General features: G+C 35.3%; 6 protein-coding genes across 22 annotated transcripts; 5 read left to right on the forward strand and 1 right to left on the reverse strand.

The window, feature by feature from the left end:
• Nucleotides 1-12,370: 12,370 nt before the first annotated feature.
• On the forward strand, nt 12,371-15,055 carry LOC131000204 (glutaredoxin-C5, chloroplastic). 5 transcript variants are annotated; one of them, XM_057926000.1, is made up of 5 exons: nt 12,371-12,861; nt 12,992-13,065; nt 14,208-14,282; nt 14,558-14,584; nt 14,752-15,055. In XM_057926000.1, exons 1-5 carry the CDS (start codon nt 12,584-12,586, stop codon nt 14,826-14,828), a joined length of 531 nt encoding a protein of 176 aa, XP_057781983.1. In that variant the 5' UTR covers nt 12,371-12,583; the 3' UTR covers nt 14,829-15,055. The 5 variants fall into 5 exon arrangements, with proteins under 5 accessions (XP_057781983.1, XP_057781975.1, XP_057781991.1 ...); XM_057925992.1 differs by having other exon boundaries at nt 14,558-15,055; XM_057926008.1 differs by lacking the exon at nt 14,558-14,584 and having other exon boundaries at nt 14,731-15,055.
• A 1,099-nt stretch (nt 15,056-16,154) lies between these two features.
• On the reverse strand, nt 16,155-17,859 carry LOC131000234 (photosystem I reaction center subunit IV A, chloroplastic-like). Its single transcript, XM_057926034.1, has 3 exons — nt 17,375-17,859; nt 16,433-16,498; nt 16,155-16,343 (listed from the first exon to the last, which is right to left on the reverse strand). Exons 1-3 carry the CDS (start codon nt 17,618-17,620, stop codon nt 16,239-16,241), a joined length of 417 nt encoding a protein of 138 aa, XP_057782017.1. The 5' UTR covers nt 17,621-17,859; the 3' UTR covers nt 16,155-16,238.
• Nucleotides 17,860-22,220: 4,361 nt separating this feature from the next.
• Nucleotides 22,221-26,433, forward strand: LOC131000243 (uncharacterized). 4 transcript variants are annotated; one of them, XM_057926070.1, is made up of 8 exons: nt 22,221-22,460; nt 22,659-22,745; nt 23,152-23,283; nt 23,521-23,607; nt 23,688-23,795; nt 24,212-24,317; nt 24,399-24,456; nt 24,960-26,433. In XM_057926070.1, the coding sequence occupies exons 1-8, from the start codon at nt 22,370-22,372 to the stop codon at nt 26,361-26,363; spliced, it is 2,073 nt and encodes a 690-aa protein (XP_057782053.1). In that variant the 5' UTR covers nt 22,221-22,369; the 3' UTR covers nt 26,364-26,433. The 4 variants fall into 4 exon arrangements, with proteins under 4 accessions (XP_057782053.1, XP_057782029.1, XP_057782038.1 ...); XM_057926046.1 differs by having other exon boundaries at nt 22,275-22,460; nt 23,458-23,607; XM_057926055.1 differs by having other exon boundaries at nt 22,275-22,460; nt 23,458-23,544; nt 23,673-23,795.
• Nucleotides 26,434-30,326: 3,893 nt separating this feature from the next.
• On the forward strand, nt 30,327-33,803 carry LOC131000267 (adenylyl-sulfate kinase 3-like). Of its 6 annotated transcripts, XM_057926091.1 has the most exons (8): nt 30,564-30,684; nt 31,051-31,195; nt 31,537-31,686; nt 32,323-32,438; nt 32,535-32,619; nt 32,789-32,835; nt 32,923-33,064; nt 33,419-33,803. In XM_057926091.1, exons 1-7 carry the CDS (start codon nt 30,646-30,648, stop codon nt 33,043-33,045), a joined length of 705 nt encoding a protein of 234 aa, XP_057782074.1. In that variant the 5' UTR covers nt 30,564-30,645; the 3' UTR covers nt 33,046-33,064; nt 33,419-33,803. The 6 variants fall into 6 exon arrangements, 4 of the variants coding, with proteins under 4 accessions (XP_057782090.1, XP_057782082.1, XP_057782074.1 ...); XM_057926107.1 differs by lacking the exon at nt 33,419-33,803 and having other exon boundaries at nt 30,327-30,568; nt 32,923-33,288; XR_009093704.1 differs by lacking the exon at nt 33,419-33,803 and having other exon boundaries at nt 30,559-30,684; nt 32,535-32,705; nt 32,798-32,835; nt 32,923-33,022.
• A 15,947-nt stretch (nt 33,804-49,750) lies between these two features.
• LOC131000289 (uncharacterized) lies at nt 49,751-55,509 on the forward strand. Of its 3 annotated transcripts, none has more exons than XM_057926142.1 (7): nt 49,751-50,228; nt 50,973-51,031; nt 51,126-51,275; nt 51,706-51,779; nt 51,890-53,668; nt 54,324-54,474; nt 54,568-55,509. In XM_057926142.1, the coding sequence occupies exons 3-7, from the start codon at nt 51,134-51,136 to the stop codon at nt 55,284-55,286; spliced, it is 2,865 nt and encodes a 954-aa protein (XP_057782125.1). In that variant the 5' UTR covers nt 49,751-50,228; nt 50,973-51,031; nt 51,126-51,133; the 3' UTR covers nt 55,287-55,509. The 3 variants fall into 3 exon arrangements, with proteins under 3 accessions (XP_057782125.1, XP_057782110.1, XP_057782119.1); XM_057926127.1 differs by having other exon boundaries at nt 49,767-50,228; nt 50,973-51,053; XM_057926136.1 differs by having other exon boundaries at nt 49,767-50,228; nt 51,111-51,275.
• Nucleotides 55,510-57,154: 1,645 nt separating this feature from the next.
• On the forward strand, nt 57,155-60,810 carry LOC131000305 (uncharacterized). 3 transcript variants are annotated; one of them, XM_057926153.1, is made up of 3 exons: nt 57,155-57,498; nt 58,288-59,105; nt 59,580-59,798. In XM_057926153.1, exon 2 carries the CDS (start codon nt 58,362-58,364, stop codon nt 59,097-59,099), a length of 738 nt encoding a protein of 245 aa, XP_057782136.1. In that variant the 5' UTR covers nt 57,155-57,498; nt 58,288-58,361; the 3' UTR covers nt 59,100-59,105; nt 59,580-59,798. The 3 variants fall into 3 exon arrangements, with proteins under 3 accessions (XP_057782136.1, XP_057782151.1, XP_057782142.1); XM_057926168.1 differs by lacking the exon at nt 59,580-59,798 and adding an exon at nt 60,585-60,810 and having other exon boundaries at nt 57,198-57,498; XM_057926159.1 differs by having other exon boundaries at nt 57,198-57,498; nt 59,550-59,798.
• Nucleotides 60,811-63,266: the final 2,456 nt, after the last annotated feature.

The raw sequence follows: 63,266 nt of genomic DNA on the forward strand, positions 1-63,266 counted from the left end.
AGGTGAAAGGTATACGACGCGTGGTTGGCGTCTGGTGGCCCCATCCTTGAGGAAGAGCAGCCGCCGCCGTTCGTGAGAGTGGAGTCCGACCTCTGTGCTCGCCGTCACCACCGTCTTCAAACTTTACAGATTTATTTCCCTATGTTGTTGGATTTGAGCTAATAAGGTGATATCTAAACCCTATGCCTTTTTTCTCGTTGTGAGTTTGGCTGGTGATGCCATTTGGTGCATATTGGTTTGGCTGATGATGCCTTTTTTTTTTCTTGTTGTGGGTTTGGCTGGTGATGACATTTGGTACATGTTGGTTTGGCTGGTAATGCCATTTTTGTGTTTCTGTTGTCTAGTTAAAATTGATATCGTTGTGGGTTTGGCTGGTGATGTCACTATTTGATTATTGAACTGATATTCATCTACGATACTACTACTTGTGATTAGTCGGCCCTATGATGATGTTTAATTATCTGAGGGCATGTGATATTGTGTCTGTCCCTATGTGTTATGTGTGATTATAAGGCTCTATGATGATGTTTATCTGACCTCTCTTTGTTCATGTGAGGGATTTTATAGTTGTTGTCTCCTTTGGCTTTGATAATCTCCTGGTAGCAGCACTGTAGAGTTAGGAAAACATGATTTATCTTCTGTGGAGGGTAGTCATTGTATGCTTCTTGCACATTCTTGATTAGTTCCCCCACATTCTTGGGTGATATTGGGTATTGCTTTCACTTCCATTGTCCCTTTAGCTCTATTTTTTGAGTTTCTTTGAGCTGCCTCTTCGTATGTGAATGGGAAAATTCCCATCCTATCAAAAATCACGTTTCCTTGAGCATCTATGATAGGTCGTGCAATGGCACACGTAAACATAATCTTAGGTATGAACCTCTTAGATTTGCAAGTTATAAGGGTCCGACTCACCCGGCATAAGGTAATATCTATCCTTGCTTTTGGTTAAGTAAAACCACTTCTCGTCTATGTGTATGGTATTGAACATGGTTTGAAACTTGATGAATCCCTCCTCATTTATATCACTAAGCTGTCTAAGGCTCCAACGCAGCCTTGATATCTTATTTTGAGGGGTTAAAAATGGCTTTATAGCATTGGTATGTGCTCTAAGTTTCTTGTCTTTCACCCACACACCTACAAGTGATTTGCTAACCCCAAGATTACATGCCATAACTCTAATAGAAGATCTTTGTAACACACTTAAACTCTTTACCTTTTCTGCATCAATCACCCATTTATCCTTATGTGTTGATCCTTTTTTCATTGATTTCAATTGAAAAGGTTGTCCGAGTGCTTGTTGGGCAGTGGCTGATTTCCATATGCACCAAATTGTCCTCCTACTCACTTTGAAGAGTGTGGCAGCCTCCGTTTGTGCCCCATATTGAAGTTTACCGTTGGAACTCTGTTGCAACAACCATTGTGCTATTTGATTTTTTTTAGCATTAGTTAGCTTTGTAGATTCTCTATTTTGTGACATTTTAAGGAATTGGCTGCATTGAATGTGTTCACCCAACTCTCATTGTATTTAATGACTCATTTAGTGGTAGTTGAGAGTTTGAAATTTCCCTCCAATGTTTTGGAGTTAATTTAGCAAAGTGGCGCCACTTTTTGTGAAGTGTGATCTGCCACAGTTTAATTAAATCAATGTAATTGGCACTTTTTCCCAAATGGTTAATGGAATTGAAAAATTTTTAGTTTATCAATTCGTGCATATGCGACTCATTCATTTATTCATAGTACCATTAATATGCATGCTTTTCAGTTTATTAATTGGGCACAAATAATTATGCGATTCATATTCATTTATTAATAGTAGCATTAATATGCATGCTTTTCAGTTTATTAATTTGGGCAGAAAATTCTTGATTTATTTGGACTTACTAAATGTGATTTGCATAATTAAAAAAAAAATTATAGTTCAAAAAAATGAATAAACAAAAAAAAAGAAATAGAGAAATAAAAGAAATAAAATTGTCAAAGTCCAATGCATTTAAGCTAATGAAAAAATTAGTAAACGTAATCATAACACATTAATACTACCCTTTTAGTCTTTTACACCACCTTTATACCACATTTTTCAACTTTCTTAATCTCTGTGCCGAACACCAACTGTGAACTTGTTTCGTGGACGGAGGGAGTAATCAATCCAAGATCAAAGGAAAATTCATATTTGTCGCTATATTTTATTCTTTTTTTTATGAATTGGCCATGTAATGTAGCAATGTGAGTTGAAAATACTAGCTTACTAAATGCATTTTACTTTTCTTCCCAAATATAATAGTCATTTTTAAACTACTACATGAAAGAGTACTAATTTTATTACTGGAACAAAGTTACGTTTTCTGTGAAAACACGAAAAATTGCAACATTGTCATGTACTCCCTCCGTCCCGTTATTAACGGCACGTTTCTTTTCGGCACAGGTATTAAGGAGAGTGTTATTAAGAGAAAAGTTGTAGGGACCACATGTTTAATGTTATTGTTAATTAATGTTAAATATAGTTAATAAAATAACTCTCTTCTTCATCAACACCGGCGAGGTCGCCGGCGGTGGTGGCGCCGCCGCCTTCCCTTCACCTCGTCTGTCCTCCTCATCTTCGTCCAACAAATGTGTTTCCCCCAAATTCAAGAAATCCAAGAAATTCTGCAACTAAAGCCACCAGTTTCAGATCTCAACTCAAGCCTGTATTATCGGATCTGGCCAAGGTAGAGAAGCCACCACCGACCCTCCCCTTTACAGAACTCCGGCGACAACAGAGGGAAGGCGGTGGAAGAGAGGGAAGGAAGAAAGGCGAGAGATGGGTTGTCAAACACAAAATCCAAAAAAATGCACGAAAAATTACACTCAAAGATAGGTTTTCAAACTCTACAATTACAAACCCATCTCCAATAAAATTCACGAAATCAATACATAAATAGAATCAATACATAACTTGGTGAAATTCACGAAATCAATAATAAGAATAAGAATTAGATCTGGAGCAGGCGGCGGAGGTGTGGAGGCGCGACGATGGAGCCGCTCAGATCTGGCGCCGCACTGGTGCTAGGGTTTCACTCGGTGACGAAGGAGGCGGCGGCGGCGTCACACTCAGACCACCGCCGGGCCGCTGATATGGTTTCCTCAGAGGGGTGGAGGCGCGACGATGGAGCCGCTCAGATCTCGGAGCCGGCGGCGGATGGAGCAAGCGCAGAGGTGTGGAGGCGGTGGAGGGTGGTGGCGGCGCTAGGCAGTGGAGGGTGGAGGCCGCGCTAGGGTTTAAGAGATGGTGGTGGAGGGATGAAGAAAAGGGTAGAGAGGGCAGGAGAAGGCGGCGGGTGGATGCGAAGTCGTTGCGCCGTCGCCGTGGAGGAGGAGGAGAGACGGAGTCGCCGGGGAGAGGAGGAGAGGAGGAGAGACGGCGAGTGAGAGTAATTGGGAGAGAGAGAGAGTGTTAAGAGTGAGAGTATTTTTTTAAAGTGTTTAATTAGACTTTTAATTAGGATTTTAATTAACATTAATCAATCCTTTATTTTTTCCAAAATAGGAAACGTGCCATCAATAACGGGACAGCCCAAAAAGGAAAACGTGCCATTATTAACGGGACGGAGGGAGTACAATTTAAAGCTAGCTACTAGCGAAAAGATTGATTTTGTTGATGCTGCCAGTGCCCTCTCTCTCTCTCTAGTTTGATCAATTTAAATTTAAAATTTGTTTGACATGGATTTTTCATAATTTTCCAAGAAACTCTAAAGGATGTTTAATAAATTTAAATTTCCAAAAAAAAATATTACTAACTTTTTTTTACTAAATTAAATATATTAATGAAAATAAAAATTAGTACTAAATAAAATAATTTATTAAAGTAAAAAAAAATCAAATATTCTAAACTATCTTTCTAAAAATTATAAGTATACCCCCAGATTATTACAACAATTATTTTTAAACATTCATTTAACAATTTTTTTTTTGTTTCTTCTTCTTTCTCTTTAAATATTCTAAACATGCATTTATCCAATAAAATATGACATATTTTATTGGATAAATGCATCATTAAAATTGCCAAAATATGGAAATTCCAATAAAGAATATTATTATTATTATTATTATAAGATAAACTAATTATTCATTTTTACCGGTTCACCTCAACATTTTCTGGCAAGTTTCGGAAAAATAACTCCAGAATTTGCCTTTAGCTAAAGACAAAATTAATACTATAATAATATATATATATATATTAATAATATATATATATATATATATATCATTTTTTTTAGTTGGATGATTGAGGAATTGAGGTTTGTAAATTGTAATACCCCCTAATCATTTGTCTTAACAAAAAATTTGCAATTTTTGCATTGAAATTTATCTCCATGCATTCTGATCTCAATGTGCCACGCGATCCCATTTTGTGTGTGTGTGTGTGTGTCCTATATATGCTCACTCAATCAATTTTTTGGGGGAAGAATTAGCCAATTAGGTGAGAAAATTTATTAATTATTGTTAATATATAGAAACTGAGAAATCTCTTAATGTAGTTATTGATGTTTCTAATTGTATCATTAGTACTTATATGACTTAATTTAATGATTGGGGGGAAGTGATTTTTATACATATCAGGTTCATTGCACCCAAGGCCATAAACTGCATGCCTAGAAAATTAAATATAAATATTGCATGGCTTTGTATAATTTTCGCTACGTGAACGTGACTATTATTCCTAGTATGTATTAATTTCTTCATTATTATTGAGTAGAATACCTTTAAATGACATGGATTAATATAATAATCAATTTAATAGCTTCATTTTCTCTCTCCCATGTTGTAATAATTATAAATAAACGGCATGCAGCATGCTTTAATTCGTATAGATATATAGTTCCCAACTTACTACAAAAATTAAATTCGTAGCTCATCATCACTGCATGCATATAAGAGCTTAATTAAAAACTGATAATCTGATGTGCCATTCATTGTATATCAACATAAAACCAACAGAAACCAGCTAAGTTATGCTTTGATTTACATATATAGTGAGGCAAAAATCAAATGAAACTAGATATACATTGATATTCATGACATGAGCTGGAGATGCTCAAATTCCTTCTTTGAATGTGATGTATGTAAGCTAAGCTATATCCTGAACTAACAATTCCTGACATAAAACACATTAATTATATTAAGAGATTATTAATCTTGTACAGAACCATTGAACGTGTATTATGGACTCTAGATCCATATATTTAGTGGAATAAAATTTAGGTGATTAATTTTTAACTTGAAAAGTGTTTCCGAATTCTTATCTCGTTTTTTTCATACAGGTGTGATCGATTTTGATATCTACAATATTAATTCTCATAAAACAAATGTCAATGATATTCAACATGATTTAACATATACAATTAAAATTATCTGATCATTTTTATGTCAGTTTGATATGCTAAAACAAGAAGAGCTACTTCGAGCGAGCTTTACTCCAGGAAAGAAGAGAATTTCAGAGAGAGAAGGATGATTTTTCATTCAAGTCATAATCCTTCATTCAGATACAGAGTACTACTAAATAGAAAGGAGGGCCAACATGCCCGTTGCCACTGCCACAGAACAGCTGCTCTAACTACCAGAAAAGAGAATAAACGAGGGGACCATCTCAGACAACGACAAGCTCCCCTAACCCTAATACATTTCATAATCTTGGTATCTCACAGGTGGAGCTCTCGTGCGCTTGGGCTGCTCTTTTCCAATTGGGTCTTCTTCTTCACTTGGGCCTGCTTCCTCTTGGGCTAGCTGCATCGGCCCACTCTGATCTGGTTCCTCTATTGTAACATTCCCCGTTCCTTCGAAATTAACCTTGTCCTCAAGGTTGAAGTTAGGGAATTGATGGAGGATAGTGTCTCTAGCTTCCCAAGTTGAGCTTTCAGGTGATTCGCCGCGCCACTGGACTAGTACTTGATGTTGGAGCCCTGCAGCGGTGAGAATGCGGCGCTCCCCGCATATAGCTAAGGGTTGCGGCGCCGGCTGGGAACCTACAGAATCCTCAGGCAGGGTACATGTTGGAATGGAGTCCGAACTAATGTAAGGACGAAGTTTGGAGATGTGAAACACTGGGTGGATGCGGCTGGTTGAAGGGAGCTCCAGACGATAGGCAACCTTACCAATTCTTTCGGTGATGTTGAAAGGGCCATAAAATCGCTGCGCGAGTTTGGGTGATTGGTGTCCTCGGAGAGAGGATTGGCGGTAAGGCTGCAAACGAACAAGGACCTTGTCTCCCACCTGGAATTCAAGGTCACGGCGATGGCGATTTGCCTGCTGCTTCATGCGGTGCTGAGCTCTGCGAAGGTTCTCTTTCAGCTGAAGAAGCAACTTATCTCTTTCACGCAATAGTTCATCCAATGCCTGAACTTTTGTAGAGCCAGCTGTGTATGGTGGAATCATCTGCGGGTGTCGACCATAGAGTGCCTCAAATGGCGTCATGCGCGGATGCTGTGACAGTAGGAAGTGTTGAGGGAGTATTCAGCCCAACACAAATGCGCAGCCCAAGCTCCAGGTTGGTTACATGTGAACGCCCGGAGGTACTGCTCAATAGTGCGATTTGTGACCTCCGTCTGCCCGTCGGTCTGTGGGTGAAACGCCGTGCTGTGTTTGAGGAGGGTGCCGCTCAATTTGAAGAGTTGCTGCCAAAACGCACTGAGGAAAACAGGGTCGCGGTCAGAGGTGATAGAACTGGGAAATCCATGCAATTTCACGACCATTTCCAGGAACAAAGCAGCCGTCTTCGCGGCGGTGAAGGCTGTGGGGAGCAACCCGAAGTGAGCGAATTTTGTCAATCGATCTACCACCACGAGTATTACCGTGTAGCCGCGACTAGGAGGTAAGCCAGTGATGAAATCCATGGTGACATCTTCCCAAACTTGGTTCGGAATTGGGAGAGGTTGAAGAAGCCCTGAAGGAGGCAAAGTAGAATATTTTGTCTGTTGACAAATAGCACAAGCTGCCACAAATTCCTTTACAGCCAGGTGCATTCGGGGCCAATAAAATGAGGACGCGAGCCGCACGAGGGTCCGCTTCACACCTCCATGACCAGCCATCGGAGTAGCGTGGGCCTCCTGAAGAAGACGAGGAATGAGCTTCGACGTGGTGCTAACGTAGATGCGCTGCCGGTAACGAAGAATCCCTTCAGCGATAGAGTACTCCGGCCCTAGTTCGCCCAATGAAAACTTGCGATTGAGCTCGCGAAGGTCCGCACACTCTGCATTTTCTCTCCTGAGTAAAGTTAGGATCTCCGGAACCGCAGAGCTTTGGATAGCGAAGGACTGACTAGGGATGGCACCCTCCGTAGCAGGCTCTTTGCCGGGACGACGAGAGAGAGCGTCAGCAGCTAAATTGGACGCTCCCGTGCGATAATCAACTCTGAAATGGAAGCCCAACAACTTCCGAACAAATTTCTGTTGTTCCGGTGTTTGAATGGTTTGCTGTAACAGTTCCCGGATGCTTTGCTGATCGGTGCGAACGATGAAGAAACGCCCTAACAAGTACTGTCGCCACTTGTGCACCGCCTCGACAATGGCTAGTAGTTCTTTGGTATAAACTGACGCAGCTTGCATTCGGCGACCTAATTTCTTGCTGAAATAGGCGATGGGCTGCTCATTTTGCATCAATACTGCTCCGATGCCTGTTTCCGAGGCGTCGGACTCGACAATGAAAGGCACAGAGAAATCAGGGAGACGAAGCACTGGTGTAGTAGACAAGGCAGCCTTTAGCTGCTCAAATGCTCGGGCAGCCGCTGGAGTCCACACAAACGCCCCTGCGCGGAGGAGATCAGTTAGTGGAGACGCGATGCCCGCGTAATGCCGCACAAACCTCCGATAATAGCCTGTCAACCCTAAGAATCCTCGAAGTTGTTTAATGGTGAGAGGCGCCGGCCATGATTGCATTGCCTCAATTTTCTCGGGGTCGGCTTGAACACCCCCTTCGGAGACGATATGCCCCAAGTAAGCGACCGAAGGCTGCGCAAACACACATTTACTAGCTTTCAAAACGAATTTCTGATCACTGAGGCACTGAAGAACCTGCTGGAGATGGGAAATATGCTCCTCCAAAGACACACTATAAATTAAAATGTCATCAAAAAATACAACAACAAATTGATGGAGGAAAGGAGCAAACACTTGGTTCATTGTTGCCTGAAATGTTGACGGCGCGTTACACAGACCAAACGGCATCACAAGGAATTCATAGTGGCCATCCGTGGTGCGAAACGCTGTTTTCGCGATATCCCGATGGTGCACCCGGATTTGGTGATAACCGGAGTGTAGATCCAATTTCGTGAAAATGCGGCCCTGCCCTAAATCATCCAGCAGCTCGCCAATGGTGGGGATCGGAAAGTTGTCTTTCACCGTCACAGCATTGAGGGCCCGATAGTCCACACAAAATCGAAAAGAACCGTCCTTCTTTCGGACAAGCAAAACCGGCGAGGAGAAGGGGGATTGACTTGGGCGGATAGTTCCCTGAGCAAGCATCTCAGAGACTAATTTGGTCATCTCTTGTTTCTGGAACTGGGGATAACGATACGGACGAACATTAACCGGTGCCGTATTCGGTTGGAGATGGATGTGGTGATCGATGAAGCGGTGAGGAGGCAAACCCTTTGGCGAAGCAAAAAGGTGTTGGTATTGCAGCAACACGGAAGCTATTGCCTCTGGAGTGGAATCGGGAGCCACAAAATGACCCATCATAGCCGGCCCATTAAGAGATGGGCTGGGCCCGATGTAGATAGCAAAAATCTGAGTGGTATCACGGTCTTGGGCTTCTGCAATTAATTGAGAAAAGGTGATAGGGCGAACGTCGAGAGCAGGATCTCCCACAAGAGTGATGGCTGTCCCGTCGCGAGAGAAGGCCATTGTCTGAGCGGCATAGTCGTGCGTGACCGGACCGAGGGTCTGCAGCCATTGTATCCCCAATACCACCGCTGGACCGGCGATTCGAAGGACATGTAGATCCATAAATAGAGTATGCCCCTGGACAACGATTGGGACCGCAGAGCATAGTTGAGAACAAGTTAAGTAGTCTCCATTGCCCACGTAGACGCGAAATGGAGGAATCGTGGTGACGTCGAGCTTGAGGGAGCGGACCACCTCCGGTTGTATAAAATTGTGGGTGCTCCCACTGTCGACTAAGACCCGAATATCACGGCGATGGATTGTGCCAATGAGATAAAGAGTGCGGGGACGGCCCATACCGGAGAGTGTATGCAAACTAGAGATATCTCCACAAATATCAGCGTCCGGTGGTAGCTCCGACGATGGAGTGTCGTCACTGGGTGGATGTTCTGGTGCAGATTCCTGAATCTCGTCATCCTCATCGGTGCCTAGAAGTCCATAAAAACGGCTCCGGCAACGGTGGCCGGGAGACCATTTTTGGTCGCAATTGTAGCACACCCCTTTTTCACGTTTTTCACGCAGCTCCTGCGGAGAAAATCGACGGATGGGTAGCGAGGGCCCTTGAGGAGGGCCAGTGAGCAGCGGTGGGGCTGGAGGTTTGGACGAGCCACTTGGTGATCCACCTATCGGCGGAGATGAAGAGGAGTAAGTCGGAGAGGGTAAAACAGAGGATATGGGCGTGGCTTTGATCGGCGTACGCGAAAACCATCGCGGATCAGAACGTGTTTCAGCCAAACGGGCTTCATAAGCGCGGGCTAAGGCGAACGCCTCCATGAGAGTAGAAGGTTTCGTGAAAGAGAGCTCCCGGCGAATATCCGGCTTTAAGCCGGTGACAAAAAAACTGACCAGCAGAGACTCAGAAACCCCTTGAACTTTGTTCATAAGTTCCTCAAATTCAGCCTGAAAATCACTCACCGAAGATTTCTGCGTGAGTTTGGATAGTGCGCCTTGAGGATCCTCATAGAGGGACGCACCGAAGCGGTGGCGCACGCTATGGAGGAAAACAGGCCAGGTGGAGAGGAGCTGATTCGACTTCATCCACTGAAACCACGAGGCTGCTCGACCCTCCATGTGGAAAGATACAATGCGGAGGCGGTGATCTTCCGGAGTGTTATGATAGGTGAAGAACTCCTCCACTCGAAAAATCCAACCAGCGGGATCAGACCCATCAAATCGTGGCACCTCCATTTTCATAGCGCGGAATGGGGGCGGATCAGTTGGATCTGGGGGCGGCGGCGGAGGCGGCGGCGGTCCACGACTCTCGGGAGCGATGCGGGCTTCCACTGTCGTCATGAAGCGCTGGAGAACGGTATTGGTGTCGGCGATAGCAGCGTTGGTGGCTGTCAATTGCTCAGTGGAGGTCGTGATATGAGATGTCAATTGCATCTGCAACGATTGAAGCGCAGCAACAATGTCGGAGGAAGCCATAGAAACAATGAAAGCACCAATGATATGCTAAAACAAGAAGAGATACTTCGAGCGAGCTTTACTCCAGGAAAGAAGAGAATTTCAGAGAGAGAAGGATGATTTTTCATTCAAGTCATAATCCTTCATTCAGATACAGAGTACTACTAAATAGAAATGAGGGCCAACATGCCCGTTGCCACTGCCACAGAACAGCTGCTCTAACTACCAGAAAAGAGAATAAACGAGGGGACCATCTCAGACAACGACAAGCTCCCCTAACCCTAATACATTTCATAATCTTGGTATCTCACAGGTGGAGCTCTCGTGCGCTTGGGCTGCTCTTTTCCAATTGGGTCTTCTTCTTCACTTGGGCCTGCTTCCTCTTGGGCTAGCTGCATCGGCCCACTCTGATCTGGTTCCTCTATTGTAACACAGTTCTAACAACTAATACATTGTATTATTAAGAATAAATTCATTCAACTCAATTCTGCAGCTGCAATTCAATCATGGTATTTACCTCAATCATCATTTATATTCTTCAAAAAAATATCTATAATTACTCAAGAAAAATGTTAGAAAACATAAATTAAAGTTTTTGGTGAAGTTGAGACCTAAGTCTGCTTTATTATTTGATGGGCTGGGCTGCACACTAGTCTCATATCCATAAACCTTTAAAAGTTAGGCTTATACTTGTTTGGTTTAACATGGAGTATAACTCAGCTACTTTGATATTCATATTTATTTGCTGCGTTAACTTATTGAGATTGACCCGAATTTTAAATCTTATCAAATACTCACATGCTTGTTAATTGTTATAGATTATTATCAAAACGAGCTTTAAATAAAGAGAGCCCAATTCCAAGCCCAGATGGACATGTTTCGCATTATTGGGCTTTGGCCATCAGATATCAGGATTTTTAGAATTTCTTTGTGCAATATTATTATTTCAACACATTTAAAGAAATAATGATTAATATCATAGTCGACGTATTCTGACATTCGATCGGTTGCCGTCCAATCGAATCAATAGTATCAAACTCATATTTGATGAGTTTATTATTAAGTCGAGTTTCATTTTAGTTTATCAAACACATCAAATAATACAAGTTTATTTGAGTCAATCCAGCATAAATATTTTTTAAAATATACTAAATTAAATATATATGGGTATATATATATATACAAATTCAATAATCAGATTTTTTTTTTAAATAGTTTATTTTATTCTAGAAATATATTATAGTATTTTTTCAAGGATTAAGGGAGTATTTACTTAAGTCGCTAGTTTTTTTTAATAAAAAATAAGTTAATTAAATTATTAATACACTTTTTATTAATTAAAATAAAAATACAATTAAATATCAAACCGATAGTTTTAAATTTCGAGTAGCTCAAATCAATATAACTAAATGGTTCGTAAGTCGTAACAGAAAAAAAAAAACATTACAATTAAATTCGGTTGAATTTTAAACTCAGTTTCGAGCAATGAGGCACTTTTGGTCAATTCGGTTGCACGGTTTATATATTTCAATTAAATTCTAATTATTTCTCAAAAAAAAAATTTAAATTCTAATTATAATTAATAAAATTTAATTAAATAGTAATAATAAACTCTCATGAAAATTGATGAATGCTAATTAAGATAAAGCTTTTGTCCTGGCATGATTTCTGGTTCTTTTTTTATCATCTAATCTAATTTCCACTAAATTTGACCAATCACGAATCACGATTTCTGGTTGATTTTTCTCCTCACGTGTAATTTATCATTTATATGTATTTTTATACTCTCTCATTCCATGAAAGAACTTCCTACGAGGGAGTGATACGGGTTTTAAGAAAAAATATTATTAAGTATATTGATAGTGGATAAAAGGTATTTGAGTGTATTGGGAGTGGTGAAAATGTGTTATAATTAATATTGGGAGTTATGAAAAGTGAAAAGTAAGAGGATTATAAATAGTGGGGTATAGTCCAAAAATAGGTAGGAAGTTAAAATCCCAAACAGGAAAGATAGAAAGTTCTTTGATGGACGGAGGGAGTATTATTATAACGAAGAGGTGAAGTGCAATTGAGTTGATTGAACTACACAACAAATGTGACACCTTCTGGCGACGAGCACGTCGAGATTTACCCTTTTTAGCCAGCTTCCGCAATAATTCTAAACCAAATTTTTTTGTCATAATCACTTGCAAAATTGAGAAGCCCAAAACGGAAAGCACACTATCATCGGTTGGCGAAACAGAGCTCAAAATTGATTCTTGAAAATGGCTTTAATGGCTGCCGGGCCATGGAATAGAGGAGGCTTGGAACAAATTTGGATCTCCCCTCCTTCAATTTCTACAGGAATCGGTTCTATCTTTACCAATCACATATCATTTTGTGGCGCCGACAGCGTCGCCTTATTTTGCAGAAACGGGCCGAGAAAGAAGTGCCTTGCCGTGGTTCGGGCCATGTCTGCTACATTTGGGGCCCGAATGGAGGAAAGTGTGAAGAAGACTGTTAGCGAAAACCCCGTTGTTGTTTATTCCAAGACTTGGTGCTCGTGAGTTTGCAATCAATTGGGTTGTTTGTATGAAAATTGACTCCTGCTTTTTAATGATCGACTTGCATTTGTTTATTTCGAGTGGAATTTTGTGCTTTCAAGTGTGTTTATTGAATGTTGTGGTGTAAAGGTACTCTTCTGAGGTGAAATCTTTGTTTAAGAGGCTTGGTGTGGAGCCACTTGTGATTGAGTTGGATCAATTAGGTATGTTTTTCTATTCATGGTTAATTACTGATTTTTTTTTTTTTTTTTTTGAGAGAGAGAGAGGGTATGTTTTGATTTTTGAGTTGATGAAATATTACTTATGTAATTCTAGCATGGACTGCATTTGATTATGAGTCAGTGTTTTAGTATGATATCCTTTCAACTGTTTGACAATTCTGTTGTCAGAAGATTTAAGAAGGTGATCAATTTTAACAGTTTTGTGTGAGTGTTAAAAATAATTGGCTGTTATTGCAAAAAGATTCACTCTGATTCATGATGTTTTTGTTGTATTCCTATTCAATGATTGTTGCAATTTGCATTTCAAAACTTTGCGATTTGATGATGCTAATAATGCTATGGGCATGATGATCTTTCAGTTTTGGGATCTCCATTGCACTGTGGTGGAAGTGTTGATAAGTATACTTATTAATCACATAACATTAATTTAACAACACAGAAGAAAAGAAACTTATGTACCATTATCCCAATAGATTCATTCCGTTTCCTGAAAAAGCTGAGATTCGTCTTACATATTTGGTCCCTTCTCAATACCAACCTTTGCTGAGGTGTTCTTGTTTACAAGATCCTTGTCCAAGGCTTTTCTCTCAATGTCTTGTAAAGTGCTTAAGAATTGTAAGAGATGATTCCCACTTTCTAGGGTAGATACACAGAAGTGATGCATGTTTCTTACAGCTTGCCACTTTCACCAATTTAAATTTAGACCCCAACTCCAGTCTTTTATTCATTTTCTACTGATAACCACATAGATGTCTTAGGCACTTGTTTCATTTTAACCCATACATGTCTTTTGCTTCGTACTAATAGCCTATTTTAGAAGACATTGCTCAGAAATTTATTTAGTGAGACACTATGTCTCTGATTCAATTGCATTTTACTACAGAATGCATGATCAGTTATTCACTAATAAAAAAATTGAAGTGATATTAAAATCATTGTGTGCCCTTGATTTGTCATCTGACCTCTCTTAATAAACCTATACCACCTAATTGCTCTTGTAAATATCTCTGATGATGAACAGATCTCATGCTATGCTGGTTAGTAGGTAACATGTGATACTTAAATTACCAGTAGGCTTAAAATTTAATAAATACATTTTCTCATCTTACTCGTATCACTTACAGGTCCCCAGGGACCACAGCTGCAGAAGACTCTGCTACGGCTGACTGGACAGCATACCGTTCCTAATATATTTATAGGTATGAATGCACAAGCTTACTTTTATGATGTGACGAATATACAACTTGAGGTCAATGTCAGAAATTACTATGTCTTTGTCCTTGCATTAAAGGACAGGGTGAACACTGATGAAGTGATCTTGGGATGAATTGCATTAATATCGGATAGAAGATTGAGGTTGCTGATGAACAAAAAGTTGTGATGTTTGAATATGATTACTCTCAAGCTTCATTGTTTTGCTTGCTAGTCTCTACTTCCTGTAACTGATAAGTCTGATATTGACTTTCAATGACAGGGGGCAAGCATATCGGTGGTTGTACAGGTACACTCTTACAAACACATGTTATGATGAACGAGTTTTATGGAAAGATGGGGAAAATTACTAAGTTATCGATTGATCTAAGTGACAGGATAATATGGTTTTCATTGATATACACATTGAAGCATCAAATATCAAGTAATCAATAGATCAAATGTTTTGGGTTGCAGATACCATCAAGATGCACAGAAAAGGGGAGCTCCAGCCTTTGCTATCAGAAGCTGGTGCTATGAAGTTGAAGAGTTAGTTTCTTGGCGGCAAAGGATTTATTCATCGGATGAGAATCGAGCTAATTTATCAGCAGCCCTTAGGTATGTTAACTCATCCCATTTCTTACTGGAAAGCTTGGGATTTATGGCTAATTACAACCCCCTCATATATTAGCATTTGAATTCGTATAGTCCTGTAATTTCAAAGGGTTGGCCTCTGTACATTGAAACACATTATAATAAGAAAAGGAGTCGATTCCAACCACCTCTTTCCGTTTCAATATTGTTCACTTTTGAGTGTCTCTTGTTTGTATGCGAATGATGTCCATATCCTAACCAGCTCTGCGTCAGGAAGAGAAGAGAAAGAGGTATCACTTAGATTAATTTATATGTCAATGATTACCCTGATGCAAATCTTTTAGGGGCGTTTAGTTTGCATGATTGATAAGATGCATGATTGAGTATTTTTATCTTCAAAATTAGGATTTCTTCAAATCTCCCTTTCAATGAGATATGAATCAAGTAAAACTAGCTCAAATGATAAAAATAACCAAGGGCATTGGGATATCTCAAAGTTCTTATCTATTTAAGTAAATATGGGATTAGTCTTATTCTTTTTATCTATTAAGGGTGCGTTTAACTTTGAAGGATTAAACGGATTCTTATTCCATTGAAAGTGTGTGATTGGAGAAATCCTACTCTTTTTTTTTTGATAAATTACATAAGTAAATAAAGAAATTTAAAGACTGTGCGACGGATGACAAATCCTACTCTTTCTTATTCCATTGAAAGGATGTGATTGGAGAAATCCTACACTTAAAAGGTTAAAACTACTCAATCATGCAAAGTAAACGTCTCTTATAGAAAGTAGATTGTCGAAATTTCCCTTATTGATAATATGATGTAAGATACTATGCATTATTGTAACTCTGACTCTAAATTCATTATATGCCGTTGATCTATTTGATTAATCGATATTTGACTATCATTTTGAAGTGTGATAGAACTGAAATTTTGTCAGGGTAAAAAATATATATATAGAGGGTTATCAGGGTAAAAAAATATATAGAGAGAGGGTAAGATATATCTATCTTATGTAATCGTACCTGTTTTGGTATTTACCCATTTTAATGCAAATGCTATAAGTTGGTATCCTTTGGAGAGATTGTCCCGTATAGATTATATCAACAACGATAAACCTAATTCCGAAGAACTATGACACAATCAAACCCAAATGAATCAAGTGTTGGAGAAATGTTTATGATTTGTCAACTCTTTGTTGTTAGAGCTTTTTTTTTAGCAATTTGAGTGTGTTAAGTGATTGAAATCTAGTAGTGGCTAAAGTTGTGTTGAAATCTAGGGAATACAACTAAACCCATTTTGATCATTGCAAAATACACACACACACACACAGACAAGGTACAATACACATGAGAAGTAAAAGAGCATTATGCAATGACTTCCACTTCATCCAAAGCGTAGTTGTTGGTAGATACATTTGCGTAATTCACCTTGTTAAACCTCACCACCACCGGGTACCGGCTCTTCGGGTCCTACACGTACATTTTCATACTATTTATTATTACCAAAATATCCTAATTTATAAAACATTGCAAAATGGAAATTTTCTTGATAAACTCACCTGATCCACAGCTACAACAGAACCCACACCTTTGAACCAGTACGATTCCTTTCTAAGAACTCTCACCTGGCATGTCCAAATGCAACGAATTAATATTTAGATCAAATTTTTTGTCTAATGCTATATTTATAATTTTCAAAAGTATTTCTGGTAATAGTTGATGAATTTGAGCTATGCACGTATGACGTGGGTGTATGAATGAACTAATTTGTAATATAGCAACGCTATATTATTTGCAACGTATTCATTATTCAAGCTTTCCTTAGAGATCAATATTAATGCTATGAATGAAGACTTTATTTATTACTAGCAATAATATACAGTGAACAATAAAATCATGCTCGGAATAATGACATAAATATTTCTACTGAAACACAAATTAGTCGAACAAGCTAATTTATGAATACTAATTAAAATATGTAAACACATCATTCATTGGTCAGTGGCTATTTTAAATAAAAGGAGCCCACGCTAAAATACTTGATAATAAAATGAGTTCACCAGGCGCCAGATACAAAGCACATTTCCTTTTTTTAATGAATCAACTCAAATTCACTAAAAAATATTAACCGTAATTAACTAATTAATAATATAAGAAATATAAGTACAAATATAAATTAGTTGGAGGATGGGGGGATTGAGTTTTGTACTTTGATCTCTCATCTTTTTACAAAGAGACTGAGTACAACTGAATTACAATGCATGTGATGTTAGTAATGAATAATTACTATATAATTTAATTGTTGGTAAAATAAAAAATAAAGTTTCTTTCTTCCTATTCCATTGCCCGAGTAATAAATTTAAATACATAATGAATAAACAAATCATCACATTTGCCATGTCCAACTCCTAATTATTAATAGCTTGGCTAATCACAACATGATGAATTAAAAGTCTAATATTAGCAAATTGCAACTTATGAATCAAGAAATTTAAGTCTACCTTTGAGCCTCTGGGGGGGCCAATTGGCGGCGGCTTGGCCGCTTTAGGAGCTTCAGCCGGTGGCGTAGCGGTGGCAGCCGCTGGTGCTGCAGCGGCGGCCTCATCGCCGGCGCGGACCACCAGCCGTGAGCCGCCGGTTTTCTTGGAAGGGAAGAAGAGCACGGTGGCTTTGGGGGTGGTTGCGGCGGAAGAGATCACATTAGGTGTCACCACAAATCCACATGATGCCATACTGCAGCTTGCCATTTAATTTAAATTTTTTTCTTGGATTATTTTTATGACGAGATTTTCTCTTGAAATGTAAATGAGAATCAAATTCAAGAGAGTAAATGAGGATTATTTGAAATTATCTCAATAAATCCGATTATCGTATTTTCATGGACTATGAATTCTGTGAAGATCTAAGTTATTGGATTCAGCCACTCGGGTTGTGCCACGTAATGTCTTATCCATTTCGTTTGGATAATGTGATCTTACTTGCATTTGTTTTCTTTTATTTGTCTCTCGATGATTTATTTCTTTCCCATTTTAAACATTTAGGTTTATTTTCATTTTTTTAGTTGGAGACGACAGTAATGATTTGTACCTTGATAGTATTTTTACAAAATATATTGGGCTGCAATGCGGGTAGATATTTAGTTTGTTGGAAAATGCATGTTGCAATTATTTTAGTTTTAAGAATATCTCTTTAATTGAAATCATTTTTCAATAAAAGGGACTAATTTGATGTGACGAGGAAGTAATCGATTTCTTTTTCCAGAAATATACTTTGGACAAAATAGAAAAGGAAAAATACTAACCATGACAATACGTAACTATTGTGTTAAATGGTAAAACGGGAATGATAGATTCTATCGTTTGATAACTATTTATTTACCTACAAAAGTTAGTCGGATAAAAGAGAGCGAGAGCAACTCAAAAACAACGAATGGTATTTCTTAATGAGAGAAAACCGTACATTACAATTTGGGGAAAACAAAAAGAAAACTATTTATAGGTAGAGGGGTAATATGGTCATTTTCTAACTATATCACGTACTCCTCATGCAAGGTAACGATGTCTGTACAAGCGGCTTATCAAGTTTTGTCGGGATTTTGTACTCTTTTGACATCGATGACAAGTGATAAGGGTGTACCGCTCCATGGCTAGAATATTACCAGTCCTATAGACATAACTATGCAACCCTGTATCAATTATCATACAGCTTGGGGGATTCTTATAGCTCTAACCCTAGAAAATACTCCCTTCTAAGATTCCTCTAATTATAGACGCACACGTGTCGCAATCCTGGCTTGTACGTATTTTACTCCTCATCATATTGATTTTAAGGGGAGTTTATTTTGCATGATTGATTAGATGTATGATCGAGTATTTTTAATAATAAGAGCATTTACATATGTTGAATTGCTGGCTCATCCACATCTGGGACCACTTATGACTCAATGCCATGCATTGGGGTGATTTATCCCACTGACTCATATCCGTTAGGCTGTCTCTTGGGACTCGTCGCCTAAGTTGACCGTCAATAGGTTGGGATGGTAGTCGTTGTAGAGATCACCAGTCCAATAAGGCGAAAAATAATTGAAAGTATTTCGGTCGTCGTTGGGATCCATTTAAATTTGAGAGATAAAATAGATGAGAGATTAGAGATGGATGAAGATTGAATAGTGAAATTGAAAATAGGATGGAATAGTATTTATAGGAGAACAAACAAAAAAAAAAGTAAATAAAGGCATATATCCGTAGGTGAAGAAAACAAAACAAAACATATATATATATATGACAAACATGGTTTTCGTACCTCAATTCCACATGATTTGTTGTCATTTTCCTTCATGTTTTGTTTGCCAATGCGTGTTTGTACCATAATGTTGAGTTTTATGAAGATGTGATGTTTTGGTGTAGTTTTGGAGTAATTTCAGGAAAAATCAAGGATTAATTAGAGGATTTTGAAGATATGAGATTGAAGTACGTCTCGAGAGGAATCCGTGAGCGCAAACGGCGACCAAATCCGAGTCCGGACGAGGGAGAACGGAGCAAAACGAGCGGACTGTGCAAAACGCCCAGTACCCCGCGGTCACCACCCGCGGCCGCGGGGTGGGACCGCGGGTCAGCTGTTCCCGACTCCAGGAGTCACCCGCGGTCACCATCCGCGGCCGCGGGGCGGGACCGCGGGTCCCCTGAGCATCCCCCACGTTTGAAGGCCGCGGATGCGGGCCGTGACCGCGGGAAAAGGGCGGGGCTTCCCCCAAGTGGGCCCCAGACGCGATTTTAGCCCCAAAACTCCATTTTTCCCTTCTTTTCTAACATCATTCACCAAACACACCCACTTCATCTTCCCCAACTCTCCAATCCCAAACCCTAGCCTCCATTCTCTACCATTTTTTCTCTCTTCCACACACAAAAACAACACCAAAATCAAATAAAGATTGGGAAGACTTGGAAAGGAGCTCATCAAGACTACATGATTGAAGATCAAGATTATAGGATTTGTCTATGAATCTCTATCTCTCTATATCTTTATTTATGTTTTCTTATGACTTGAGATTTGCTTTTATTATGAATATGCTTGGCTAAAATCTCTTATCTTAGGGATTAGATTAGATGGATTTGTAATGGATTGATTTCTTTGTTCAATATATATCTTGATTGTGCTTATTGTTATCTTTTCAAGTCCTAGATTTATCTCTTGTATGATTGGTTGGCCACCTTTTGTGCATTTCTAATTTGTGATTTGAATCGGGAGAGGATAATTACAATAGATTAGGAGTTTGATACATATCATCTCAATAAACCGGGAGGTTGAGAGTTGGGTGAGGGCTTGTTGATCCTTTGTGCTCTTGGGAGTTATAGGTTAGAAATTGACCGGGGACGGCAATTATGACCCGTAATCTACTGTTTTAGTCGTCCGGGAGGGGGCTAAAACTAGTGGGGAGATCGCCCTAGATAAGTAGGCCATATCAAGATTTAAATTGATTTAGATTGAAGTTCATTACGATCTATCGAAATCTAGTCCCTAGGATAACTTTCATTCAAGTCATTCCCCAATTTATTCACTAAGTTTATGTTATTGTTATTTACTTTTCTTGCTTTATTTAGTTTTGTTTTAGTTATCAACACCTCTTGAACTTTGGTTGTCTAAATAGATTAAAAACAACTTATTAATAGTGTAAAGAAGTTTAAATTCATCAATCCTTGTGGAATACGACCTTGCTTCCCTTATATTGCAACTACACCGTATACTTGCGGCGTGGTGAAAATATTAGCGAACAATATATAGGCCAAGGTTCAATGAAGAAGGCCTAAATGTAAGAAAGAAGAGAGAAGTAATCTCATCTGTTGATCTTATCTAATCTAACGGACATGATTTGTTCACGCCATGTTTAACGAATTTTTTCGTTGAACATATGGGGGGTCGAAACCCAGAACCCCCAAAAATATTGTATATGTTCACGAATGTTCAACGAAAAAATCCGTTGGACATGACGTGAATAAATCATGTCCGTTAGATTAGATAAGATCAATGGATGAGATTACTTCTCTCTTCTTTCTTACATTTAGGCCTTTTTCATTGAACCTAACCCTATATATATATATATATATATATATATATATATATATATATATATATATATATATGGTTGAGTTCAATAGAGAATTATCTTTTTATTCATTATGAATAAATCTATATATTTTACGAACAGATCAACATAAATAATGAACAGACGTATTTAGTAAAAATAGAGAAAAACTCGCCACCAACAGGATTCGAACCCGGGGCAAATTGTTATTCATGCGGTACATTGATTTGTTCAACAAAATTATAGATCTGTTCATTTTTATTTTACGAATTCTCTATTCTCCACAATATTTAGCTTCTCTGTTGAACCCTTCTCTCTCTCTCTCTCTCTCTCTCTATATATATATATATATATATATATATATATATATTAAATGTTGCATAGCCGTTGGAACGAAAAAGGAAAAAAAATATATAAAAATTGACATATAAGATTTTTAAAAATTCAATTTTATTTTTTTAATATAGTGCGTGTATGACATGCGATGGAAATTTTGGACGAATGAACCCTGATTCATCCATATGAGTCGCACCTCGAGTCGGAGGGAGCTGCATCGACCGACTCATAGCCACAACCGACTCGAGTTGGGGCGATGAGCCTCCTGATGTGAGCGCTCTAAGTTTTCTTCTATTTCACCTTTTCAATGAGATATGAAGCAAACAAAACTAATTTGAATGATAAAAATAATCAATGGTCTTGGAATATATCTCAAAATTTCAATCCATAAAAGTAAATAAGTGATTAATCTTACTACTTTTATCTATTAATGTATTGAGCATTTTTATCTTTAATAGTAGAATTTCTTCAATCTCACCATTTCAATAGGATAAATAATCAAGCAAAATTAGTTCTAAGTGGACATTTACTTTTATGATTGGGCATTCGTATCTTTAAAATTAGAATTTTTCCAATTTCTCAATTTCAATGAGATAAGAATCAAGTAAAATTAATTTAAAATGATCAATTGTTTTAGAATATTTCAAAATTTCAATATATCAAATTAAATAAAAATTAATTTTATTATTTTTATGTATCAAAGTTATTCCTTCAAAGTAACGCCTCACAAAGGAGAACATTAATACGTCGGAGTATGATTTCCCCTAAAACTATGTTTACATACATCATTATTGTATACATTAAAAAACTCTGAAAATGTCCCCAAGTGGACACCAAGCGGTGCGACCTCCTGTGTATGAACAGTGAGATCCCGAGTTCAAACCCCACTGCTCCCCTTTTCAGGTCAAAAAAAAAAAAAAAAAAACTCTGAAAATGAAAATTAATGTTCTGTTTTAAATGTCCACGAAATGACAATTATGACATGGGTTGTCCATTTGGCGCCTAAATCTCTCCCTCAATTTGCCTCACTATATTAGGGTTTCACATTCAAATTGAGTTTTCAAATTATTGAGGGACAATGAGACGAAGATTCAAATCAAAAACTGGATTTCCACTTACCAAGACAACCGGAGACATCGCTCGAAATCGTGGATTCCAGAAGCCGTCTGGTACAACGATCTCTATCCAATAACTTGATTTTTCCTTCATCTTTGAACTTCCTTCAATTTGATGTAGTTTGATTCTTGATCTTCCTCAACCTAAATACCGTACAACAGAATTTCATTCAGCTCCCAGATTTTTCGCTAGTGTTATTGATTAGTTACGTTTTGTTTTTTGCGGTGGCGATTTTTGTTGTGTTTTTGTAGAATTGAATAAGGCCAAGAGAGTGAGATTAGCCGATGCTGAAACAGATGCTTCTTCCGGAGGCCATGAAGCAGATCAGTCTCCGAGATGTTGGTTCTTTGTTAATACTTGCTTCTAAGTTCTTTTACTTTGTTACTTTGATTGAAAATTTTGATTTGAAATGAAAAATGATCCAAATTCACCTGAACCAGTCCAGTTTTTATATCCTCCCGAATCACTATAAAAATGGAGACTGGTGGATCTCAAATCAATCTCCATCCAAACAATCGTAACGGATTTGCAATTCATAGTTACAAGTTCATCGTCAAATCCTGCAGTCATGCAACCTTAATGTTCTCTCTTGTAGCAATTAGTGCTTTCATGATCTTACTCTAGAAATACGTGTTGGTCATAAGGTGTGGAGTATGCTAAGGGCCTCATTACTTGTGACTGATAAGCACCAGTTTTCTTTCTCTTTTTTCTTTGTGTATATATGTGTGTGTGTGTGTTTTGCAGGTGGTGCCCCCAAGACTTCAGAATATGCATATTTTAGAAAAGTGAAGGATGGTGCTGCTAATGGTCATTTCCGTGCACTGCATAAAGAAAATGAACAGTTGAAGAGCTCCAAAATCAGTTACCTTCTTAGAGGTAAAATATTTGGTTGTAACCTTAAATTTAATGCTTGGCATTTGGACCAAAGAACACTATTACTTAAGTGCTGAAAATTTCACATAGTATAAAGCAAATTGCATCTAAATGGTGAATAAGGTTGACCAAGAGAGATCTTAGTCATTCTGATGTTCCACAAAAAATTATTTGCAGAGACTAATAAAGAATCTGAAGAGCTTGGTCCTGACATTAAAGGTTTCAACTTATCCATTTCAGGAGAAATTGCAGGGCCATCTGGCCGTAAGCTTTTCGTTTCACCTCCTGTCAATAGATATGATGAATCTAATGAGTTTAGAAGGAAAGGTTTGCTATCTTTAGTTTATGAGCTAATTGTTGTATGTGATATAGTTATTACTTTCTAGTTACAGTATCAAATGATGCAGAGCTGACTCACAAGACCAAACAAAGGTCATCATTGCTTACTGAGACTGCTACACCTGTCGGACAATGTCTGTTCTCGTCACAGCTGAATCAAGCAACAGAGAAGTCAGGTTTTCTCTGTGATTTGACTTCCCAAATTCTTGCATTATCATCCACTCAAGATGCTGCACATTTGAACATGAGTCCTTAGTGTCAATATACCACTGGATTTGAGTAACACTTTCGATCAATGCTCTGCTGAAATTTTGTTTTCTTTCAGCGTTTCGTCCTTGTTGGATCTTGTTCTCTGTTCATCTTTCCCTAATATTAGTTGTCAAAAGTTAAAATTTCAAGATCCTTAGTTTATTAGTTTCATTTTGTCCCGTCCAGGAAACTTTACGGGACATATATCTTGTCTATCAAATGTATTTCTGATTATATATTCACCATCTCTTGTTCTAATATGCCATTACATTATACAATCTGAATCCCATCATATAAATTTATTCTCAATCATAATCTTGTAGTTTTGATTTGCCATGTCCAGAGAATCAATGCCTAGAGAAAGGATTATTTTCTGAAAAGAGAAAGAGATTACGCCAGTGGGTTAGTCATACTACATCTTCTGAAGTTGAAAAGCTCCATCAAAAAGAGTAAGATATGTAATAACAGATGCATATTTTGTCAGCATAAAACAAATTATTTTCCTTCAAGTCATCTGTGATTTCTCTCAGGTCTGATTTGGTTTCTTTCCTCTTGTCTCGGCTGATCCCTAAGGTGAATGAGAACAATGTAAGTTTGTCTAACTTCTCTTTTCCAAAGCTTGTTCATCTATTTATTTATTACTCCCTCCGTCCCTCAAACATCTTCCTCTCTTTCCATTTTGGTCCGTCCCCAAAACATTTTCCTAACCTACTTTTGGAAATAATTGCACTCACTATTATTCTTACAATCTTCACTTTTTGTGGGACCTATTCTCCATTCATCAAATACACAACTAAGTTTTATTAAAATCCATGCTATTCTCCTTTAGGAAGATGTTTGGGGGACGGAGGGAGTATTTGTTAATAATTTATTTTTATTATTACTCTCTCCGTCCCTAAAATGCACACCCATTTGAGAAATAGCACAGGTTTTAAGAAATTGGTTGAGTGTGAGTGAAATAAAGGTTCCACTTTTGTTGTGAGTGAGTTGTGTGGGTATACTTATCAAAAAAGGAAATGGATATGCATTTTGGGACAGATCAAAAAGGAAATATGGGAGTATTATTATTTCTGATTTGCTTTAATTTCCAGGATTCATTAAAAGAAGATGCTGATAAAAGTAGTAAATCCCTCACAATGTGTGAGTCTGAAAATGTGGAGAAGGGACTTTCTTTGTCCCACAAAAGCAACTGCCATAAGGAACTCCCAAAAGTTTCGTCTGAAAGATCAAGTGAGATTGTACTCAGAGAATGGGATGGGTTTGACTCAGGATTTACTACCAATTGTCGTGAAGAGGATGGTCTTCAAGAGACCATGGATCGTTGTGGAAGATCAAGTGAGATTATACTCAGAGAATGGGATGGGTTTGACTCTGGATTTACTTCCAATTGTCGTGAAGAGGATGATCATCAAGAGACCATGGATCGTTGTGGAGGATTAAGTGAGATTGTACTCAGAAAATGGGATAGCTTTGACTGTGAATTTCCTTCCAATTATCATAAAGAGGGTGATCTTCAAAAAACTATGGATCATTGTGGAAGATCAAGTGCGAATATACTCGAGCAATGGGATAGCTTTCACCCTGGGTTTCCTTCCAATTTCCATAAAGAGAGTGATCGTCAAAACAAAACCATGGATCCTGATCAACATTTAAACAGTCGTATATGCAATAGTTCTGACCCACAGCGTGGTTATTCTTTCTGCTTACCTTTTGAAAGCTTTAGATCCCTGGGTGCATTTCATTTCAAAGATCTTGATGAATTTGGTCCTATATTTAGGCATGGAAGAGAGGAACCTTATAGTAACTCACTGGAATGGAATTCTGGATTGGGAAACGATAGAGTTGATCGTGGTACCGGGCAGGGAATAGTAGATAATGTGCTCGACACCAAAGGATTTTGCCCCTCGCCTATATTGTCAAGCCATTGTTTATTCAACCCATTGCCAAATTATGTTTCAACTGGCTGTTTAATGCACGAGGTTCAACAAAATTTCGATGATGTGAAGTATCGAATGGTGAAACCAGGACGATTTTCTGTGTCTTTTCCCTGCAGTCCAAAATGCATCCCTTTGGCAGAGGACAAAAATGCAGACCATGTTCTTGCTAACAGCAACATTATATTGCCTTACAGAGAACCAAGATGGCCTAAGAAGGTCTGGGATTGCACACCTGATAGCGAGTTTTGGGGGAAGTGCTCGTCAGCTCCAGAATTCTCCACAGAAGATCATCCATCGGTTTTTCATGCTTGGCAGTTTCCACAAAATGAGAATGCTTCGTATTCCCTTTCTTTGCTGGAGGAAGCCCCTGGAGAATCATTTACTTCTTTCTGTGAAGGTTCATTCGACCACTGTCCTTTTTCCTCTACTCTTCGTTCACCTCTTGATACATTCATGAACTGCCCTTTGTTGCTCAATCATGTTAGCCAGGATAGCGATGATGAAGAACTATATTTTGATTATTATGACAATGAAGTGGGATACAGAAATATGCTCTAGATGTATATAGATTATAGACTGATCTCTTTTGTAAGATTGTTAATGCAAAAAATACCGTTGCTTTTGGAAACTGGTGTTTGGTTGAGAGTTTGGGGGAATTACGGTCCAAGTTAATATTTGTTATAGGATTGGCCAATTGGGGATAGAATCTAGACTCTAAGGCCGTGTTAACTTTGATTTATGGGATAGATATATGAAAACTAATAAGAGGTAATAGCATCTAAAGACACGAATTTTCACACATTTGTGAATTTGCACATGAATTATTAATTTGGTCTCCAAATACATGGAATGATAGGGTATTTAATTTAAGGCTGTGTTATAAGATAAAATAGTAAATTCAATTATTATTTATTGGAGTATTATTTTAAATAAGGAATTATAGTGAGTAAAATAGGGACATGAATAGAAATTAGCTTCACGATTAATGTTAACTCTTTGAAAATTTTGTCATCAAAGAGTTTTGACAATGAATGGGTTGGGCCCAATATGTAAAGCCCATTCGACTTGTTGATAATTATTACTACTAATATATATATATATATATATATATATATATATCATCGCTTTAGGGGCAAATTAAAGTGCTATTTTTGTTTGAGTGATGAAATTATCGGTCGAAGTTCTTCAACAGCCTATATTATTTTGTTAATTTTTCTTAAAGATTTGGGGGTAATACAAATTAGTGATAAATCACCTTAAAAGCTAGTACAATTCATGAACTTTAGTTGCCGTTGGTTGTCTAGTTGCAAAGTGAATTTAAGATTATAACAGCTGCAATACTAAAATTCCACCCCATGATGTAAAAATCGTACAATATGTGATTATATGTAAACTATTATGTTCATTCGTGCATCGCAGCAGCACGAACGTTGAAATTAAACGACATGTCTAAATAAATAAATACAAATATTAAATATAAATAAATAAATGTTTTAATACACAAATGTAAATAAAAAGTTATAAAAATAATAGAGAGAGAGAATAAAATATTTAAAAATTTTATTTTTTTCATGACTAATTCGTTTTAAAATCATTTTTGATGATTTTTATATCATATTAAATATCTTATCACGAGCTTATATTTAAGATTCATATTAAAAAAAAATGAATCAAATTTGACGATGTTCATAAAAGAATTAAAAAAAGAGAGAAGAGAGAGAAAAATAGTAGGAATAAAGAGAGAAAAATAGTGAAAAAATTGGTGGGAGAAAGAGAAGGAAAAAAACTAGGGCTGTAAACGAGCCGAGCCGAGCCAAATACTAGCAGGCTCAAGCTCGACTCGTTTAAATATTCGGGTGTTCGAGCTCGGCTTGAGCTCGATTCGAGCTTTTATCTTGATGATCGAGCTCGGCTCGTCACCCACTTACCAAGCTCGAGTTCGGTTCGAGTTCGGCTCGGGTGATGCTCGATAATGTGAAATTCCAGCTCGAGCTCGAGCTCGAGCTCGAGCTCGGCTCGTTAAATGTTTGTATATATGATGTTCAGGCTCGAATTTGTTATGAATTTAAGAAAATCTTCTTAATTAATATGTTACTCGAGCTCGAGTTCGACTCGTTTAAGGCTCGTGTACAAGCTCGATTGAAGGCTCGGCTGAAGATTCGTGAACAGGCTCGCGAACATGTTCGCGAATAATCGAATTCGAACATGTTCGCGAGCTCAACGAGCAGAGCACTGTCAAGCTCGAGCTCGGCTCGATAAAAATTTCAAGCTCGAAATTAGGCTCGAGCTCGACTCGTTTATTATCGAATCGAGCTTCGAATGAGCTTTTTTCGAACCGAATCTCGAATAGCTTGCGAGTAGCTCTATTCATTTCAACCCTATAAAAAACTCTCCTTTTATATATTACTAGTATAGCACCCGTGCGATGCACGATATATACATCTTTCACATTTTAATTTTATTACTACCAGATTAAAAATATAAGGACAACATTGTTTAACAATACACAAAAATTTAGATATTAATTAAAAAATCATAATGATTAGGGACACGAACTGTATATTGTCCTTACATACAACAAAATTAACATTATTTAGCAACTAGCAACCTTGAATGTATTGAATTTCGTGGTACTATCAAAATTTTATATATTTTCCATTAATAGCACTCAATAGCATTTAATATTAAGTTATTGAAAGAGTATGGATCCAGTGAGAATGAGCAACTACACAAATGTAGTGAGAAATGATAATGAATTGGAAATGTCGGATATTTCAATTTTATTGATGATATTAGTTTACTCAAATTTATTGTATAGAAAAGTATTGAATAAGTTAATAAAATATACGAATAAGCCAATATGAATTTACGAATCAGACACTTGTAATGCATGAATAGTTGTTTAAATTTGAAAGAAAAATTCACCATATTAACTAACTACTATATCCTTACATTACAAATAACTTATTCGTATATTTATATTGACTTATTAGTTATTCTCATTTCTCATAAAAATAGTCATTCTCACTATAACCTAATTCATTGAAATTATATAGTATTATATATTGTTAATAGGGGAAAGTACCCACCCCCATAATATGTCTATGAAAAATACCCACCCCCTTATATATATAGAGGAATGTTATGCTACATATCTTATGTGAGCACCATTCACGTTTAGCCCTCGTTAGCATTATCTTTTTTATTTTAGATATTTATTTTTATTCTAATACTTCATAAATTGTTATTAGGATCATTAATTTTATAAATAACATAAAAATCAAAGTCTAATTTGTCCTTTTTATTAATTATTTGAAGTTAAAGGGAATATGAACAAATCGGACTTTGATTTTTATGTTATTTATAAAATTAATGGTCCTAATAACAATTTATGAAGTATTAGAATAAAAATAAATGTCTAAAACAAAAAAAAATAATGCTAACGAAGGCTAAACGTGAGTGGTGCTCACATAAGGTATGTAGCATAACATTCCTCTCTCTATATATAAACCTGTATTATATTTCACAATTAATAAAAGTTAAACAGTTATCAAACTTAATTGCCGTAACATACCTCCCTCCAAACAAATGAAAAAAAAAATCGTTCCTCTCTTGACTTCAAAATCAATCCACCTTCCTTCAGCCCCTCCATCCTCTCATTTCTATCCTCCTCTCTCTGCATCCACGCGGTCGCCGATCCTCTATTTACCTCTTGGTGCACTCTCAGTCCTAGATTGCACTTACCACACAGTCTGTCGTTACCTCTTTGGTATTTATCGCCTTGCCGCGTATTCATTCTCTTTATTGAAAGGTAAATACCCCAGTTTGTGATTACAATTTGATTATAAATTATAACTTGTTTGGGTGTGTTAACTTTGGTTGTAAATTTATCATGAGAAAATGAGGGATAACCAAAATTTCACCATTTAAATCATTTCTTTCTTTTTCCACATTTACTACTTAACCCTTACTCATTCCTCATTTTCACTACAAATGATGAATAATATTATCACATCATTTTGTAGTGTAAATGAGGAATGAATAAGGGGTCAAACAGGAAATAAAGGAAAATAAATGAAAGATTTAAAGGATGAAAATTTATTTCTCATGATAAATTTACAACCAAAGAAAACGCACCTTAAAGAATATCAATTTAATTATCGTCACATATCTCTTCATATTATTACAAAATTTTCACTATGTTTCTCTCTTTATTTCTACTAATCTGCGCTCACGTAAGTGTGCCTCATATATTTGTATAACTTCATAGGAACATGATTTTCATTTTTATTGACAAGCCTTAGGAACATGAATTTGCAATAAATTATTAAAAATGAGTCGTTATCTTCTATTTTGTTTATAACAATTAAATATTTATAGTGGAATATGCATATTTGCAAAGAATGTTGTTTTTATTTACTACTACTAAATTTTAAATGTGTTTTTAATGATTCGTAATTGGTGGGTAGGTCGTATTCAGTCCTAATATAGCTCTATATTCATTCAGCTCCGCTATTTTGTATTTATTGAAAACATTTTCCGAAAAGCGAGGAGACTTTAATTTGCATTCAACGTCGGATTCCTCAACATTCCATACTCTTTTCCACTGCTGCAATTCAATTCAATTCAATATTTCCAATCCTCTGATCTCTTCGCAAAATACGTCCACATTCAATTCTACAATCCCCAAATTCCTTCCTTCTCTTTTAATAATCCTTCTTCTCAATTTCCACGGTAATTTCATTCCCTTCTGCTTCTTCAAGGTTTCCTGCATCTTTACTATCGATTATGTTCATCCTGCTTCTAAGCTTTCTGCATCTCTCAATCATGTTGGGGAAGAATGAATGCGGCTTCTCTCTCTCGATGTTTGCCCTACTTGGTCGAGATATGAAACCGTTTTTTTTTTTCTAATCGAAATTGAGCATAAGTTTCAACTTAGTTTTTTGTAATATGTAGATCTTGGTTGGCGTTTGCTTTGCAGGGAAAAACGCAGTAGCTATGGGGGCTAACTTAATCTTCTTTTATCACAAATTCATGAATTTTTTTGTTTGCTCGTGTATGATTAATGTTGTTACTTAGTATAACGCATAGTGTACCGGAAGCCTTGTTGAGATCTTTCTCATTTGCGAAATTTCTCTATCAAATAGTTGAAAATATAGGATCCTAAATGGAGCCCTTAAAGTTGAGATATTGTTCTGATCCATTCTTCAAGATTTGGAATCTAATTTTCTCTCTATCTTAACAGGATAAAGGAGTATTTTTTCTAATGTCTACTGTGGGAAACTCAACTAATATTTTCTGGCACGAATGCCCTGTCGGGAAGGCTGACAGGCAAAAAATGCTTAATCAACAGGGATGCATTGTATGGATTACCGGTTTGAGTGGATCAGGTTAGTATTTGCAGATCATTCCTACTTTTCGTTGTGTTATTGTATATGATCCATCCAGTAGTCTGCTTTAGTTCTCTAGGCATTCATGCCTTGAGTCTATACATGTCGAATATGCACAGCATCTTATCTCTTGTGTGTTATTGCAGTTCATCCTTTTGTCATCACCACTTTTTAGATGATGGGATCATCATATATGGGAGCCAATTTAGTTTTTATTTGGAACATCAAGCTCATAGAAACAGCTGCAAAATTGTGGTCTTGTTGTCGTATTAACAAGACCACCCTTTTAATCGATCTTCAGTTCTTTGTCTTTTGTCAATGCTCTTTGATCATCTCTGCAGGTAAAAGCACCCTAGCATGCTCACTGGGTAGAACATTGCACTCTCGGGGGAAACTTTCATATGTTCTTGATGGGGATAACCTTAGGCATGGTCTAAACAAAAATCTAGGTTTTTCACCAGAGGACCGGACTGAAAATATACGCAGGGTTGGTAAGTAAACAGTCACTTGAAATTGAAAAGTATATGTCTTGTTTTTTTTTTTTTGGTCTTTTGTTGGACTGCATACAAATTAGTTGTTCTATCTTTTTTCATCTAAGATTTCCTGCTCTTGTTTAGGTAATCCATGTTGTAAAATTAAAAATCCTGCTCCTCTTTAGGTAATTTATGTTGTAATAATAAAACAGAAAAGCTTCGTTAATTTGGTATGTTCAGGTGTACACACCGTATAAAAATACTTGAAATTATTTTGTTCCACTGCATAGAGTGCCAAATACATACACTCGTCCACCTTGTTGTAGACAACTATCTCATAGCCATTACTTTGTGAAGAGAACTAGTTATAATGACAATATGAGGGCATCGATTTGTTCTCTTGTGTTTAACATGAGGTTAAGGTGCTGGATGGCTGGCTTGACAAGTTATGATTGCTTCTTTTCTAGCATTAGTCTGACCGCAAAATCTGCTGCATTCTCATAAAGCTGACCGTGGCCATAGTGAATGTGATGTATGCCATATTAAACATAGTGAGAAAACATTATCTTTACTATGAACTACTCACTCCTGCACAAGGTTAATCTGCTTGATTGGTTTTACACAACAATAAATCATGCTTGTTTTTGTCTCTAGGGGAAGTTGCGAAGCTCTTTGCTGATGCTGGGTTAATCTGCATTGCTAGCTTGATATCTCCTTATTGTAAAGACCGTGATGCTTGTCGTGCATTATTGCCTGAACAATTTATCGAGGCAAGGCTTTGTTATGATAGTTTGTTCTCAAAGATCATGTGTTTCTATGTACAGGATAACTGACAGATGTAATCTATCTAAAATGCAAATTTATAGGTTTTTCTAAACATGCCTTTAGAATTGTGTGAAGGAAGGGATCCCAAAGGTCTTTACAAACTTGCACGAGCTGGGAAGATCAAAGGTGCATATTTATGTGTCATTCGGAGTTGTTTTCTGGACTGTTTCCCCCCTATAAATGTTTGAAAATGAAGTTAAAGAAATATCAAGGTCAAGAAAGTCTCGTTCTTGAAGTTGTCGTTTTGCAATTTGAAAGTTGATCAGTGTTTTGAAGGGAGTGTACAATGTTGTAGGGTTTACAGGAATAGATGATCCGTATGAACCACCTTTGAATTGTGAGGTTTGTACTTTGGCCTACCCATAAATCATATCAGCCCTCCTCTTGTTGGCCTACTGTGACTGAAATATTGTTGTGATGTTTGTGCAGATTGAGATAACCCAAAAGGATGGAATGTGCCCGACTCCGAGTGAGATGGCTGGGCAGGTGGTCTCATACTTGGAAGACAAAGGATATCTTGAAGCTCCAGTGAGCATGAAAATTGTTGAATGACACGCTGATTGATGTTTAGGTTAGATGATCACTGTGATATTATAGATTGATTGCCATACGATAAAAGTATCTATTAGAATGTGACCATAGGAGGAGGAGGAGGTCTAGGGCAAACCTTGCTCTTTTTTTCTTTTTTCTTTTTTTTTTAAGATTACTCTACACGGAACTCTGCCCAAAAAATTTGTGTTCTATAGTATTTTTATGAATATAAATATAGAGTGTGGCATGAATTTTAGTTGGTTATTTTGGGAAGAATATCTGGGAATGTTTTGATTGATAAATTGTAGGATGGTAGGTCCTAGAAAACGTTTTTGGTATTTGTTTGTCATCTCATTAATGTGGGAATGTTGGTTCATCAAACATGCCGCAACAGGTAACAGAAGGCTGCAGTTGAGATATGCTGAATCCTTATTTACTTTTCATTGTTGAAAAAACTAGAAGGGATCATTGCCCAGACCAGCCATGGAAAAGAGCAGCAGTGATCAATGGTTTCGACGACGGCTACTTTCACTATTGATTCTTGACAGATCTGTTGGGATTGGGATTTCTGTAGCCTAACCTCTTTCACTTCCTCTTTTATCTTTTTGTTTCGTATTGAGCCTTTGCTTTCATCTATGGCGTCTAATGCTTGTATTAACTTCAATTTTTTTGAGGAACACGGAGATTTTTTTTTTGCTAGTAATTCTGTGTTTTAGCATTTTAGACCAGAGTGTCAACAGTTGTTTCATCTCTCCTAATAAGAATGATCTCTTTTAGTATTCACAGATACCCCTTAATTATTATTTTTATATTAGTAAATTACACCTCAACTCAAGCTACATAATTTTTTCCCGACAAAACTAAAGCTACATAATTATGCACGATTTCTTAGAAAAAAGAAAAGTATTTTGATATCTCAATAATTTGTGTGAGATGGATGCTTCTGGGTTAGTCTTCTAGAGTGAACAAGTATTATGCTTTTCTATTATATAAAAATATTAAATTTCCCCCTTTAATTTGTACTCGTATTAGGAGCGTGCATTCGATTTTTTATTTGATTTTTTTCAAATTATCCTTAAGAAATTATTTTAGGAAGAGTTAACCAACTGTAAATAAAAATTTAAACTTTTGACATATTAAAACACCTTGACCAAGAAAATATTCAAATTATAAGTATTTAAAATTCATTTGAAATAAAAACTTCGGTCAAATTTGATCCCAGCTACTATCTTCGAAATCCAAATTTCGGCCAAAATTATAATGCTAGGACAACAACTTTCAAGACATTATTCTTACATTTTGACGATTAAAACTTAAAGATACAGATACTCCCTCCGTCCCACGGATCTTGACACGTTTTTTTTTTTATCGTCCCACAAATCTTGACACGTTTTCATTTTGGGTAATAATTATTACATTCTCTCTCCTACTTTATCACTTTTATTACTCTCTCTCTCTCTCTCTCCTACTTTATCACTTTTATTACATTCTCTCTCCTACTTTATCATTTTTATATTTTATTAACTACACACTTAAAACATTAATCTACAATTCCTTAATTCCCGTGCCGAATCCAAACGTGTCAAGATTCGTGGGACGGAGGGAGTATTACTCGAAACTATTGTTGATAGTGTTGTGTCTAAAAGTATTAGCTCTAACACAAAGCTAAAAGAACGCAAATATTTACGTGGTTTGATCGTAAAGATCTACATCCACATAGGATTGGTCGAGATAATTTACTATTTGTAGTTGAAGTTTACACTTACAAGGTTGTGTTTTGAATAATGAATATATGCTCATATTTATAGGCTAAAATATTTAAAAAATTAGTAGAAATATGATTCATTTTATACTTATAATAGAGTTATAATTCTTCATATTTATCCATATATTTGTGATTATCTCCTTCTTTATCGGGTATTTGATAGTTTTCAAGATAGCTTCAAATCTCGAAAAATCAGAGCTGCTATGCTATCAACATCGATGTTATCGTTGAATTTGCTATAATATTTCGATTTTCAAAGAATGCATATTTTTGTTCTCATGAGATAATGAAAATTTGGACGATCCATATGCATTTCACGCGGATTACGCGTGTTTGTGGTCGGCATTACACATGTTTTTATAATTTATTTATCATTAAACATAATATTGAAGGGGACGAGTTCCTACATAGTATAAATTGTTAATTTTTTGAATTTATGTTAACAGTGCGCATTTTATGAGTGAAGATTAGAAACTAATAAATTTATTTAATTTACTTTACGCATATTTACGTTTAATACTATATATTTATGTTCAACAATATGCAATTTTTTTGTGTTTAATAAATGTAAAAGATGCATTTGTAACATGAGTTTTATCTTATGGAAAATCTCAATCATAAGAAAAATAAAATCAAGAGATGAAATTTAACATTTCTTCTGTCCCATTGATAATACATAGCTTACTTTTTATTTTCATTTGTCCCATTAATAATTAATGACCTAGTTTTAAAATATAATAATTATGACATCTAATTCTCTTCAATTTTTATGCACAACTTACTTTATATTCTGAACAAGAGGTCTTCTCCTTACAAATCACCATTAATTACTTCACAGTTTAAATATTTTTTTAAAAAAAATTTGTGTCTAAAATAAAAGATTATTATTGTTGGGACACAAAAAGATATATCTAACCTCCTGATTTTGATGATACCAAAACTATTAAAAAGCTTCTATAGATTGATATTCTCTTTATAGACTTAAGTGTTTTAGTCCTCTCTAATTTAGACTGAAGCGGCAAAGACTGAAGACCAGTGTCTGAAGACACCAGACTGAAGAATGAAGGTTGTTAACTAAAGCAGAAGACTGAAGATACATGTTCAGCAGAGCCGACTGAAGGAAAGACACTGAAGTCTAATTGATAATACTCGGACTGATACTTTAGAAGCATCAGTAGGACAGAATCATTAAATGCTGAAGATAGGAGATCGTCCATCCTGACACAAAGCCTCGCCTGCTGTGTCACATCGGCTTACAACACCATCTCCAAGAAAGAAGACTTTACTTCTTTCAGACTCATGGGGATCAGAAACTTGAAGACTTGAGCCTAAATTCAAAGTTGTCTCACAACGACAAAATTCTGAAGACAATCTTCACCAACGGATCTATTCAAGACTTTGCCTATAAATAGGCTCAACGTTCAAGTTCAATCTTCACTGATTCAAGCACCTACTAAACCTCTGCCAAATCCGCAAGTCAGTTTACTCATACTTATCCATAGTTTAAATCGAAGAAGATAATACACTAAGCCAAAAATCAGTTATCTGATTATATATATTCTCTTAGAACCTCTAGGTAAATGTCAATTATAGAGAGGATGTTCTCTGTGATTTAGTCGGTAGTTTAAACCCATTTTCAACCGAGCGAAAAGAGTGTTTGACAAATAGAGTTATAGACGGTTGTCTAAACTCGAAGAGTTTTCAGCCCCCACAAGCAAGACAAGTGAAGTTTTAGCCTATCTTCAGTTGTAAGGTTTGTTGTACACCCGTAAGCACAAGCCTAGTGGTTGTCAATCTAACCAATTGACCGTGGATGTAGGATATTGATCCGAACCATGTAAAATTCTCTGTGTTTTTAATCGTTTTCAGTTGTTACTTTTCCTTTTATGGGCTAAATCATTATTTCAACTGAAACTAGTATAAGTGAAAAGAGAATTCTGAAAACTGACAACCTAACCTTCAAAAGGGCTATTTTGTAAAAGATTATTTTTCCGCTGCGAGTGTTATTGATTGAACTGACAAATCTTTGATTTGTCCGTGAGATTCATAATACGTATCTGCTTCCACTAACGCTAGACTGAAGCATAATTTGGATTAATTGTTTATTGATTTGCTTCTTGAACTAAACCATTTTCAAACTCAGTCTAGTGCTCACTCTCAAACTTGAAACCCCTTGACTGAAGTTTTGTGTTGTCTTATTCTTAGTATCAGTCAAGATAACTTCAGTTTATGAAAGTGAGTTTTTCAAAAAAAAAACTTTAAAAGTTTCAAAAGTCAAAATTAGCCATCTGGTATATTCTCTCCCCCCATACACCAGTTACGTAATCCTCATAGACCCAACAATTATTAATGTGACGGAAAAAAAATATTATACAATATCTAAAGTTGTGGGTAATATATGATTTCTTGTTATTATATATAGAAATGTCAATCCAGTCCGAAACTTGTGGGCTAATCCAATTAATCCGTTTACCCGCCCATCCGAGAGGGACTTGTTGTATATATTAATATTGTGTATGAATGGAGTTTTTAAACATAATCGACGCGCTGTGAAGAGGTCCCACGTGATGGGAGGGTAGTGCCCACATACAACTTAGACTTACATCTCGCCTTGCTACTAAACCCACCTGCTCCTTTGGTTTAGTATTCAATGTGGATCGTTATTATTTTGTCTTATTCAGAAATAATTTTCTAGTAAACTATAATAGTAATAAATTTTGCACCGCTAAACAAGTACACGACGTTATTCAAATAAAATCTTGGTGTTTTTTTCATAATTATTCCAGAATATAGAATTAATGTACCCCACTTGTGATCCAACAGGCCCACCGGATTTCTTGACGTCATTTTTGCCTTTAATTAATTAATTACTTATTCATATTCTTGTTTATGCTTTTAAATAATTAAACCCACCACTGATATGTAGTAGTAGAACTAAACTCTTACTACTTCAGAAGGAAGAAGAAAGAATAAAAACCATCGATTTCAAAACATAAGTTGAAATCAGATCACAACTCTCCTTATCAATTAAATATGTTCCCTAATTTTTTTATTTTTTATTTTTGGAATCTTTAATATTTTTATGTATAAATTAAACATGTTCCCTTACTTTTTCCTTAGGAAACCTTAAAAATTTATTTAATTCGAAATAAATCAACAATAAGAGTAATTTATTCAAACGGAATCAATGCAGACCCACGATAAAAATAAGATATGTATATTGGTATATAATTAAGTGGATTTGGGCAGAATTAAAAATTTGACAATAATTTATTTTATATGGACATCGAAATTTTATTGCTTAACATTTTAATCGATAAGTAAAATATTGTATTTTTTATATAACACAAGACGATGTCGTTTTCTTCTTCTAAAATCACGCTCTTTGAACCCCTACTACTCGCAATATAACATCAAAGATAAAGAAAACGACGTCATTTTTGTGTTATAAAAAATACATAATTTTAATTATAGACTAAAAGTAAAATGTCACGTAATGAAATTTTGGCATCTACATGTATTAACTAACCAAAAGATAGTGTTGGTTAAAAATCAATATTTGAGTATATTTCGTGTATTTACATGCACTTAACCCCAGCCTTTTCTATATTGTAATTGAGCTAGTATTTATTTTATATATATAAAAAAATATAAAAATATTTATGTGCAAATTAATGCTAGTTATACTATACGGGTGTGTGTTTGCTTTAAAATATAAGGAATGGGTCATCTCCATTTATCGCTTTATACCTCGTCTGTTTTGGCCTCGTTTGTTTTAAAATTGAAAGAAAAAAATTTCAACTGGTTTGGTTAATCACATGAGTACTTTATTATTATTATTATTATTATTATTATTATTAGAGCCGTTGTCTTTCAACGTTGATGTTGCCAATAAACTAATTCATGTTGACTTATGCAGGCATGCATGTATTCTACCTGTCTTTGGTTAATTTGAATACATTTCATGCAGATTTTTAATATTATATTTTTCCCCTTTTTTACATATTTTTTGTAAATGGGGAATCCAATCCATCCCCTTGTCAATACTTATTTGTCTTTATTTATTCCATTTGTGGAAAAGATGATAACTATCTTGTCTCAACTGATCGATTTATTTGACATTAATGAATTCAAATTTCAAATAAATTGTATTTCAGCAAACAAAATTGAAAAACTATCGAACAAATCAGTAATTATGGCCTATTTTGCAATTTATATTATTATTTGGTAAGAACATTTCACCTAATTTAATTAATAGGACCATCTCATAATTTGCTATTATGATTTTAAAAACATTCAACAGTACTCTTGTTAGAAAAGTGAGTCAATATTCTTGAGGCCAAAATTAAGCATTAAGTGTGAATTTTACAGACATTTCTATAGGTTTGACTCTATAATATCTAAGTGTGGTTTGCAAACTAGTGTATTTTCCAAGTGTCTGATTTATCATCTTGTATGGTCTACTGAATATTGCACAAAAATATGAATTTATTCAATGCGCAACACCACGACAGTCCCATGAAATAAAGAAATTAAAAAGAGAAGAAAAAAAAATATTGTAGAGTTTTAAAAAATACTGTGATCATGAATTAAACAAAATGTGTGAATTATACTATATTATAATCGCATTAGTTGAGTACTTATGATCTTGCATTTGGAATCTACTGTTGTTGACAACATCAAAACGTGAAGATTTATGGCAAAAATAAAGAAATCATACCCTGCACGAAAAGGTCAGAAAAACAACGGTAATTAAGCTAATCTAATTATTCAAGTTTCTGTCTCTTTCTTGAAATCTCCCTTCTCTTACCAAGTAAATCATTGATATGTCATAAGACCCACTTTATTATTTCAAATATCTGGGATTTAGGTTAAATTAATGTTCAAGATAAAATACTAAACGGGAATGCTAATTAAGATTATCCAAAATATAGGGTACGAATGTGGTAACCTAAATTATTTATTTATCCCTTTAATGTTCTATATATTAATTATGATGAAATTATTGGACGAAGGTGTTTCCCAATAAGTAATACTAGTAACTGATATCGTTGCCTCACCACATATAACATATATATTGTAACTGTTCTATAATAAACGCAATCATTGACAATTCTGTAGTGGGAAAGAAAAAGAATATTTGTCATAATCGAATTATAACTTTAGTTTCCGCCTAAGATCTTGATCTTATTTGCAACCGAATATTTTTTTAATAATTGTTCCTTCTGTTTTTCGGGCAAAATATTTTCGAACACGTCAAAGGTTACTTAATTAATACTCTTTTGGTCTTGGTACAAATGTTCCATTATTTTTAGGCACATAGATTAAAGAATGTGTAATTAATAGATAAAATGAGTTGGTGGAGAGAGAAAAATATTTGTAAAATTTGTAAAAGTAAATATATAAAGAGAGAGTAAGTGGTGGGCTCCTTAATTAATTAATCTTCTAATTATTTGTCAAAAAAAAATGAGCCATTTGTAATGAAATATCTCATTATAAAAGTGGGACATTTATAATAAGACAGAAGGAGTACTATATTACTCTCTCTGTCCCACTAAATATGATTTCTTACTTTTGGCCACAGTTATAAAAAAGAAAAATAATTAAAGGATAAAAATAATAAATAGTGATGGAACTACAATTTTTTATGTGAGAGAGTAGTTTTTTTTTTTTAGAATGAACCATTATTAATGTGAAATATCACAAAGGAAAGTGAATCATTATTAATGAGACAGGGGGCATGTGACATAATCCTTAGAAGTTAGTACTCCCTCCGTCCCATGAATCTTGACACGTTAGGTTTCGGCACGAGAATTAAGGAATTGTAGATTAATGTTTTAAGTGTGTAGGTAATAAGTGATAGAATAGGAGAGAGAATGTGATAAAAGTAGGAGAGAGAAAGTAATAATTGTTACTCCCTCCGTCCATGAAAGAACTTCCTAGGAGGGAGTGGCACGGGTTTTAAGAAAAAATATTGTTGAGCGTATTGAGAGTGGATAAAAGGTAGTTGAGTGTATTGGGAGTGATGAAAAAGTGTTATAATTGATATTGGGAGTTGTGAAAAGTGAAAAGTAAGAGGATTATAAGTGGTGGGGTATAGTCCAAAAATAGGTAGAAAATTCTTTTGTGGACGTCCCAAAAAAGAAAGATAGGAAGTTTTTTCGTGGACGGAGGGAGTACTATATTTAAAAAGGTATCAAGATTCGTAGAACGATCCAAAAATAAATATGTGTCAGGATTTGTAGGATTTGGGGGGGGGGGGGGGGTTGAGAGAATAGTTACTAACAAATACCGAAAATAGCTCTCATTTTGTTGCGGATTATTAGCCCAACTGTTTGGACCAATGACTTTCCAACTTTCTTTAATAAAATACACAATTTCGATAGTTGTGGTGTACCAACTTCAAATGTTGGATATTTACGCTTAAATGACTTGAAATAGTTTGACATACTTTTATACGTCGAGTAAATAGGGGTATTTTCTTTTAGTAGCTGCGGAAAAAACAGCCTTAATTTGAGTTTCACTACTTTCTAATTAAGGGTGATGGTTTTTGACATTTTTACTCTTTTTTCATATGACTTGTATATCACCTCATTTAAGTTAAATCAGAATATCTTCCATTTGCACTAACTTGGACATTGACACCTTGGCCATTCTAGATCACAAGAACGTGCATAATAAATTAGCAAAGTATTATAGTACATATATTATCTCATTTGAGGGTTGGCCAAAAAAAAGTTTGTAAGCGTTTTGGACAAAATAGATACGAAAAAATTGCATGCTCATCACATGATCCATTAATTGACGGTGTTAATCTATGCTTAAAAGTCTTATCTCATTACTGTTTTTTTTACACAATAACCTAAATGGTGAAAGATGATTTTAGGTCCAAACAAAAGAAAACCTTTTTTCGATTTGTTTTCTTTTCTTTTCTTTTTTATCCACCAAAAGCAAAAAAAAAAGTTAAAAAATTAATAACTTGTCTACATTCGTAAAGGCGTTTTCTTTCAACATTTTTCATTAATATATCATGCAATTATTATAATCTTGATAGTTGTAATAGTTGAGAGGCTAGGATGGAGTAAGACTAATACAAATCTTGAGATGTTGCAGTTGTAAAGTAATAAGTAGTAAATAATGCAAAATCACAAGAGTTGGGGATTCGTTGTCGAATTTCTAAAGGAGGACGAATCTTTAAGCAAAGAAAATGAAGCCAAAACCCCTCATTATACGGCTAATCATAAGAAAGCCATTCAGTTGATTGTTTATTTACAATTAAGAAAGCCAGTTATTATTTATTATATTAGAAAGAAAGAAGGAAAAAAAAAACATTATTTGTGGAACCACTATTTGTATAGTATAATTGAATGGGAAACCCCCTGCACCTAATCTTATTGTATTTTTTGGCACATTTCTCCAGCTGTCATTTGGTGAACTCTGTACATAAATGGACAAAAGGCCTCTTAATAATAGAATGAATTGGCACAGCCACAGTTTTGGTTAGCAATCTAATTTAAGGTCTAATCTCCATTTCTTGATAATTGTCATATTCTACTCGCCTAATTGATTATTAGTTAAACCAACAGCGGTGCTTCTTAGCGAGCTTATGAATTACTATGATTTAGGAGTTAAGTTTTTTCTTTCTTTCTTAGTTTTTTATTAATTGATTGAAATTTGTATCTTGATCTCACACCCTTGCAAAATAGGAGAAATAATATTGAACTGTAATGCTTGAGGTTATATAGGAATTAATTAAGTCAAAGATTAATAATGTCTAAGAGACAAACCCACGCACACACACGTACAACATATAAGGGAATTTACAAGGCGATGCCCAAATTGTCAATTGTTTTGAAATATTATCCTCTATTATTTTTCTTGTGACAATCGAGAGGTGACTTGAGACACTGAACATTCACATGGAGAATAATATGAATATGCATGCATGTGTGCGGTAAAACGACGTCGTGTTGTTATTGAAATATTGATGAAAAGGAAGTAAAAATTTACGGAGAAACACTTCCTCATTTGGGTTTGGGTCCTTCATGATCAATACTACTACATAATTAACTTTACATCCTAATTCACAGAAATCAACTGCAAATAGAAGTTAAATTTCTCTAGGCGAAAGAATACTGAGAGTCGTGTTGCAAAAGGAAGGGATAATTGGAAAAAAAATGCATTATTATGGTTAAATAACCAAAAGTTGTGTATATGGATCAAAACGATAAAAGAAAAGAATAATAATAACGTAAAAAGTAAAAAGAGGATACTAAATTACAATAGATGATTCAAATGGGGTATATAAAGGAAAAATAGACAATTACATTTCACAAAGAAGGCGTGGCAATAATTAGATGCATAATTAGCCACTTTCACAAAATCATAAAGAGTTAATGTGGTGGACCTTTCAGTTAGGTAACATAGGTAAATTGATTTAGATATCGAGAAATTGCGAGTCTAGTTAGTTCTGTCAGATTTCAATAATATACATATTGATTTCCATTGGGATTTGATATTGTATTAGTATCTCATAACTTGTTACCATCTGATACAATTTTTAATTGTCTTTGATTATTGTAATTTGCTTTGTCTTTTTACTATAAACTGACATATTAGGACTATTATTAGACTTTATATTGTTATAAAAGTAAAAAAGAAAAGAAATGGTGGTTAGATAAAAACTTAATTTAGCCATTGCGTTTTCCTCTCCTATAGGAAAAGTGCATTTTCATTTTCTTTTCTTTTTATGGGTATGAATTATTAGGTTTTGTACAATTGAGGTTTCAAACTTTTATTGTACCGACTTCTTAAATTTTGAGTCATTTGTTATGCAACACCAACATTATTCTTAAACTCTTGCAAATAAATATAATTATTTTACTTTTATAATTGAGATTTCCTCAATTTTTTTAATACAAACATCAATGTGAACTAAAATACATAAGTAATCTCTCGGATTTTTAATAAAATCGTTATTTAAATAAGAAAGATAACATGGGCATCAAGTTTGACTAAAATTGCAAAATTTTACGGTCCAAACTCACTTTTGAGTTCAGTTAGAAAAGGAACGACATCATTTTATTTTAAGTTAGTCCATTTCTAATCGATTTTAATCTACATTTGTTTATATCGTCTTTGTGATCGCTAAAAAATGGGGAAATCTCAATTACAAAATTAATTTGTTAAAGTTTGGAATGACATCGAAATTGCAAAATGAATATAAATCCATGATTTAAGCTTTTATTTGTACGCTCATCAGTGCGATGCTCGACGAATATTGAAATTAAATGACATTTTTAAATAAATACAAATAAGTTTTAAAAATAAAATAAAATAATTCATACAAATTACTCAATAAATCCGAATTAAAAAATGCAAAATTTCAACTCTGTATAAAGTGTAATGATAATTATAATTATTAAATAATTTAAATCATTTGATAATGAAAATTAACATTATACATTATTATTGTAGAGAATTACATGTTACAATAAATAAATATTTTTGTACACAAACATGTTGTAAAATTTTAATGAAGAGAGAGAAAATAATTTTTTTTAAAGCCTACAATTTATTCATTTTAAATTTATTTTTTTATGATTTTTATATCATATTAAATATTTTGTCACTAATTTATATTTAAGACGCATATTAAATATTTCTTCATAAATTAAATTTGACGATGTTTAGAAAAGAATTAAATTATATATAAAAAATAGAGATAAAAATAGTAAAAGAATTGGTGAGAAAAGAGAGAGAAACAATAAAGAAAAAATAAATAAATGAAGGAAAAGAATTCCTCTTTTATATATATTATATAGATTTTACAATTTTTTGAGGAGATTTATAGCAACCTTTAGCGCATCTGATCAGTATGAGTCATGAGTCATTACGGTATATCAATGCAACCATGTCATAATAGATTAATAGTTAACGCACGAATCACACTTACCAAAAATTGTTGTTAGGAAATATGTCCAAGAAAAAACAAATATCAAAGCAAACTTTTATAATGGCCCTCTCCAAACAATTCTTATTACCATTTAACCCTAAATTTGTGTTATGGAGTATATGACTTGGTTAATCTCTCTCTCTCTCTATATATATATATATAAATATACTAATATATATGAGAAAGTTTTATGAAAATACAAATATTTTTAGAAAAAGGAGACCAAAATGTATACAGGATTCGAATTCCAAAAACCCAAAATGTTCAACAAAATTATTAGTATGTTCAACCGCATTTACTGATATGTTCAATGTTTCTCCATTTTCTACTTATATTTGTTTCTATGGATATTAATCATATATATCTATATATATATATATATATATATATATATATATCTATATATATAATCATATATATATATATATATATAATTATTTTATTTTACCACATTATCCCTACCCCAATTAATTAATTAACTCTAGCTAGCTCGTTTATCTCCTGGCCAACCAAAACAAAGAGATGAAAGTGGGCGAAAAAACAGAATAGAAGGCGGAAGAAAAGTTAATGGGCGCGGAGGGGTTGGTGGTGGGTGATGACTGCTGAGTTCACATTATATTTATTTTATGCAAATGGGAGTAGTTCAACTTTGGAATATTTTTCACCCCCTAGCTCACCGATATTTGTGTTTGCGCACTTTTTATTGGGATAATTACTAAAAATAATCAAATCCCGCTTCAATATAATATTATATATAAAATAAATCAACAGTTATGATCCATTCTACAATTTCAACCCCATTTTTAAAAGTTAGTAATTAAATACACAATTTATATTTATTTATTTATTGCAATTAAAACCCATACTCCATTTGTGGTCACCGCAAAATCAGATATTGTGTGGAAATAAGCAATTAATTTTCTATTTGTTCACGAATATTGCAATTAAAAATATTGTTAGAAATCGCACATCACCAAAGTTGACTGAAGTTGCCCTACCGTATGGTTAATATTTTTGCTCTCTCGCCAATAGTTGAATTGTTCCGATAAATTATTTAAGGTATTTTTCTATTTTGGAAAATTAGATATAATTAGTTTCATAATATCATATTTGAATTTGATTAAATGGATACATCCCAATGTTCAATCTCAAACAACACCACATCGAATTATTAGTCCTGTATAAATTTTGGCCTCCTCCTGTAACAAAATATATCTCAAATAATGTTGAACCATTCAATCTCGAAAAGTCTCAAACCAATTTAATATCGAATAACCAAATGCTTCCTAAATAAATAAAAGACCATAAGTTAAATCAAAAAAATTGACTCAAATTGTGCAACACAAATTCTTCATGGCTTCTAATAGCTGCATCGACAAGGGATGCCAGATGTGTAGCGCTATGATGCTTGTTCCCGTGTCACTACAAATTTTCAAGGGAGGTGGTTGGAGTAGCAACAATTCTCCAACCGATATAAAGGTGAGGAATAAGAGTTAGAGCTGTAAATAAACAAAGTTACTAGCAAACTATCAAGTTTCGATTCGAAAAAAACTTGTTTAGAACTTGATTCGATAGTAAACGATTCGAGCTCGAGCATGTTAACACTCGACTCATTGAGCACGCGAATATATTCAGATTCGATTGTTCGGGAATATGCTCACAAACCTTCTATCGAGCCTATAATTGAGTTAGTGCATGAGCATTAAATGAGTTCGAGCTCAAGTAACGTATTAATTAAGATCAAAGCATATTTTGAACATTTATCAAGCTTTTCGTAAGTTCTTAACAAGCTCGAACATTATATATACGAACATCTAATGAGTCGAGCTCGAATTCAACATTATCAAGTAACACACAAGTCGAGCTCTATAAGTAGCCGACGAGCCAAATTTGAACATCCGAATATCAAAAGAGTCTAGCTCGAGCCTGCTTGTATTTGATTGGACTCAACTCATTTACAGTCCTGATAAGAGCTTGATCTCCATTCATCTCCCCTGGCTGAAAGAAAGAAGAAGAAAAAAAAAACTTAGAAGTTGCATTTGAAATGAGTAAACTTGTTTCGTTTATTAATTATCACATGATCTTTTAAAATTAAATGTTTTTTAGGAGATTTTTTGTGCGGGCGTTTGTATAGTACTAATCAGTCACATACTCTGATAACACATTTACAAGTATTTTATTAGAGGGTGTTCGGTTTCGCGGATAAGATATACTTCCTCTGTCCCTCAAAAGTTTGCCCCAAAAAGAGCGGCACGAGTTTTAATAAAAGTCGGTAAAAAGTTATTTGATGTTGGGGTCATGTACAAAAATAGTGTTTAAAGGGTTGTAATTGTAAAGTTAATAGTGTGGCCATGTACAAAAATAGAAAGTAAGGAGATTGAGACAAACTTTTGGGGGATACCCAAAAAAGGAAACTGAGGCAAACTTTTTGGGAACGGAGTGAGTATAAGATTTATATGATTGAAGAGTGCTTAAATAATACACCAAATTCGATTAGAGTGTGGATCAAGTTATTCATTACGAGCTCAATCATGCAAACCAAATACTTGATTAAGCTATATTACTTTATCAATTATGTCTTATCATTCAAATTAAACGCTTATCTAGAGTATGTGTGAGAGCATCTCCAGCCCTTGGCGCTTAGAGGTGGCACTAATTGGTGGCCCCCACCTTAGCGCCACCCTTCTCCAGTGCATTGGAATTATAAGTGACGCTAAAGTCTTCGTTTCCAAGTAATTCAATTTTTACTCTTCTATTTTAAAATTCAACATTTCATTTAAATTAAACATTCAACATTTCATTAACTAAAATAAACTAAAAATTACATAAATTTAAATCAATCATATGCGCCTCATCACGTCTTGGAGCATGTTATTGTGCACTGTCAATTGAGCCTTCGACATACCTAAAGTGTCTGTGTTGAAAATTTTGTAATCTAGCTCTTCCCTTCATACTTCGGCTTCTCGCAGCCTGGCCTCGACTTCTTTGGCTCACACGTCGGCTTTTTTGGATTTTGCCTCGGCGATGGAACTAGTTTGAATGACATGTTACTTCATGCTCTCGGCGACGTGTTCAAGTGACATATAGTACGTCGACCTTTCCGACAATGATTCCATCTTATTCCATTTTCCTTTGTTGCGTTTTGTCGCTTTCTGGCCTTGGGGCCTCGTTGTGATGCTTGGCTCCGAGGATGTTGAAGTGGTTGCCCCGTCCGAGCCCTTGGACTTCTTCGAGGAATGTACATCCTCGCCCTGAGATGCGAATTTCTGACATTCATGCAAGATATGCCAACATTTGATTTGCTTGAATCTCGCTCCATTGTTGGATTCGTAGATTTCTTGCGTGACTTCAGTGATTTGGTCGTCGCTCATCCCGCTTCCCCAATGGCCTTTCCACTTGTCGTATACAGCCTCCCAAGCTTTAATGTTATTTTGAAACGTTGAAAGTATGATTTTATATGCCTGAGCTCACGAGTAATAGTTCCAGGTGGCCTTCTCGCGTTGTATTTTTTCGTGATGCTACCCCAATATTCGGTAGCCCTTTGACCATCTCCCAATATGGAGTTGTGGGTAACCTCCACCCACAACATGCATATGAGCTCCGACTCGGAGGAGATATAGTCACTGCGGGACCCCTTTGACGCCTTCGGCTTCACTTCGTCGGCAATGGACGGTGGATTCGCCAAGGTGGAAGGTTGCATGTTGGCCTCGACCACTTTAGACGCTTGGGAGAAAGGAGTGAACCCCATCATCAGGTTGGTACTCGAAACACCCGCACCTTGAGAATAATTCTTGAAATATTCGTCGAAATCTTTATCCATGGCTTGAAATTTAGAAGAAATTGAAAGTGTATAGAAAGATGTGTTAATGTGGAAAAAAATGTGAAATAGGTGTAGTTTTTATAGGAAAATGAAGTAATTAAAAAAAAAAGGAAAGAGGTTGCCATCCAACTGCTAAAAGAAAAGAAAAAAAAAATCAAACGTTGAACGGTCATTTTTCAAAAAAAATAAATAAATAATTTTTTAATTTTATTTATAGATTTCACGTGTTTCACTCACCCTTTCTCTTTCACGTCGAGGCACGTTGGCTAGTGCCGCCCTCGAGCCAACCCAGCGCCGTTCACCCCCTGCTTGGTGCCGCTTCGAGTCGGCACCTCCTTTATGGGCTGGAGATGCTCTGAGTATCTTATTAGAATATGTGAGCGATTCGCATCGTGTAAACTTTCGCACATAAAAAATTGTGAATATGTATCTACTTTATCACAAGTTCGCATAAGAAGATTTTAATGATCTGAATGCTCAATGAGTTGCGAAATTAATACGAAGTAAACTTAATTACCTCACATTTGAGGCCTAATACTGAATTACTTGCATTCAAGAGAGGAAGATTCTTTCTTCTCTAAGATGTCCATTTAAGGTCACATGTCACAAATAATTTGTTGAGATTGAACTAAATATATTTCAACATATTCAAATTGTAAGGGTTCTGTGTTTTTGCACATATTCATAAAAAAATTATATTCAAATTAACCCTTGATAATAATGTACCTTTAATGACATAATAATTATCTGGAGATAGTATGTTTTAGAATTGAAAATCACGTTCCTTTAATAATTGATAAAGACATGGATGATGATAGTGAATAATATTGAATTTCAAAATATCGATTAAAATACAAATAATTAAAACCACATAAAATAGGAGGTAGTAGTATCTTTTAGTACAATTCTGGTTCCTGCATTTTCTTGAAAAAAATATCCCACCCATCAATTTTATGATTAATTTCATAAGGGATCTTGAAACCCAACTACCAAAATTTTATGGACATAGCAAAAAACTTGTCATTCTCATATTATTGCAAAGATAAAGACATGTATATTTCATGGTATAATTAAATTAGTCCGAAATCAATATGGGGCCGAATTGAAATAACCACAAAACAACAAGGACCACCCTGCAGAAAAAATCCCAATAAATAATCTATTTTTTGTTATTTATAACTATTTTTGGTTTTCATTCTGTTTACGGTTTCCATTTTCTCTAAATTCCGATTTAGTTACGTAATCGAAACTGATATAAAAATCACAATAAACAAAAGCGGGTCGAGTCCGACACGGAGTCGGTGGAGCAGGAAAAAGCAAACCTCACTGCAGAGAAACAAACAAAACCCTCTTTATCTCTCTCTCTCCCCTTCTCCCTGTCTCCGGCGACTATCCGGCCACATTTTACCGTTATGTAAGATTCCGGCGATTCCACCGCTTTCTTCCACCTTGACGCGTATTGCAAGCTCCCCGCTGCTGTTTGCATCTAAAACCGCTGCTTTCATTGCAAGATAAATTGAGTGATTCGTTTTTCGCGTTTGCATTGTTGGAGCTAGGCGCTGGAAGAGTCTGTACTTTGAGCCATTGTCGTTTATCGGAGTCTCTGCGGTGCTTCGTTTACGGTTCTCTCGGTTTTGTACTGTGTCGGATCTCGATTCCCGGAGGTGAAGAACTGAGCCGAATCTGATTCTATCTTTTGTGTTTTTCTTTTTTTGCTTCGTTCTCGGTGCAGCTTTCTGTCCAATGATTTATGAATAAAGTCATGGACTTTTGGTTTTTATTTTAATTAATGTCCAATTTCTTCTATTAACCTTTTTCTGTTAGCTTATTTTGCTGAATAATTAAAGCTTAAGCTTCGGCTTGCTTTAGCAGTAAATACGTTGTTCCTCGCGTTGATTTTTGCATCCGAGTTTGCCTTTTGACTACATTTGCTATGAGAAGCATATGAATTAGGCTCAAATGTGAGCTGCGAAAAATATCGATCGGTTAAAGTAGAGCAAATTGATCTTCTTAGTTTCATCGCCTTAACAAGAATGCGGCTTATTTTTCGTATTTGAAGTTCCTTTTTTGGTTACATTTTTCTTTTCTTTTCTTTTTGTGTGGGTGGAAAAGTGGAGTTTGTTCACTGATGCAGCCTATTGATGTGAAGTTTAGTGTTAACATTTCGTAGTTTTCTGTTTCAGAGCAATAAGCTTTATTTTGTTTCCTTTATCACCCTCAAATTTGTGCTTCTTTCTCTTTAACATTGCCAATTTGGGTATTCTAGATTTGGTCCTTTCAAGGCAAATCTTTTAATTTCCGTTCGATTTGTTTGCCATTTTTTTTACAATTATACTTTTCTGGGTGATGGGGGGTTTCTCTAACGGCGGTGGTTAATTTTTTTTCTAAAGTTGCTTTTCTGCTTTCAGATTGAAAGCTGCAGATTCCTGAAGTCCTTTCCTTGCTGGATATCTACCTTTTCTTCTGGGTATAGCTTTCTTGCTTTTGAGGTACTGTGATATACAGAGGAATCCGCCTTTTTTCTTATCTAATACTCCATGGTTTAGATATTATTTTTACAGGTATTGAGATGAATGGTACTTCAAACAATCACAAAAGTCGCAACTTTGAAAAGACATATCCAGGATGCTTGGGAAGAATGGTAAACCTGTTCGAGTTGAACATTGGGATATCTGCAGACAGGCTTCTCACTGATAAACCGCACCGAGATGGTGTACACTCGTTCCACTTGAAATTTCTTTTACGTTTTATATTTTCCTTACTGAATTCTAGAGTTCTCATCACTGGATGAATTATTTCTGTTGCAGAATTATCTTTTAAGGGTTTTTTGGCCCCTAAATGTAATTTTCCTGTCACTTTCATTCTGATCGATTGTATGTTTTTGAATCTTACCTAATTATTTTGGAAACGGTTGCTGGGTTTTAAATTTGTTGCTGATATGAATCACAATTTGAGCATCCAATTCTTAGTTGCTCTATTTTGAACATCTAAAATTCTGGGCGATATGCCTTTCTTTAGGGCCTCCCTCAACTTATTTATCTTCTTTCCTAAACGGGCCATTGAAGCTACATTTTTAGTAGCATTTCTTTAGCAGACCATAATGTGATCTTGCTAACTTACATAGTTTCAATTTATTTGCAGGTTCGCCTGTCTCAAGGAGCAGATCAGATGTATCAAGTATGGGCCCTTCCCTTGATCAAATTGAAGAAAAAGTGGTAACTGAACTATCACTGTGTCTGAATTAGAGAACTTTATGGATATTATCCCCATATGTTTTCCAGATTTTGCATGGACGATATATTTTATTCCGGTGTGTGGATTGCAGATTGTATCTGAATATCCAGATACATTTTCAAACAAAAGAACAAATGTGACGCCTGTGAAGATGCTCATTGCGCAAGAGATGTGTAAAGAAGTGGATTCCAGACGTAGTCCACCTAATTTAGTTGCGAAGTTGATGGGGCTTGATTCCCTTCCACAACAGGAACCTGGCTCAGCAACGCAAAGAAACCATTCTAAAGGTCATCCTCGACGTCATTCAGAGATACCTATGAGTAACTGGGAACAACAGAATGGATTTTTTCATTATGTGGAGCCAGATGAATTCAAGGATGTTTATGAAATATGGCAGCAATCAAAAAAACCAACACGTAAGGGAAGATATGATGAAACTACCAAGGACAGAAAGATGGCTTTTGTTCGTCAGAAATTTGTTGAAGCAAAACGCCTGTCTATGGATGAAAAACTTCGCCAATCTAAGCAATTTCAAGACGCGTTAGAAGTTTTGAACTCCAATAAAGACTTATTTCTTAAGTGTCTGCAGGAACCAAATTCCGCGTTTTCACAGCAACTTTACAATCTGCAGTCCATCCCTCCTCCGCCCGAGACAAAGCGTATCACTGTTCTTAGACCTTCAAAGATGGCTGGGAGTCTTGATGCTGCTGGAGCTGGGAATAGAGAAGAAAAACAAATGGAAAAGTGTGCCTTTGTTCAGCTGAATGGCTTGGAAAAAGGCCATCTGGAAAATTCCCCTTCTGCAAGTTGGAAGAATTATGAAAATCCTACTCAACCGACTCGAATAGTTGTTCTGAAACCAAGCCTGGGAAAAATACTTGATGATAAGGCTGTGGGCTCTCCACAATCCCAGTCAGCAAGGGTACATGGTGAAGAGTTTTTCGGGGACGAAGAAGACAATGAAAATCAAGAATCGAGAGAAGTTGCAAAAGCAATTACCCAGCAAATGCGTGAAAAACTTGGTAGGCACCACAGAGATGAAACCTTGATTTCGTCAGTGTTTTCTAATGGCTACGTCGCTGATGAAAGTTCATTCAATAGATCAGAAATTGAGTATCCAGCTGGTAATCTCAGTGATTCAGAAGCTGTGTCACCTGTATCTAGGCACTCTTGGGATTATGTCAATAGGCTTGGCAGTCCATATTCATCGTCCTCTTTTAGTAGAGCATCTTATTCTCCAGAGTCGTCAGTTTGCAGAGAAGCAAAGAAACGTCTTTCTGAAAGGTGGGCCATGATGGCATCTAGTGGGAGCTGTCAAGAACAAAGACATGTTCGGAGAAGCTCCAGTACATTGGGTGAAATGCTTGCTCTTTCGGAGACAAAGAAGGTATCTTCACCTGGGGAAGAAGGCAGTTCCAATCAAGAATCCAAGGATGTAAATTCTCTCTTATTCAGTGAACAGAGGACAAACAGAAATGTGGATAGTTCAACGATAAATCTCACGAGGTCAAAGTCTCTGCCTGTATCATCTAATAAGTTAGGAACTGGGCTACATGCTGATGTTTCAGTTTCTCAGAAGGATAAAATAGAAGTTTCGAAGGAGGACAGAAAGGTAAGAAGTTCCAAATCATCATTCAAAGGGAAAGTTTCAAGCTTTTTCTCCTCAAGGAACAAAAAGGCTAGTAAAGAAAATTTCCTTGCATCTGATACCAAAGATGAATGCCGCTCTTGTCCTGGAGACATTATCAGTGGTAAAACTGAAAGTCTTATCGACAATGGTCATGACTCTGTACCAGCTGATCTGCTTGAACCACCAATTAAATCATCTTCTTCAAATCTAATTTTCAAGCAGGGCCTGATATCTCCGGAGGTAATTTCATCATGTAATATGCATGACTGCTTCAACTGTTTATCTTCTTGATGCATACTATGTGTGTGTTACAGGTGCAAAATTAGTTACATGAAATAAGTTACAGGATGCCTAGCTGTATCAATCACTTGCACCTAAGTGCTTCTTTCACTCGCACCTAAGTGATTCTTTGGACTTTCTACACCCATTTTCTTTGAGATTCTCTTGAATCTTGAAGAAAATTCTTATGGCTTCCATCAAGATGATAATTGTACTGTTTTCATGGGAGAACATATAGAGTTTTTGCAAAAATCGAGAACTGGCTTGGCTATTTGGTGATCATTAAGAAGTTATAGGATCATGGGTGGGACCAATGACAGGGAAGAATTGCTTAGAGTCTATCAAGATGATAAATAATAGAGATGTAGCTAGTGAGGAAAGAAATATATAGAGTCCCTAAGTAACTTGTGATGTATGTTTATTAATTTTGCCTATAGCTTTACCTTACTGGTCATATGCAAATCTGTTGGTATTTGTCAAAAGTGGCTTTTTTCTTGCTATTTTTGAGTACTTAGTATTGCAGGATGCTACTCTTCTTTTATAAGTTTTGATTACCAATATATTTAGTTTATTTAAACTGTCAGTGTAGACTTATCATGTGTTCCAACATTTGCAGGCAGAGTTTTCTGTGTCAGAACCAAATGTATCTGGAAATCTCACTGAAAATCAGGACCAGCCTAGTCCAATATCCGTTTTAGATCCACCCTTTGAGGAGTGTGATCGCACGATGAAAGTGTTTCCCCATTATGGCAAGCCTGATCAACATGGTACAATTGATGTTGCCTGAATTTTGCAATTGCTGCATTTTCCCTTCCCGACAGTATTCGTTGTTAATTATTTTGTCCGACCATCTTTTCCAGGATATGAGATGCCACTTAATGCAATTAGTTCGAACTTGATTGACAAGTCACCACCTATTGGTTCCATTGCTCGCACACTATCATGGGACGATTCGTGCATGGACACAGCTTCATCATACCCCATGAAGGAATCCTCTATTGCCCAAGGAACAGAAGAAGGAGCAAGAGAATGGGTTCTCCTAGTCGAGACATTACTATCTGTAGCTGGGCTGCAGGGTGAGGTGCCGTCGAACTCATTTTTGGCAAGATGGCACTCGCCTGAAAGCCCTCTGAACCCATTGTTAAGAGACAAGTACATTGATCTAAATGACAAGGATACAGTGCATGAGGCGAAGCGGAGGCAAAAGAGATCAATGCAAAAGCTTGTGTTTGATTGCGTAAATGCAGTGTTAGTGGAGGTGGCAGGATACGGGCCGGGTACCGCCCAACGAGCCATTCCATGTATGGAGTCCCACACAAACATATTGGACAATGCGTCATCAACAATGTTGGAGGAGGTGTGGGCTCGGATGAGTGCTTGGTTTTCTAGTGAGGTGAAATGCGATGGTGGGGACGACAACAGCCTGGTGGTTGAGAGGGTGGTGAGGAAGGAGGTGGTGGGCAGTGGGTGGGTGGATCATTTGAGATTGGAGGTGGATAATTTAGGTAAGGAAATTGAAGTGAAATTGCTGGAAGAGCTTGTGCAGGAGGCAGTCATTGAATTGACAGGTAGAGAGTGACGAGGCATTTTTATTCTTTTAGCAATATGTATTTATACTCACCTTGTATTGTTTTTTGTATTGTGTTTCACACGACAATGGTCCCCCACCCCATCTCCAATTGTTCAGTTAAGTGATGCAACTTGTCCCAAATATGCATATCCCATATTGTGACCTCTTCTGTATATTATTTGTATAACTTGTTTAATGGTGATAGACATATGATATGATGTGTTTGTTTTTATCTCTGGATATTACCACACACTTTAGAAACTATAAATGTGGGATTGGACGTGGCTTTGGATCCTCACCTGTTATCTTGTTAGGTAAACTTTCATAAATCAAACAACTCGACCACTTAACGTCTCTCTCTCTCTCTACCTCTACGATGTGAGAGTGGGGGCCTATTTTAAAGTTTTAAGATTTGAAAAATGAAGAGAAGAGACAAGAATAGTTATAGGTTGTCTTGGGTATGAACCTGATAGATCACGTGAGGGTTTGCTAGAAAAGTACAAATTAATAGAAGCCGAAACACAATGCATTAAAGGAAGCAACGATTTGAATGTATACCTTTTTTCTTTCTAGTACCATTCATGGTGAAACATTTGCCGAATCCCAAACAGTTGCTGTTGCAGTATGCTGAGTGAATCATAAATGACTGCAAGTTCAAGTCTTGTCTCTAGACTCTACTCATCCTTGATACGTACAAAAATCGGGTTGAATTAGTTTAGATTAGAGTATTCTTATGAGATTGTCTCGCATAAATTATTTGTGATTTAGATTTATTTATTATTCCCTCCGTTCACGAAAAGTATAACATTTTTGCTATTTTGAGTGTCCACAAAAAATACGATACTTTCATTTTTTGAACATTGACCCACATGTTTTTCTTATCTTTTATCCTTATAAATACTACTCATTTATTTACAAAAAAAAAAAAAATCATCATCAATTCAATCTCAATCACTCATTTCGAAAAATGGTGGGACCCTTTCTTTACCATATAAAAATCATCACAAATTTTATTAAAACTTGTGTCCACCAAAAGTGTTATATTTTGGCGGACGGAGGGAATATTAAGTTTGGGCTCTGATGTCGGTTTCTTAAATTTGTGAGTGTTTTTGTACTTAATTAGATAAACTTAATTGAGTCTGGGTAATAAGTTTATAAATTTAACTAGTACACCCCCCGTGCGATGCACGAGGAATATTGTATGTGTTATAAATTTAATATTTTATTAATAAATAAAAAGATATTCAATTCTATATATTTTTTTGGAGCTTTATACTTATTTTTGGTAAATTTTCAATCAGTGGTAACTATATATGTGGTTAGATTAAACTCACGCCTGCACTGGGCCCGACCCTCTCCATCCCCTCCCCCATTTTTACATTTTCCGCTGGATAAAGTATTATTTTTATTATTAAAAATGTCATTTGCATATATTAAAATAGTGTTAATATGTAAAAATGCTCACTTTCTTATGTTTTTTTTATAAAAATGCACTAAGTTATTATACAAAGCATTCTAAAAAAACATAAGAAAGTGGACATTTTAAATTTCCACTATTGTATTTCTACTCCCAAAATAGAAACCCGCTTCATAAATTGGAACCTACTCACCAATTTTGTTGTGCGACGAGAAACCCGACTTGCTAAAGATTCATTTTAAATACTTTCTCCTATTTTTCATTATAGGTTTCTTTTACATTCTCTATTAATCATCACACATCATAAGTATAAGAAATAATTTAAATCTTAGAATTATACAATTTTCCCAAGTAAAATTTATACAACTTTTGACTTTTCTAAACACAATATCGTTTAGTTTTACAATAATCTTAACTTATACAGTATTTATTTAAAATATAGGGACGCCATTTTTGCCCTTTTGTCTCTATTAATCGGTGGAAAATAAGCTAGGGATTGGAGTTTTTCTTTTTTTCCTGTCGTTTTTGTTCGTTATTTGCAATGAAATTATGTAAAAAGATTGGAGATCTGATTAAGTTAATGATTTACTAATTTAATGTAATAATAGGATTATAGTATATAAATTATATAGGAATATATATGTGACTAACTCTATTTTCCCAATATAATTCTAATTAAAAAAAAAAAACTTGATTAGCTACCCATTCCCCCAATTCGTCTCTCCCCATTTCTTCACTCTGCATCTCGCCGCCTCTATCCTCTGCCCTCTCCCTCTCGCCGCCGCAGCGCCACCCGTCTCTAAGGTAAGCCAGCTCGAAAGAGAAGAAACTGAAGAGCCTCTTCATTCTTCTTCTACCTGTTCCCAGCTCACTTAGTCCTATAATTAGCTCATTTCTTCTCCTTAGTCTGCCTCTTTAATTGTTAGTCTGCATTAGGCCTCGCAACTCAGATATTACCAGAATTTTTTACATTTAACAAAATAAGAAAAAAAACATACCTGCAAATGAAATGCGACCATATGGAGACAGAATTAAGGGTTTTTATATTTTCAACTGTTGATGCCTAACGCTACCTCAATTTTTTGCTTTCTTCCTAATATTTGGATTTTCTCTGTCTATTTTGGAATTGCTGAGAGCATATTGCAACATTGCTTTTAGATAATGGTGAAAGATGTTTCGTGAATGGTGTGTAAAGTGGTAATCCATAGGTTCTAATGGATGAGATCCCACTTATGGGAATAGTCTAATGCTACAGTCAATTGATTTGGTTCATGAACAGAGTCTCGATTGCATCGACTGATTTCTACATAGGTCTTTGTTGAAGATTGCACTTAATCTTCCAGTGAGCTATTGGGGAAAATATTGAGATTTTAGGTGCACTATTGAGGCCCTAATTTAGTATTTGTGGATATGTCTGGACAAGTTACAAGTTATGGTTGAATTGTAGTTCCTTATAATATGATTATGGAGTCAAGTTTGTGTCTATGCTCATCGTTGGAACATATCTGAATTTCTATGGGTGGATTGTGCTGAGTATCTTTTGATATGGCGCGAAACTAATAAACAGTTGTTGTGCATTGAACTTTGGAATAGGTCTCGTTGTATTCGCTGAACAAGTGAAAAGGAGGTTTGCTATTGATTACACTAGTGAATCGGTGTGTTGCAAGATGCTGAGCTCGACTGTTGTCAAGAAATTGAAACCTTCAAACTCATCCTTGGATTCTCTAAGCTACCAGTTCCTGCAGAGATGCTCTGTCAGTGGCACAGCGAAGGGGAAAGGTAAGATCAAAACCGGGCAGCCTTTGAAGCGATCAAAGGTCACTACGAAAAAGGGGTCAGCATCCGATCCATCTGCGAAAGAAGGGCCGAGGAAGAAGAGCAGTTTTGATGAAATGGTTGAGCAATGTCTGACTTCCACTGCACCACTGAGGTTCTTGAAGACCAAAGAAAAGGAGAGAGAAGCCGAGCGAGAGATGATGGGGCTCATAAGCAAGGCGAACGAGCAGGCAAAAGAGAAACTAAAGAAACAAAAGGATGAATTCACTTCACCTTGGATCATAGGAACTTCGGGTTTGGATTATATTACTTTAGGGTTAGTCGATGCCGATAAGATCCCAAAGTACGAACTGACTGTGGAGGACGGACGGAGGCTTGCAAAGGAGTACAGTAGGACCCTGATGAGGAAACATAGAGCAAGGCAGGCGGCAGAGACAGCACTGTTGCAGTGTAAGAAAGAAGCTATTGAGGCATTGCCCGAGCATCTCAAAGCGGCTGCTTTAGTCCCGGATTTAACTCCTTTTCCAGCGAACCGATTTATGGCAGCACTGACCCCACCAATCGAAGGCTATAGCGAGAAGATCAACGAGGCAGCACGGAAGAGTATTGAAGGGAAGAAGCGCAGATGATAAGAGGTTAGAATGCTATTTCATAATTCTTTCACCATCAAATGCTATCATGTTTGAAGTGTTGTGAAGGGGAGTGTTTATTTTGGGTGATAGCTTACATAGATAACAATAATATAAGCTAATCCACTGCATACAGTTTGATGGGTTGAATAATTTTGAGCTTGTTTGAAAGTCCAATTCTTCAAATTCGCAATCATGTATTGTGAATCTCTTCCATCACCCATAGTAAACGCCCTCTTAAAGAATAATCGTAATCCCATTAGAGCTATTAACTACATACATTTTGACCTTTAATTGCTAAAGAATATCTACTGTAGCTTAATAAACCTGCTTCTTGTAAGTGGCATTCAAAAAGCAAGGCAAAGACTTATTAAGAAATCAAATAATTCTCAGTTGTCTTTTACCGTGGTGAACTTTCTACTATATTTTATTGGCCAATTCTTTATGTAGAAATGACTGAAGAATTTCTATTGTCACCAGGCGACGCCTCAGCGTGGCTTTGCAACTTCAATTTGCAGTGATCTTGGGCTTACGATGACTAATTTTCTTGCAACGGTTCGTTTCTATGTAGCTTTGGTTAGTTAAGTCACTATGCATTGCTGCAAATAAGAATTTAGCAGTAGTCATATTAGCATTCTTCAGTGGCTGTTTTGACTTGCTACTCTTTTTTGAATGATAATTGCGAATCATTGTGGATCATTTTATTGCCTTCTTGGATCTTGTCAGCTCATATTTAACATATCAATTATGAAACGAAACATGAAATTCTAGGACACCAAAAATTTCTTTATTTGATTTGAGCTAGCAGTTCATGTTTGGAAAGGCAATAATAAGTATATTTTGTGTATGGTTGAGGGTTTTACTTACATGTATATGCCCAAATAATAATAATTAATTTTAACATAATCGACTTTAATTTACATTTATCAATGAGTAATTGGGTTTTATAACATAATGCTACAAGCCTTATTTCGTGAAAATGTGACATGGCTTGAATCTATTCAAAGAGATGCAAACACTACAAGTGTCTCATGATATAAAGACTTTCAGTATACTGGTGGATGGCTTGTGCAATGATCATCAATACATTTTCCATGTTGCATATGATGAAAGATAAAAGGTGTCATTTCAAACATAGTAACTTGTAGTATTATTCTTATTGAGGGATTATGTAATGATAATAAAGTCACACAAGGAAAGGATTTGTTGGACGGACATATTGAGGCTAAAAATTTGATGATGCAAATTGCAAATAACAACTGCTTGTCTGATCGTGTGATGTACAATGTTTTTGTTCAATGTCTTTTCCAATCGAACAAGATAAAGACATCATTCTAGACGCAATAATGTGTACTATCCTCATCGAGGGATTATGCAATGACAATAAAGTCACATAAACAAAGGATCTATTTGACGAGCTTCCATCCAAAGGTATACAACATGACGCCATAGCATACATAATCCTTCTCGGTGCACTTTGCGCAGATTGGCAGATAAAGGAGGCTAAGGATTTGATGATGCAAATGGTAAACACCAGTTGTTTGCCTGGTAGTATGTCATATAATGTTTTTGTTCAAGGTCTTCTCAAAATGAACAAGACGTGTGATGCAATTCCACTATTGAAAAAGATGGATGCAAGGGGTTTCACACTTTACGAAATTATTTTTTCGATGTTGATTGAACATGTGGTAAGAGAAGGTAGAGATAGTGTTCTATTTGATAAGATTAAGAAACTTGTATCAAAGGACCTCTATTCTAAATAGGTGTTATTTTGTGTTAAAAGTTGAAGAATTATTCTATTTACTATATTGATTATCATCTGGTTTAACTGTAATTTGTCTTAACTTATGTTGTCCAATTAGTTAAAACGATTTGACTTCCGATTTGATTACTAAAATTCTTTTAGCACCATCTAAATTATTGAAAGAGATTTGATAAGTGATTGTGAAATTCAAATGTCGAGCAATTGTTTATATTGAATTATTTGGTAGGAATCTATCTATCTATCTATCTATCTATATATATATATATATATATATATATATATATATATATATATTAAAACAAAATAAATCATATCCTACGTGGCATTCTATAATCACTCTATTCTAATTTTCCTCAATTCTCATTCATTTTTTTTTCTAAATTTTAATCAATTTCTATATCCAAAAACCATTAAAAATCTAAAAAATCATGATGTATTTAAAACTAAATATCTAACAAATCATTATATAAATATTCCAACAAAATAAATAAATAAATATATATATATATATATATATATATATTAAAGCAAAATAAATCCTATCCTATGTGGCATCTTATAATCACTCCATTCTAATTTTTCTCAATTCTCATTCATTCTTTTTTTTTTCTTTCTAAATTTTAATCAATTTCTATATCTAAAAACCATTAAAATCTAAAAAATCATGATATATTTAAAAACTAAATATCTAACAAATCATTATATAAATATTCCAACAAAATAAATTCTATCCTACGTGGCGTCGTACGATCACTCCATTCTAATTTTTCTCAATTCTCATTCATTTTTACTTTTTACTTTTTACTTTTTACTTTTTATTTTTTATTTTTTATTTTTTAATCAATTTCCATATCCAAAAACCATTAAATATCTAAAAATCATTATATATCTAAAAACTATTAAATGTCTAAAAAACTTTATATTAGTATTCCACTGATCAATAAAATTTATTTATATTCATACACGAAAAATAGAAAATATACATATTTGTAATTTTGAGGTTGTAATGATTATTGTAATATTATACTTCATGATATCCAACTCTCCAATTTCAATTTAAAAACGTACTTGATTTACTTTAATATATACGACTTTGATGTTATTAATTCTATTTATATTCCCTAAAAAATTATCTTCGACTTCATGGGCAGACTAATTCAGGTTCCAACGTATATAATACTTTAATTGGGTTAAAATAAAAAACCACCCTTAAGATAAGAATGTAGAACTAATCTATACCCTCAATCAATAATACTTTAATGGACACAATTTAAAATTTATTATATTTTAATTTGCCTCTAATACCTATTTTATATTAGGAATAAATTTATTTATATTCATACACGAAAAATAGAAAATACATATATTTGTAATGTTGAGGTTGTAATGATTATTGTAATATTATACTTTATGATATCCAACTCTCCAATTTCAATTTAAAAACGTACTTGATTTACTTTAATATATATGGCTTTGATGTTATTAATTCTATTTATATTCCCTAAAAAATTATCTTCGACCTCATGGGCAGACCAATTCAGGTTCTAACGTATATAATGCTTTAATTGGGTTAAAATAAAAACCACCCTTAAGATAAGAATGTAGAACTAATCTATACTCTTAATCAATAATACTTTAATGGACACGATTTAAAATTTATTACTCTCTCCGTCCCACGAATCATGACGCATTTCCAAATAAGGTAATAATTATTACATTTTATCTCATATTTTATCACTTTTATTACCTTATCTCTTATACTTTATCACTTTTATACTTTACTACCTACACACTTAAAACACTAATCTACAACTCCTTAATTCTCGTGCCGAAACCAAACGTGTCAAGATTCGTGGGACGGAGGGAATATATTTTAATTTGCCTCTAATACCTATATTTTATATTAGGAATAAAAAATTACTATAAAAAGAGATTATAGATCCCTTAAAAATCACAACAAAGTTGATCTCAAAATGCGAAATTACATAAGTATCCTTAATAGGTAATTGGTTAAATCTATCAGCTTTAAAAATAATACTATGTAAATCATTTAGGAGCTTATAAGTTCTTGCAATATAAACAATTTATAGGCGGTAAACTATAAGTTTCAATAATTTTTAAAATTTTCAAAAAATAAATTATTTGATCCCAATTTATTTTTTCATAATCTTATAAAAAAACAGTTACTATTATACAAAAATTACCATACTATCATTCGTTATTTATATCATATATTGTTTCAATTTCATATTTATTCTGTTCTTTCATCCTAACTAGATTTTCTATCTCAAATTCTAGTCCTGAGTAATCATAACATTTCCAAGTTTCTGAGTTTCTAACTGCAGATAGAGAAAATATGGCTTTAAAGGAGCATAAGCAGAGAATGGTCAAAATTTGGATGA

Source organism: Salvia miltiorrhiza, chromosome 1 (assembly GCF_028751815.1).
Source record: "Salvia miltiorrhiza cultivar Shanhuang (shh) chromosome 1, IMPLAD_Smil_shh, whole genome shotgun sequence".
Taxonomy (NCBI): domain Eukaryota; kingdom Viridiplantae; phylum Streptophyta; class Magnoliopsida; order Lamiales; family Lamiaceae; genus Salvia; species Salvia miltiorrhiza.

Excerpts from the sequence above, each read along its gene's own strand:
- LOC131000204 (XM_057925992.1), top strand. The coding sequence starts at position 12,584 with ATGGCTTTAATGGCTGCCGGGCCATGGAATAGAGGAGGCTTGGAACAA. Across the intron at positions 13,066-14,207 it reads GATTGAGTTGGATCAATTAG|GTCCCCAGGGACCACAGCTG; the intron begins GTATGTTTTTCT and ends TATCACTTACAG. Across the intron at positions 14,283-14,557 it reads CGTTCCTAATATATTTATAG|GGGGCAAGCATATCGGTGGT; the intron begins GTATGAATGCAC and ends TTTCAATGACAG.
- LOC131000234 (XM_057926034.1), bottom strand. The coding sequence starts at position 17,620 with ATGGCAAGCTGCAGTATGGCATCATGTGGATTTGTGGTGACACCTAAT. Across the intron at positions 16,499-17,374 it reads GCCCCCCCAGAGGCTCAAAG|GTGAGAGTTCTTAGAAAGGA; the intron begins GTAGACTTAAAT and ends TGGACATGCCAG. Across the intron at positions 16,344-16,432 it reads CTGTTGTAGCTGTGGATCAG|GACCCGAAGAGCCGGTACCC; the intron begins GTGAGTTTATCA and ends ATGTACGTGTAG.
- LOC131000243 (XM_057926046.1), top strand. The coding sequence starts at position 22,370 with ATGAGACGAAGATTCAAATCAAAAACTGGATTTCCACTTACCAAGACA. Across the intron at positions 23,284-23,457 it reads AATCAGTTACCTTCTTAGAG|AGACTAATAAAGAATCTGAA; the intron begins GTAAAATATTTG and ends AATTATTTGCAG. Across the intron at positions 23,608-23,687 it reads TAATGAGTTTAGAAGGAAAG|AGCTGACTCACAAGACCAAA; the intron begins GTTTGCTATCTT and ends CAAATGATGCAG.
- LOC131000267 (XM_057926091.1), top strand. The coding sequence starts at position 30,646 with ATGAATGCGGCTTCTCTCTCTCGATGTTTGCCCTACTTG. Across the intron at positions 30,685-31,050 it reads CTCGATGTTTGCCCTACTTG|GATAAAGGAGTATTTTTTCT; the intron begins GTCGAGATATGA and ends CTATCTTAACAG. Across the intron at positions 32,836-32,922 it reads AACCACCTTTGAATTGTGAG|ATTGAGATAACCCAAAAGGA; the intron begins GTTTGTACTTTG and ends ATGTTTGTGCAG.
- LOC131000289 (XM_057926142.1), top strand. The coding sequence starts at position 51,134 with ATGAATGGTACTTCAAACAATCACAAAAGTCGCAACTTTGAAAAGACA. Across the intron at positions 51,276-51,705 it reads TGATAAACCGCACCGAGATG|GTTCGCCTGTCTCAAGGAGC; the intron begins GTGTACACTCGT and ends ATTTATTTGCAG. Across the intron at positions 53,669-54,323 it reads AGGGCCTGATATCTCCGGAG|GCAGAGTTTTCTGTGTCAGA; the intron begins GTAATTTCATCA and ends CAACATTTGCAG.
- LOC131000305 (XM_057926153.1), top strand. The coding sequence starts at position 58,362 with ATGCTGAGCTCGACTGTTGTCAAGAAATTGAAACCTTCAAACTCATCC.